The sequence below is a fragment of the Crinia signifera genome, chromosome 7 (genome assembly GCF_055691185.1).
Source record: "Crinia signifera chromosome 7, ASM5569118v1, whole genome shotgun sequence".
Lineage (NCBI taxonomy): Eukaryota > Metazoa > Chordata > Amphibia > Anura > Myobatrachidae > Crinia > Crinia signifera.
The window spans coordinates 37,648,130-37,720,218 of NC_139223.1; the positions used below are offsets into that span (position 1 = coordinate 37,648,130).

The 72,089-nt window shown below is 45.5% G+C and overlaps 1 protein-coding gene across 1 annotated transcript; it reads left to right on the plus strand.

Annotated features, from left to right (window-relative positions):
* The first annotated feature begins 4,507 nt into the window (after nucleotides 1–4,507).
* LOC146019420 (NXPE family member 4-like) lies at nucleotides 4,508–56,318 on the plus strand. Its single transcript, XM_083151960.1, has 5 exons — nucleotides 4,508–4,622; nucleotides 5,311–6,017; nucleotides 29,975–30,036; nucleotides 51,180–51,398; nucleotides 55,456–56,318. The coding sequence occupies exons 1-5, from the start codon at nucleotides 4,536–4,538 to the stop codon at nucleotides 56,007–56,009; spliced, it is 1,629 nt and encodes a 542-aa protein (XP_083008086.1). The 5' UTR covers nucleotides 4,508–4,535; the 3' UTR covers nucleotides 56,010–56,318.
* The last annotated feature ends 15,771 nt before the right edge of the window (nucleotides 56,319–72,089 follow it).

A 72,089-nucleotide genomic window follows, 5' to 3' on the forward strand; every position in this document is an offset into this window, starting at 1 on the left:
GGGAAGGAGTGGGAGTGTGTTTTGTGTTTGTGTGTCTTTTTATTTCTAAGTGTTGTTTTTGTGCAGGAAGTATGTTTGCAAGTGAAGTTAGTGAGGTGAGGTTGGCGAATTTTGGTCAGGAGACTCGGCCCTTTGGCAAGAAACACCGCATAGCACAGTCCAGTATTTTGCCAGCAGCAACATCTGTATAACCACATCATCCGGCAATGCGTCGAGGTGCAAATGCTCATTAAATAAACAAGAATTACGCAGACTCCGTGTTACCTGCTGTAACTGCGGATCATGCAGTTTCATGACCATGGCGTCTATGTTGGTGCACCTGGCAGGACATTAGGTATCCCACGGCCCACGCTGCAATATCATCAGATATCAGATCTGCCATTTTTTCAACAAGCAGAGAAGTGTGTGTGGGTGTGTGCGCCATAGTTGCCGACTTTTGAGCTGCCCTCTCCGGGAGAGGGCAGCCAGCTCTGACAGGCAGGGGGGCGGGGCCATTTCCAGGACTGGAAAAAGAGGCGGTCCGGGGGCGTGGCCACACAGATGATGCCCTGTTGGGGGCATGTCTACAGCGTCACAGCATTTTAGCCCCGCCCCCGCCGTGCAATGCCGGTATTTCAGCCATTGCACTGCGGGGGGCGGGGCTTAAATGCAGCGATCGCAGCATTTTACCTGCGGACCCCCCCCGCCGAGGGACACTGGGGGGGATATGTGGGAGGATTGCCACCCTTTCCGGGGGACCGGGAGGGGGACCCGATTTCCGGGACCCTCCCGGCCATTCCGGGAGGGTAGGCAACCCTGGTGTGCGCTTAATGGTTTTTTATAAGGCACACAATTCTGCCTGAGATTATCTGTGGGCTATATGTGATTGCTTGCACATGTTAAAAGTCTGATATTGTGAAATAAACCTGCAAATTAAGGTGTATTTTTTTAGGAGTATTTTTTTTACAACTTGTACTAGAATACGCCTGCTATACGACGTTCGTATTTTGAAACACGACTTGATAGTAAATTTCAAAATTAGATTGGAGTAATGTAAAATTCAAGGCGTATTCTTTCGATGGCATATACATTCGTATTCGTATAAACAAATACCAATGTGCCATGAATACGATTTGACGTATTTTCGGTATAGTAAATGTCAAAACTACAAATACGCCTATTTACGTTAGTAAATTTCCCCCTAAGGGCCAGATGTACTTTATTTATTTTTTTTTATAATATTTTTATTAAAGAGTTTTCAAAACTACGAACAGATAAGACAACTGTTTACAATCAAGCGCATATAAGTAGATACAGGGAAGTTACATCAAAGGTTTTTAAATAGCGTACATCAACTCAATGTGTTTATAGATGTCAAATGTATACCGTAGCTCTCTGATACCCTCAAGGGAACAGATAGAAAATGAGACATTCTGCAGTCCATACTAATCATATTATTTCCTTTGTGTATAACCGTTGGGTTAGACCTATCCATTCTAACATCTGATCTCTTTCCCTTTATGGTCTCGGTAGTACTTGATACTACCCTTGATGTTGAGTGCGTGACGAGGGTTAGATCTACTCCACTGTGTCACAAATGAGCTGAGACAAAAGACAGAACAAAAACCAAGACAAACACTAGACGATGGACTAGACACACATGGAAGATTATGCTAGGATTGTTAGAAATCTAGAGCAACTTCTCAAAAGAAAGGGGGGGGGGAGTGGAAGGGTAGAGGGGAAAGGGGTGGGATATGCTTCTTTGTAATGTACATAATGTTGGAATAAACGGTAGAGCCATCTGACCAGGTTTAATGTGTCTGTTTTTCTGATTTAGTTTAAACAGAGACACTTGTCTACTCTAGACCGTCACCCAATGCCAACATTTTTCAGCACCACAGGGGATTAAGGTGGTTCAAAAAGATATGGGTCAAACTTCAGGGCCCCATTATATGTCCAGGACTCTAGGGCATTAACTTAAGTGTTAAAAGAAAGAGTAATATGTGCGTGAAATATTTGACCAAACCTTAAACTCAAACATTTTCAAATATCGAGACAATATGGGACTTTATGTTACCATCTAACGTATATCTTTATATGGCGACCATTTTTAAAAAAAATTCACAGAACCGCTTTGAAGATCCAATTTCGCATATTTCCCAAGTATAACATTTGCATAAGTTTCTGTTGAAGTATTGCCAGCTGAGGAGGTGTTTTCTTGGTCCAGTGTACTAGAATACATTTCTTTGCTACTGCAAGTATAACAATGAGCAGTGATGACTTGGTTTTGTCCAATTTGTCCATTGGCCACCATTTAAAGGACAGTCCCATTAGTGCTAAGGGTTCCATCGTGAATCTGATTTGAAAAATTTCGAAGAGAAAGTTCAATACCTTCCACCAATATCTCCTGATTTTATGACAAAGTCCACATACAATGAGCAAAGTCCGCTATAGCATATCCACATTTAAGACAATTACCCTGTTCTTCCTGGACCATGAATTTGCGCCTGTCAGGCGTTATATATTCCCTATGTAGGGTACGTACATAAACTTCTTGGAGGTATGCAGATTTTAAAACCTTTAACGATTGGGATTGTAAACCTACAATGTCATCTAGTTGAGATATATAAGGGATATCAGAAGACCATTTATTTAACAATACCTGCCATTGTACATTATTTTTAGTGAGTTTATCAATTAGAATCCTATATAAGTATTTAATCTTATATGTCTTATTTACCAGGTATTTTAATAATAGATCTATAGAGGTAACCTGGGATGTTGTAGGTGTGGTTTTCTCTATTAACCAATGGGCTTTTATGTTGTTAAGGAAAGCCTTACCTGAAAGTATGTTAAGAGATGTGACTGTGGTAAGTTATACAAGGTATGAAAATGTATATATAGTGAAGGGCCAGATGTACTTAGCTTGAAAAGTGATAAAATGAAAAGTGATAAACAACGAGCCAATCAGCTCCTAACTGCCATGTCACAGGTTGTGTTTGAAAAATGACAAGTAGGAGCTGATTGGTTGGTGGTTTATCACTCTCCATTTTATCACTTTTCACGGTTTAGTGTATATATATATATATATAAAGAAAAGGGGTGATTGGAGTGCGCAACCTAATTGTCTCTATGGTCACGTATATGACATGTACCACCCAGTTTGTCCAATCAATACTCAGAAGTCCTTTCTGAAGGTATTTTCTGTATGTCCAATATTGAGTTTGTTTGCAGTAATCATGCGATTTTCATTTTTGAAAAAACTTTTTATTTCAAAAAACAACCCGACGCGTTTCGTCTTTACGACTTCATCAGGGGTACAACCGATGTATGAATATATAAATGACAATCCATACAGTAGGTATTGCCGATTGAAGTGGATTTAAATGTATCAATATGGTATTGAAGGTATAGCCAACCTTTTATAAAAAGTTGGATATTCAAAAAATGGTGGTGGATCTATTTTGGATGTTCACAATTGGAGGGTGATTAATCGGTCACCAGTTTAGATCAATATAGTACTGTGGGTGTGGCCCACCTTTTAACAGATAGTTGGATATTCGTTGGTTTGTGGGTGATCAATCGGTCACCAACTTGGATCAGGGACTCTTCCAAACTCTTCCAGAGTGAGCGAGGAGGAGGTATTCATTTGGAAGAGTCCCTGATCCAAGTTGGTGACCGATTGATCACCCACAAACCAACGAATATCCAACTATCTGTTAAAAGGTGGGCCACACCCACAGTACTATATTGATCTAAACTGGTGACCGATTAATCACCCTCCAATTGTGAACATCCAAAATAGATCCACCACCATTTTTTGAATATCCAACTTTTTATAAAAGGTTGGCTATACCTTCAATACCATATTGATACATTTAAATCCACTTCAATCGGCAATACCTACTGTATGGATTGTCATTTATATAATCATACATCGGTTGTACCCCTGATGAAGTCGTAAAGACGAAACGCGTCGGGTTGTTTTTTGAAATAAAAAGTTTTTTCAAAAATGAAAATCGCATGATTACTGCAAACAAACTCAATATTGGACATACAGAAAATACCTTCAGAAAGGACTTCTGAGTATTGATTGGACAAACTGGGTGGTACATGTCATATACGTGACCATAGAGACAATTAGGTTGATCACTCCAATCACCCCTTTTCTTTGTATTTCTTGTTATTCCTCACTAACAGGAGGAATTTTGGAGGTGCTGCATTAGTATTTAGCGCAATACAGAATCCAAACCCCCAATTGTATATATATATATATATATATATATATATATATATATATATATATATATATTTATAACAAAACATCTTCTCTATATTTTTAAGACACCGTTGTTCTTTGGAACATGGAAAAAATACATAAAAAGATGAGGCCAAATAACAGCCAGGGCACCCAACAAGAGTTCTTTGCTGCAGACATATTAGAGAACAATTTATAAATGACGTAATACACTTAGCAGAATGCTAATGAATAGTAAAAGCAATCTGAATAACTAACTGTTTTATTTTAACAGGGTGATTAGTCTGTCCATGAACCCATGATGGTACGACACTTGCGGATTTCATTTGTCATCATCATGACCATATTCGTAGCAAGCTTATTGTGGCACAGACAATTACTCAAGGTGAGATGTGACCTTTAATGTGACCTTTGTTTGGAGGACAGAAATGTCGCCATGTGGTGATGACTGTTGTTTTATCTAAGTAGTGTGGTGCCTGGGCTCCTGCTCCAAAGGGGGCACCTCTCCTCCCCATGCGAGTTTGAATCAGTTAATTGAAAGCCGTTGATATTACTTCTGTGGCCAACTCCCCTCCTAGCAGGACCATAGACATCACATTCTTTTTATTCTAAACATAATTTTTGCAAGTGTCGCACCCCCTGTATTAGAACCCAAGACCTGTTCCACTAGAAGCAGACACCTCACTGATTGAGTCAGAATCTGCATATTTACAGTTGCCTCCGGGCAACTGGGATTAATTATTTATTTAACAACTTTGATATTATAATGATGATGATGTTGTGGCTTTATATTTAAAATGGATTGAAAACTGCTGATTGTGTAAAGAAAAAGTAGGTGACACCCGTCCCATCACCAAGGGTCGTGTACAATCAATTGTCCAGGGATGCCTCCATTCAGTACAGCTACTGTATTATGGAAAACCAAGGGGTAGGTGCACAAGTAACATCTGCCCCACCTACAGTGCACATGGTTTTGTCTATCTAAGAAGGATTTGGTCAGAAAGAGTGAACTAGAATAAGGCCCCTTATCCCATTAGAAATCCTAAGTGTAACTATTGTGCTGTGATTTACAGGATCTTCTGGTGCAATATACAACATACTGTCAGGAGAAGGTAATGAAAGAAACGCTCCCAGCTAAAAGTGAGCTTCAAGCAAAAATAGATGCAATATTCGACAAAACTCAAGTGCTCATCCCCAGGACTACATTCACTCACTTTAATAAAAGCACAAGCGGGGGAAAAAGTAAGGCTTCCATTGTAAAACCCAGGGAACGGTATTGTGTTGGAGAGGAGTTGGTGGTACAGCTCGATATGTACGATTACTTGGACAACAGGAAGACCTACGGAGGAGACTTTATTAGGCCAAGATTGTTCTCCGATGAGATCGGAGCTTCTGTGTCTGGAACGGTGAAAGACTTCAACAATGGGTCATACCATGTCCACTTTCCTTTGTATTGGGCGGGCAAAGCCAAGGTCTCACCTCTTTTATTCCACCCAAGTGAAGGAGTTGCAGCTGTCTGGAGAGCGAGACATGCCAGCGATGGAGTTCTTGGCTTTCAGGGGAGATATGAAAAACATGGCGAATATGTTGCAAGTAAATGTGGTTTTAAGCTAGACAAGGAAGAGGGGAAGGAGATTTGTGAGTACCTAGATCCAGTCTACGAGGAGGTCTACTACTGCTACAAGGTTCCAAACTTTCCTTGCGAGAGTTTGCTTGAAATGAGGGGTTACGATCTTTCCATACCACATATTACTGCTGCGGAAAAAGAAATGTTTCTAAGGTATCAGTAACATTCAGTACATTCATGATGTGTCTCAAATTGTCACCTGCAGAAATTGTTTACAAATTATTATGCAACAACGCTCAACAGATTTAAAAAAATATTATATGATTGCTCCAAATAATATCCATTGTCTTAATTACCTTCAGTTCCTCTGGGTGGCTCCCCCATGGTTTTTTTCAGATGTGTCCACTTATATCTTTGCATGAATGGAGGATATGACTCGCGAGTTTCAAGTGGCCTGTGTACACTCGCACCAGCGATCCATACACCTAATGCCGCCCATACACAGAACGATAAACTCTGTGCATTTTGAACTAGATGCATTGCATCTAGTTCAAAACACATGCAATGCGCTAAAGTACAGGCAGAACACAGCCTCATACTGGCCCAGGGGGACTGAAGACAACTTTTAATGTCGCCGGCCACTCAGTAGCGGATGATGGACCCGGAGTTTGCAAGATGCTTTTCTTATCGCCTCCTGGTCAGTCAATACTACTACTACAACTGACTACCTGTCCACCACTTCATGACATCACACACAGAACCCTTCCCCTCTTAGTCTGACACTGCATACGCACCATTGTGTAGGGATGGCCATTGTTGCCTTTGCCATTAATGGTTGCCATTGACAATTGTCAATAGTGCAATTGGCCAATGATAGTGTCATACTATGCAATGAATGACCATTAAAGTTTTTACCTATCGATAATCATCCATTTTCCTTGACTAATTGGCCTGTGGGCCAATCAAAACAGGGGGACAGGGCTTCACGGGGTTGGGGGTGGAGTTATGCTCCATGTCCCAAACCCTTGGGGGGAAAAAAAGAGACAAAACTATTTGTTTAAGCTTGACATTGATTTTGGGAAACCATCTGGTTCTCCCCCATCCATGGCAAAACTATTAGTACGTGTGTATTATCACGGCTACACTATGTTTTCAACGTAGCCTAAGGTACGTTGTCAGCGTAGCCGTGATAATACAGTTGTTGTGTGTGTCTTGTGCTTTATACTTACCCTTCTCCGGGCCGGTCACCGCGATCCATTCCCCGGAGGCAGCGTTCAGTCTCTCTCCTCCGGCAGTGACTCCCCGGTGCCAGCAATGTACGTAATGTACAATGTACGTAATTCAGCGTAGGGGGAGCATCACATGGTTTCCCTGCTCCCCCTGCGGCACTACGCTAATTGCGTACATTGTATGCTGTGAGTGCCAGAGGAGGGGACTGAACGCTGGCACCGAAGAGTGACTGCCGGAGGAGGAGGACTGAATATTGTCTCCGCGGAGTGGATTGTGGGGAGTCAGCGGGGATGGACGATGGACACAGTGGCTGGCCCTGAGGAGGGTAAGTATAAAGCACAACACACAGCACAGATTTCCCCCACTATCCACGTCATATCCCCACTATACACATCATACCCCCGGTATCCACGTAGGTGTGGAGTTAATTTTATAAAGTGTGGCGAGTGCAGCGAGCCCCGTGATATGGGGGCATATGAAGCATTGTGTATTATTACAGCTCCAGAACAAGTTACGTAGTTTATGTAGCCAGCATAGTGGTGTATTGGTATCAATACACCACTATGCAAACTACGTAATGGGCGCCGTGATAATACACAAGTACCGCACTATTATATACAGTATTGGCCATAAACCAGTGATGATTTAGAATCATCAATGGTCGATGGCCATCCCTACGTTGTGCAGTATAGCATCCTCACAATTCAATGCATTGCAGCAACTTTATATGCGGACACATCTGCATTGCCAGAGATATGGTCTCCTGCACCATATTTATGAAGTAAATCACTAGACATTTAGGGCCTGATTCACATGTGATTGCAGATGCCATCGTTGCTGTTTACATGGAAGCAGCGGCGATCGCTCTAATAGGTTAATGCATCAGATGGCATCTGATATAAGTAGATACCTCCTGCTTGCATTAGGGATCCGTGCTGCTTCCTCGGTATCATCAGCAACACCATTGGCCAACAGAGATCCTGACCTTGGGGGTCATTCTGAATTGATTGTTCCCCTGCCCATTCGCATGTTTTCCATCTGGGTCCCTGGGCGAATTGACAGTGCTGGCAGGGGGCGTGGGGTGGTGGGCCAGGTTGTCGCCCATGGGAATGCCCAGCGTTTCATCGGTGTCCCCATGAAAATGCTTGGCGTTCCCATGGGATGGGGGGGGGGGGGGGGCAGCTGTCTTCGCGCAGGTCCACACAAATATATCAGTCTCCACTGACTTATAGTTGCATGGCCTGAAGAAATCATTCAATGGACGTGACACATCTCGCATGGTTGCGAGATTATACGAGCGCCCTGGGGGGAGCAGGAGCGGGGATTCAGTGGGGAGTGCCCGCTGGGAGCAAGCTTCACCACTTACAACCAGAATGAGGGCCCTTGTCACTTTCACAAAATGGAGGCAACAAGCCTCCATTTTGCGAGTCAGAGGTTGTTCCCGCCCCCTCCTTTCCCACAAACGGCAGCAGACTGTTAATTACTGATAGTCTGCTACTGGCAACAGTGCTACAGTGTCTCTGTTAGTTTGTGCATGCAAAATCCCCCCCCCCCGGGGGGTCAATGTGGCCTATAAATATCTGCATATGCCCACCCAGTGATAAAATACTTCTGTGTACAGTATCACATGCTAGATGTTATGTAAATATATATTGGTCCATCGTATGCACTGCTAATGTCAGACAGGGGTGCGTAATTTTGTTTCTTCTGTGCAGATGTGTAAGTTAGAGTTGTGACTGAGACGCACAGGAGAGGCAGTGTATCAGATATGTACTGGAAATATGTTAGGCGTTCCTGTGCGGTAACTGAGAGGTGGCTATTTAGCTGTATGGATATGAATGTGTTATGGGAGAGTCGCGGTCCTGCTGCTGTAATGGTTGGGAACTCAGACGCATAGTGGTTCACATTGAGGACCATACATTGACGGTCAATCTGCACCCTGAATGGGGTTAGTGGAAGTTCTGATGGTGTAACTAGTGACATATTGTGCCCGATTCAGACCTGATTGCTGCTGAGCGGTCGATTATCATTACACTGTGCATGCGCCTGGGCCGCAATGCACGTGCATGCTAGCGATGAAATCATGCTACTTTATTCCTTCACCAGTCGATCGCAGGATGATTGATAGGAAGTAGGCGTCTGGGGGCGGTAAGATGCCGTTTAGTGGGAGTGCTAAGAAAAACACAGGCGTGCCCGGAAAAACTGCTGGGAGTGTCAGGGAAGACGCAGGCGTACCAAAGCATTTTACGGGAGGGTGTGTGACATCGGCACCAGGCCGGATATGCCTGTATTCATCGGAGCCACTCAGTAAGTCCCTGGCTACTGGAGCTGACCTGTTCGCCAGGCTGTGAGTACACACAGTCGAGTCTGGGCCTTCTGGGGACCAAACTGTTATACATAGAGCATTTTGGTGACCATTAGGTAGGATAAAAATTGGTACTCTTTACTTAGATGGGCGCCCGTCGTGGTGATCGCGGGTACATTTATGTGTGGCCGCGACGCGACCGACGCGATGACCGCGATTTCCCATTGAAACCCATGTTAAACATGGAAATCTTGTCGGTCGCGTCGCGGCCGGCCATAAATGTACCCGCGATGCCCGCGACGCGATGCTCCCGATTTGCCATAGGAATCAATGTTAAAAGGCCCGATGGACACGATTTTACAGTTAAATGCCTCAATGGACCCGATTTGCCCATAGGAATCAATGTTAAATGGGCCACAGAGCCCAAATAAGCACAATTAACCCTTAAATGTCCCCCCAAATTTTTAACGCCACCCCACGATCCACGCCAACCCAAAGCGTGGCGAGCGCAGCGAGGCCGCGAGGGGCGGCGGTACGCGTCCTCCGACCTTTTCATGCCCTACTATCCACTAGGGCGTGGAGTGAGAATAGAATAGTGTGGCGAGGGCAGCGAGCCACCGAGCCCGAAGCGTGGCGAGCGCAGCGAGCCCCGCGAGGGGACGCGGATACCTTCACAGTTATCCGCGTCCCCTGGCGGGCTTCACAGGTGTCCGTGGCGACGCGGACACCTGTGAAGCCCGCGAGGGGACGCGTCTACCTGTGAAGGTATCCGCGTCCCCTCGCGGGGCTCGCTGCGCTCGCCACGCTTCGGGATCGGTGGCTCGCTGCGCTCGCCACACTATTCTATTCTCACTCCACGCCCTAGTGGATAGTAGGGCATGAAAAGGTCGGAGGACGCGTACCGCCGCCCCTCGCGGGCTCGCTGCGCTCGCCACGCTTCGGGTTGGCGTGGATCGTGGGGTGGCGTTAAAAATTTGGGGGGACATTTAAGGGTTAATTGTGCCTATTTGGGCTCTGTAGCCCATTTAACATTGAATCCTATGGCCAAATCGCGGGCATTGAGGCATTTTACATGAAAATCGCGCTCAATCAGCCTTTTTAACATTGTTCCCTATGGGAAAATCGCGGTCATCGCGGGTAGCAGATTTTTATGTACCCGCGATTTACCCGCGATGCCCACGATGCCCGCGATGACCGCGATTTTTACCCCCGACGCCCGCGATTTCAATCGCGAGCGCCCATCTAGGTAAAGACTACCTAAAAATTATTCTATGCTACAGTGTTGGTTATCAGATCCAAATCGGGCCCCATGGACTGGCTGATGCTTGTTACTCAAATCAGGATGAGTGTATTAGACGCCAACCCAGGAGAAGCCACCAATAATGACCACTTGAGAGCTCCGGTCTATGGGCCAGATTCTCTAAGCTTCAAAAGTGATAAAATGGAGAGTGATAAACAGCCAGCCAATAAGCTCCTAACTGCCATGTCACAGACTGTGTTTGAAAAATGTCAGACAGGAGCTGATTGGCTGGCTGTTTATCACTCTCCATTTTATCACTTTTGAAGCTTAGAGAATCTGTCCCTAACTGCATAACCAAATTAGAGCAACTCAACTTCAGTCCTGAATGCTCAGGCCGATAGAGCTGGAACCAGTCTTGAGAGTATCAAAAGAAAGTAAGTAAGCACAGGTAAAATTCTGTGAATCTTATCACCGACGGAGGCTATCTTGATGTATTGGATGAAGGCCAACAGCCAGCTAAAGCAGCCCGAGTTGCCAGCCATAGGTCTTTTCACCACAAAGAGCAATGGGGCCTCCAACATCAATGCATTAGAAGCTGGATGATACAGAATCGAAAATGATGAGTGTGTGGTCAGAGCTTAAACACCTAGGAATGTGGCTATAAGGCGCCTAATGAATTATGCTGCTTGGCCTATACCTTTACTTAACTCTTATGCATAGAAATAACACACAAACGCCTTAATCTATAAATAACGACACGGACAACCACTGCGTAAGTTTAAAAAAGGTCATGAATATTTATTGTAGTGGTATGACCGCTATTTGTCTAAGTGATGGCAAAGAAAGCACTTGAGACCAGCAATAGTCATCTCGGGTGTTGCTCATGGTAGTGACCGAAGCGCCCCAATCCGACAACACCCCTTATTGTGGGGTACAGCCCGCGCTGTGACGGACATACCACCCTTTCTATGGCTTGGCGAGGACACTTCCATGAAGTGTCCAACGTCCCACCGCCTGAGTCGGGACTCGCCCGCCGTCCTGGCAAAGGGGGGCAATACCGTACAGAGATCACCTGACACCCCACCTGACTGCTGGTCGAGAGCGCCTTCTCGCCGATTGATGATTAAAGCTATAGAAGCCAATTTGGTGAATGGCCCTGAGGCCAGGTAGCACAGATGAAAAGGGATAGGGAGGGTGGGGATACAGACTCAAAGAGGAAGTACTTCCTGCCAGCATCACCTAATATACCCCTCTCTAAGTTGACGCCCCTATGCTGATTGGCAGATCTACCTGCCACTCAACCTAAGATTTCCCCTGGGAACTCTGCACTTTCTTCAATAGCTTTATTTACAACCATCAAATTCACAGGCTCTTAAATTCACTCAAGCCTATGCAGCCCTCGTTCTATCTAGAGATGTGCAGACTCGGATTCCAGAGATCCGAGCTCCCACGGACGTCATCATTCCGAGCCCGGTTCCGAGCAGTGCTCGGAGATTCCCGCCTGACTCGGGTCCGTCCCCGTGGTCAGAACGTCATCTCCCGGCGCCGGATTTCGCGAGGCTTTAAATAGCGGCTGCTTCCCGCCATCTTCACTCCAGTCTAGTAGTGGGTTGGGAGAGGGTGTGTTGGTGCTGCTGCTGGGGCTTAAACTTGAGCTTGACCTTGACCGCAATATTTTTTATTCACTGGGGCTGCCTCTCAGTGCTGCTGTGTAGTCTAACTGTGTACTTGTAGTACTACTGTCTCCTCTGTGCGGTCTACCTCTGGTGTGCTGTGCTGTAATTATTTTATTCGCTGGGGCTGTCTCCCACAGTGCTGCTGTGTACTCTGTTCTCCTCTCTGCTTAGGGTGGGCGCTGTGCATGTGGGGGCGCTGTGCATGTGGGGGCGCCGGGGGCTGCGGTGCTATAGTTAAACCCCCCCCCAATCCCCCGCAGACTTACCTATCGCGCTGGTCCCGGCGGCTCCGTTCTTCTGCTGAGGACCACCACAAAATGGCCGCCCCCATATAGCACATAGTTCTCTGAAACAGTCTGCTGTATGGGGGCGGCCATTTTGTGGTGGTCCTCAGCAGAAGAACGGAGCCGCCGGGACCAGCGCGATAGGTAAGGCTGGGGGGGATTGGGGGGGGTTTGCATAGGCGCCGAGGCGACGGGGCGGCAGGGCAGGGGGGTAGGGGTGCTTGGCGGGGCGGCGGCGAGGGGGGGCGCCCCCCCCCCTAACGGCGGGGGGGGCGCCCAAATCGTAGCTACGCCACTGGGCCTACCTCTGGCGCTGTGCTGTAATATATATTATATGAATAATTAATTATATTATATATAGTCCACTGGTGCTGCCTGCACTGAATCTGCCAGTATTATTTAGTTACTCAGTCCACTGTTGCCACTGGCAGTCTTACTGCCTAAGTGTACCTACCTAGTACATACTAGGCTGCTATATCTAATTTAATAAAAAAATAATACTTGTGCTGTGTGGTAATGTAAAAAATAATTCCATGCTGCTGGTGCACTGATGTGTGCCACTGAGTGCCACTGCCAAGCAGTACCTAATATAAAATTAATTATTATATAAATTCTGCTGGTGCACTGCATAAAGCTACTGGTGGTGTGTAATATAACTACCTTTTGTGGTGCTACTGCCTGCCTGCCTACCTACCTAGTAGTTTATTTTCTCTACCTACTAGGCTGCTATATTATTAATACTTAATTAATTGAATTATATATAGTCCACTGGTGCTGCCTGCACTGAATACTGTGAATAGAGGTTGCCAGTATTATTTACTCAGTCCACTGTTGCCACTGGCAGTGTTACTGCCTAAGTGTACCTACCTAGTAGTACAACTACATACTAGGCTGCTATATCTAATTTAATTAAAAAATAATACTTGTGCTGCGTGGGACTGTAAAAAATAATTCCATGCTGCTGGTGCACTGACGTGTGCCACTGAGTGCCACGTGTTTGTGCTGCACACTTGTGTGGCTTGGCATAGTTATCCAGCTACCTCGGTGCAACCTTTTACCCTAAAAACAATATCGTGAGGTGTTCAGCATAGACTCGAAATGAGTGGAAATGAATGTTATTGAGGTTAATATAGCGTAGGAGCACAAAAAAAAAATTGAGGAACTCAAGGAACTTGAAAAATTGAATTGAAAAAGCCGCCTGAGAGCGGCGAAACGCGTTTTCGTGAGGAGTCACAGACTGAACATTGCAGCTAAAGACCCGACGGACCTAGTGTCGCCACTGTGCTATCTGACCGACACTGCATTATTGGTCCCCAGCCACGTTCTCCCGCAAAGAATTGATCCCTGAAAACAGGAGCCTTCAACCACTGTGGTGCTTAACAACATAACCGGCCGCAGATAACAGAGGCGGTGCGGCAGACGCCGGCTAATAACAACAGAGGCGAAAGCACATCCCAGCGTGAGTGTGTAACCAAAGGATTCAGGCCACTCAAATTCATGAGTGCCGGGGTGCCAGAGTGACAACCATCCAGCACTGCACCATACCAAACCTGACGTGCCCATCCTGCGGGAGACAGTGCTACAAACCATAGCACAGGTGCCATCAACCACTATCGGGCACCTAAACAGTGGACGGTAAGCAAGTGATCAATCCGTTCTGATTTGGTTATCGGTATACAGCTTTTCCAACTAACACTCTGGAGAGAGTTAGACCTATGTTGGGACTCTAATATTGGCCCCTACACCATCCAATCGGGACTTGGTAAATAACTGCTGCAGTTCGGTTTTTTACACATATTTTTCTATTTTTTACTATATATATATTTTTTATTCATTTTTTCTGCAATTGCTTCTGAAAAATATTTTAGAGTATATCCATTACGGAATTTCTTATTCTGTTTGCATGCATGCAAAGCTATTTGTTAAGTGTATTTTGTTTATTGTATTTATGTGTGTTATTGATTAAAACAATTTAGTGTACAGAAGGCGCCCACTGGCTCTCTCTCTGATTCAATTAGCCCCCGAGCTATGGGGCCACGGGCCTAGTGCCCAGCTAATTAGTGCCAAGGGGCCTACTGCCCGATACAGGGCCCCAGGAGGAAGGGGCCACAGGCCTAACTAAATACCAAGGGCCAGGAGGGCCCAGCAATCAATTGGCCATGGGCCGAGAGGGCCCGACTGAAATACCCACAGGCCAGAAGGGCCTGACACTGCCCACAGGCATAGCGCCCGATCTACCAGTGGTCTAGTGGGCGGGGGGGTAGGTGGCCTCTCCGAATCCGGCCGCCATCTTCTTTCTTCTGCCGCTGGCCTGTCCTGACCAGCAGCGGCGCCGCTTCTCCTCCTCCTGCAGAAGGCGCCGGAGATCTTCTTTCTTGATCCTGGTGTCTTCTGGCCTCCTCCGCCAGAGCTCTTCTCACGGCCTTCCCCTTCTTCCAGCGGCGTTCTTCTTCTTCAGCCGGGCCGCTCCTGCGCTCCGCCGGCGTGGGTCCCTCCTGCTCCTTCGCCTCCCAGCGGCGTCTGCCGTCAGACGCTGGGGGCAGGGCTGAGTACGATGGGCGTGCCAATCAGCACTCGCCGCGCCGTACTCGGCCCCGCCCCCAGCGTCTGGCCGGTTTCTATTCGGGAGCCGTTATTGACTCCCGAAGGGCGCCAGGATTCAAACGCCGGGGGCAGCGCTTTCTATTGGTGGCCGCAATGGCGCCAACTTCAAACAGCCGCCCTGCCAATATCCGCCGCACTGGCAGTGCTGGGATCGGTGCCTTGATCCCAGTGCTGTCCCTCTCCACCGCTGACTGCACTGTTGGCACAGGGATCAGACAGCTGATCCCCGCGCCAGGGGGGGCTGTGTCCCGTGGGGGACCCAGCCCTACCTCTCCCCGTCCCTGCTGCTGCTGCTCCGGTGCTGAGAGCTGGGGAGCTGTCCCAGCACCGGGGCACATCATTACATAGCCCTGGCATGATTGGCAGCTAATGACAGTGATAGAGATCAGAGGAACTGTTTCCAGGGACATGTATATAGCGTGTGTACATGTGAAGAGAACATGCCACATGGTCCCCTGCCATCCCCCAGCAGTGAAACAGCTCATTGGGCTAGTGCAGTTGTGTGTGATGCACAGCACAATCCGAAAAAGCTAAAAAGCAGAGTTCTTACCAATTTGTTGCCTTGTTGCTGTGCAGTGTGAATGGGTTAAACCCATTTCGTCTTCACATTATGGAGGAGGCAGCGCTTGTAGCAACGGCAGCTCTAAGCCCTGCCTTCTTCGGTTCCCCAACCCCCGATGATGCTCTGCTACGCACCCACATGACGTCAGCAAACCAGAAATATTGCCGGTTCGCTGCTGTGAACTGAACAGACCGCACATGCAGGGTCGCACCGGGACTGAACCGTTTAAGAGTCCTGGTGCAAACATGCATTTGTGGTCTGAATGTGGTATTATTGTATTATTAGGGGCAGCTGCCTCTTCTAGCAACCTCAAAAACTGTCTGCATAATGGGGGCGGACATTTTGTGATGGTCCGTTTTCATAGCAGCAGAAGTCAGGAGGGGAGCCGGGACCGCAGACAAGTAAATCTGAGGGTCCCAGCCACAGCACAGATGCGGCACTGCAATAGCCCCGCAGACCCCCGGCCCCCACACTTATGGTGGGTACACACGGGTACAATCAGCATGAGATTGTGACTATATAGTCAAAATCGCATCGGGATTGCATGCAGGTCGTATGCAGATCGCACAGGTTTTTACCTTGCGATCCCGATGCGTGCTCCCGTGACAGGCAGCGCAAGTCGAAACCCAGATGGACAGGGCAGCAATGACTATATAGTGCAAATCTAATGCAGATAGCATGAATTGTATGTAAATAGTACAGAGTTAGCAAAAATTGCATAGCACTCGAATCTTATATGGCCTACACACATGCCGATATTAAGGCATTTTCTAAGCGATTTTGCTTAGTTTGGCAAAGTCGCTTAGCAGATGCCCTCACATCGGTGTATGTGTGGGGGCTATATCGGCAGCCGTGCGCGTCCCAGCGCGTCTTTATCGCTGGCCGAGATTGATGGACAGTGTCCATCAATCTCGGCATCGGCAGTGTTCTCCCACCGGAGAACACTGGTGCTGTCTGCTCGCTTAGCACACAGAGCTGACAGCTCGCTCTGTGTGTGGGCTGTCAGCTCTGTGTGCTATGCAATAGCGGCGCAGCACAGCCCGACCTAGCATAGCTAGGTAGCCCTGCACACATCGGCATGTGTGTAGGGCCCATTATGTAGAATAGCAAGAGAATCTCACCGTGTGTACACAGCATTACACAGCGCCTCCCCGCCACCATGGAGTCTGCGGGGCTATTGTTACTGCATACAAAGACAAGGTTGCAGGTGCACAATTCAAACTCCCAATATATTAATAATAATCATTGAAATAAAATGTTGTATTTTTAGCGAGGTTCTTTGCATAGTTATTACGGCCATAAGTAATGGCTTGCCCACCACGTCCAGGTGACCTCATTAGTCGGGAAAGCCCCTAACATTTTGGGAGGGTAAAAATCTAGGGCACCCCAAAGCGAAGCAGCTGAGTAAAGCTGGCCATACATCAGAAAGATCGATCTTAAGATCGATTGCACTCATGATTGTGTACAATTTCCCTTGAAATCCCCAGCAGTCCTTGGTGGTTTTTGGACACACAATCTACACACAATCCATCATACAATCAGTCATACAATCCATCTGCTGCATGATTTTGTACACAAGATGTGCACACAATCTGCATACAATCCATCATACAATCAGTCATACAATCCATCTTATGATTGATTGTATGATTGTGTACACAAGATGTGCACACAATCTGCATACAATCCATCTTACAATCAATTGAGATTGTATGATTGGGTACAATATCTTTCTGATGTATGGCCAGCTTAACCCCAGGGCAACACAAGAGTGACAAAAATATATAGTGAAAAAAGTGAGGATAGGTTAGAGAGGGAGGCTGCTAAAAATAGCAGGGGTAAATAAGTGAGAGGTAACGAAATGAGAGATAAAGTAGTGAGAGGTAAAGTAGTGAGCGGTGAAGGTAGGAAATGAGTTACATTGAAACAAAACACACGATAGGGATGAAAGTGAATATGAAAAATAGGTGTTAATCTGTGTTGCTCCTGAGGCCACACAGCCACAGCAGTCCAGGGGGACCCACAACCCAGAAATGCCCCCCCCCATCTGATAATCCAATCTACATTTGTGCAGGTCTCACCTTGCTCTGCATGCAGTCTAATGGTGCATACACACGGTGAGATTTACTTTCTTTTAGACCACTGATAAGCCCTGTACACACGCTTAGATTTGCTTCAAGGGCCGTACACACGTTTGGATTTTTGGCCATTTTCGATTCGATTTTGCTTATAGGAGCAAAATCAGATCGAATCCTGTAAGAAATCGTTTCGGTTTGTTGTTCCTTTCGATCTAAATTCGATTCGATGCGCGCTCCCGTTTTTTCGTCAAATCGAACAAAAAAATCCTCTATGCAGCCAAGGAAATCTCGAAAGGGATCTAGTAAATCGAATGTGTACAATGTACCATGAATGTATATCAAATTCTATATCGAATTCGATATCTAATGCAAAAGTAGAGATCTAATGCCAAATCGAATGGAAAGATCTAATGCCAGATCTAATAGAAAATCGAATCTAACATCAAATCAAAAGCAAATCGATGTGTGTGTACTGGGCTTTAGATATGATGTTAGATTCGATTTTCTATTAGATCTGGCATTAGATCATCCCATTCGATTTGGCATTAGATCTGTACTTTTGCATTCGATTCGATTTCGATTTCACAATGTAGGCACAATGGGGGTTATTCTAGTTCACTCGGAAAGGCACAATCACACTCTAATGGACAAAACTATGTGTACTGCAGGTGGGGCTGATGTAACATGTGCAGAGAAAGTTAGATTTGGGTGTTTTATTGTTTCTGTGCAGGGTAAATACTGGCTGCTTTATTTTTACACTGCAATATAGATATCAGTTTGAAGTACACCCCCACCCAAATCTAACTCTCTTTGCACATGTTACATCAGCCCCACCTGCAGTGCACATGCTTTTGTCCATTAGAGAGTGATTGTGCCTTTCCGAGTGAACTAGAATAACCCCCAATGTACTCATTCGATTTACTGGATCGAATTCGAGATTTCCTTGGCTGCACAGTAGATTTTTCGGTACTTGTTTCCTAGCACGGCCACACCGATTTGCATCGGGGTGATCGTGTCGGAAAAATCGCGTCGGTCGCATCGCATGCGACCAAATCGCATGCGATGCGACCGACGCGATCGACCCGATTTTTACATTGAATCAAATGTGAATAGGGCCCCTGGGACCCTATTTTACATTGGATTCAATGTAAAGTATTCCCCAGACCCCCAATTTTACCCCCTCAACGCCACTCCACGATTTACGCCAACCCAAAGCGTGGCGAGCGGCGGCAGTGCGCGTCCTCCGACCTTTTCATACCCCTACTATCCACGTCGGTGTGGAGTTGAGAATATAAAATGTGGCGAGCGCAGCGAGCCACCGAGCCCGAAGCGTGGCGAGCGCAGCGTGCCCCGCGAGGGGACGCGTATAACTTCACAGGTATACGCGTCCCCTCGCGGGGCTCGCTGAGCTCGCCACTTTATATTCTCAACTCCACGCCGACGTGGATAGTAGGGGTATGAAAAGGTCGGAGGACGTGCACCGCTGCCCCTCGCGGGCTCGCGGCGCTCGCCACGCTTCGGGTTGGCGTCAATCGTGGTGTGACGCTCACAATGGGGTTGCGTAACCCATGACGGGGCCATATACAATGTGAAATGCGTCATATTGGCCCATTTCACATTGTTTCCTATGTAAAATGGACTTAATCAAGTCCATCTCATCTTGTGCCATTATAATGGCACAAGACCGACGCGATGCTCCCGATTTCAATGTTAAAAATATTTTAACATTGAAGCCTATGGCAAAATCGGGGGCATCGCGTAGGTCGCGTCGGGGGCCATGTTAATGTACGCGAACGACGCGATGCCCCCGATTTTGCCTTTGGCGGCAAAATGGACCTGATTTCAAAGGAAATCGGGTCCATCGCGTCCATCGTGTACCTTAACTTTAAGGTACACGATGGCCGCGATTGTGGCCGTGCTAGGAAACAAGTACCGTTTTTTCTATTCGATTTTGAGAAAACGGGATCGCGCATCAAATCGAATGCAGATTGAAAGTGTCCTAAAAACCATTAGATGTGGAGGTACTTGTGTATTATCACGGCTCCCACGACTTCCATCTTATTGCATCTTATACAATTTAAAATTGTATACCATTGTATATGGCATACAATGGCATACTATGAAATGATTTTAAATTGTATAAGCACACTAATGGGTGCTTTCAATGTTAATTGGCCCCCCTATAAGATTTATAGGTACTTGTGGATTATCACGGCTCCCACGATGGCCGTCGTATACGAGAAAATCGCATTGCATGCGATCGCATACGATTTTTCACTGAAAAGCATCCAAATGCATTGGAATTAGTATGAAACATGTTCAATGGCCCCCAAATGGCATTTTTGAGGCTGTACCACCCCCACTATCAACGCGAACCCGAAGCGTGGCGAGCGCAGCGAGCCCGCGAGGGGCGGCGGTACGCGTCCTACGACCTTTTCATACCCCCACTATCCACGTCGGCGTGGAGTTGAGAATAGAAAGTGTGGCGAACGCAGCGAGCCACCGAGCTCGAAGCGTGGCGAGCGCAGCGAGCTCCGCGAGGGGACGCGGATACCTTCACAGGTATCCGCGTCCCCTCACGGGCTTCACAGGTGTCCGCGTCTGCTCGCCACGCTTTGGGCTCGGTGGCTCGCTGCGCTCGCCACACTTTCTATTCTCAACTCCACGTCGACGTGGATAGTAGGGGTATGAAAAGGTCATAGGACGCGTACCGCCGCCCCTCGCGGGCTCGCTGCGCTCTCCACGCTTCGGGTTCGCGTTGATAGTGGGGGTGGTACAGCCTCAAAAATGCCATTTGGGGGCCATTGAACATGTTTCATACTAATTCCAATGCATTTGGATGCTTTTCAGTGAAAAATCGTATGCGATCGTATGCGATTGCATGCGATGCGATTGCATGCGATTTTGACAAAAAAACTGCAAAAATCGGCAAAAATCACATCGCATCGCATGCCATCGCATGCCACTATATATGGCATGCGATGGCATGCGATGGGAGCCGTGATAATCCCGATAAGTACCGATTTTTAATTGTATAAGCACCCTAATGGGTGCTTACAATGTTAAATGCACCCCCACGCCACCACCACTATCAACGCCAACCCGAAGCGTGGCGAGTGCAGCGAGCCCGCGAGGGGCGGCGGTACGTGTCCTCCGACCTTTTCATACCCCCACTATCCATGTCGGCGTGGAGTTGATTTTATATAGTGTGGCGAGCGCAGCGAGCCACCGAGCCCGAAGCGTGGCGAGCGCAGCATGCCCCGTGAGGGGCCGCGTTTTACTTTACATGTATTACGCGTCCGCTCGCCACGCTTCGGGCTCCGTGGCTCGCTGCGCTCACCACACTATATGAAATCAACTCCACGCCGACATGGATAGTGTGGGTATGAAAAGGTCAGAGGACGCGTACCACCGCCGCTCGCCACGCTTCGGGTTGGCGTTGATAGTGGGGGTGGCGTGGGGGTGCATTTAACATTGTAAGCACCCATTAGGATGCTTATACAATTAAAAATCTTATAGGGGCCCAATTAACATTGAAAGCACCCATTAGTGTGCTTATACAATTTAAAATCTCATCTCATCGTATGCCATATACAATGGTATACAATTTTAAATTGTATAAGATCGGGTCCCATCGCAGCACATCTCATCTCATTGCATACCATCTTAAGTCTTATGGTATGCAATGAGATGGGATGAGATGGGAGCCGTGATAATACACAAGTACCGATGTGGATTCGATTTTGCTTCTATAAGCAAAATCAAATCGAAAACAGGGAAAAATCTAAGCGTGTGTACACAGCTTTACTTCCTATTAGACCACTATTAGATCTGGGTCTGGGTTATGGTGCATACACACGGTGAGATTTACTTTCTATTTGACCTCTATTCTAATGGTGCATACACACGGTGAGATTTATTTTCTATTAGACCACTATTAGATTTGGGTCTGGATCTGGGTTAGGTGCATATACAAGGTGAGATTTCACTTTCTTTTCGACCTCTATTTGATCTGTGTCTGGATCTGGATCCATGTCTGGATCTGGATAGTCTTGCCCATCATGCAAAATCAAATAGAAAATAGAGCGTATCTAACCGTGTGTACCCTCAGATCCAGACCCAGATCTAATAGTGGTCTAATAGAAAGTATAGCTGTCGATACACACTTCGATTTGCTTTCGATTTGATGTTAGATTTGATTTTCTATTAGATCTGGCATTAGATGTGTACTTTTGCATTAGATATCGAATTTGATTTACATTCATGATACATTGTACACATTCGATTTACTGGATCGAATTGGATATTTCCTTGGCTGTCTGTAGAATTTTCTTTTCAATTTTGAGAAAACGGGAGCGTGCATCGAATCGAATGCAGATCGAAAGTGTCCTAAAAACCATTCGATGTGGATTCGATTTTGCTTCTATACGCAAAATCGAATCGAAAATAGCCAAAAATCGATGCATGTGTTTGCACCATTAGAAATGCCAGGAACCTAATTAAAACCAATATATAGGACAGGTGGGTGTGGGTGCTACCACCAGGCAAAAGGGGTCTCTGGCCATACCTTCCAACATGACCCTCTCCAGAAAGGACACAATGCTATGTTCCCTCTGAATGAATAACTGCCATCACCTGTGTTGAAAAACACCTTTCTTATCAATTACCCTGTTCAGCACAGATGATGGCAATCATACATTCAGAGGAAAGTCCAGAAACAGAGCATTATGTCCCTCCGGGAGAGGGTCATGTTGGGAGGTATATCTGGCCTTCTATTGTGTATGTAAATACATGGCATTAGGTATACAGGGGTGGGGTCCTGGGGTGCACACCAATTGAGATGTGCGACTATGCGGAGACCTTTCAGGAGTACTGCATACAAAGACAAGGTTGCTGGTGCACAATTCAAACTCCCACTCTACCTGGACCTATAGTAGACTGTCCGAGTGATTTCCCAGTTAGGCTTGCTCCTCCTATATCGTAACTGTATTTACCAATGTATAAAGCTTCTGTTTCATGTATATGGTTTTTGGCTACCTAGCTTGTTTCTTTTGTTCCACATCTCATTCCCAATTAACTAGAAGTTTCTATCCGTACTGACAGAGAACTGCAGAGAATAGTCTCCCTTTTAAGTCCCCGTCACATATCAGAATACATTGTTCAATAATTAGACATTTCTTTTTATAGAGGATGGCATTAACCAGCTCTGTGCCACCAGTCTCTAGGCCAGATGCACTAAGCTTCAAAAGTGATAAAATAGAGAGTGATAAACAACCAACCAATCAGCTCCTGCCTGACATTTTTTCAAACACAGCCTGTGACATGGCAGGTAGGAGCTGATTGGCTGGCTGTTTATTACTCTCCATTTTATCACTTTTGAAGCTTAGTGCATCTGGCCCTATGTCTGTGTTTTCATTCCTAAGGTGTGCTTCCAACAGTGCAACCCTTTTGTCACACCAGGGGTCTGAGTCACTGTGACGAAGACCTCTGGTGGGATCTTAGACCTATACACAAATCGGGGAGGCTTCAGGAGACCCTTGTGCACCGTAGTGCACCCAGAGGCAGGAAGGAGACGATGTAAAAGTGCAACCAGATTTATTGAGGTAGATAATAACAGGAAGGTTGTACTTGGCAATGAGCAGGCAGTAAGGTATGCAGAATGGTAAACAATGACAATGGAGGACAGTTAGTAACTTAGTATAGATGCAGTGCAGAGCACTGATGAAGTCCTTTAAGTGGCAACAGCCAACGCCAATGGCGAAAGCAATACTTTACTGGAGTTGCCTTGGACTGAGATGCTGAACGATGATTTAGAACATTTATGGCATACTGAATGATGGCTGGAACATCGAATGATGACTGAACGATGGCTGGAACATCTAATACTGAATGATGGTTAGAACATCGACGGGATACTGAAAGATGGCTGGAACATCGAATGCTGCACGATGGTTAGAACATCGGCGGGATACTGAATGATGGCTGGAACATCATATGCTGATTGAATGATGGCTGGAACATCGAATGCTGACTGAATGATGGCTGGAACATCAAATGCTGAACGATGATTAGAACATTGATGGAATACTGAACGTTGGCTGGAACATCGAATGCTGACTGAACTATGGCTAGAACATCGATGGGAGCTAGGCCAGGAACTGCTGAGGTGAGTATCCTATACTGAACACCGGATCACAGGAGCTGGAATACCTGGAATGAAGCACACTGCAGCAGAGAGAAAGAGAGACAACTGCACCAACAGGAAACAACTGACAATTGAAGCACTAGCATCAGTCTGTGGGATCCCAGCATACTTATATGGGCCCTGATTGGCCTGGTAGGTATGACAGGGAGCTTAGACTGCACATGATTGGGTTAGCCTGACATGTGACTGAAAGCCCCCATGTCAGGCTAAGGTGGGAAAGTCTGTTTGTATCCACCATGCTTGTGGCCAGGAGCAATGGCGGCGGACTGGGAGATTGCCGGACACTAGGAACTGTCACTCAGCATGAGGGGAGAGGCGCGCTGCAGAGCCACGGACTCTGCAGCGCTGAGAGAACCAAGAGATGACCGCAGAACAGCTGCACAGCACACAGGACGCCGGCTGTGTCCGGACTTGAAACGCAAGCTCAGCCTGCGCAGACACTTACCCGGTAATAGAGTCTGCTTTAATACTCGGACCGTGACACCTTTTTCTTCATCTACTGTTTATATATCTCGGTTGCCCAGGACTGCACCCCCCCCCCCCCCACCCCCCACCTGGAAACTTCATAGTAGGCTGCGGAACTTCAAGCCTTTAATTCTAGGCATAATATATTAGTGCACCGACTCTCTCTTTCACCTACCTTTCAGTGAAAGAGACCTGCAGGTTTTTTTTTTTTTTGTAGTTTTGTATTTTTTCTTGTATTTGTTGATGTTTCATTGTAATTTGAAAATGGCATGTTTTACCTTGCATAATTGTTTTCACCTTGCATAATTGTATGAAATCATTGTTACATCTTAAGGAGACGCACACACACACACACACACACACGACACCATGAGCCTGATTCAGACCTATTCACTAGACTGCATATACTCAAAGAAAACCAAACAGGTCCGTGCTGCCCGCCACCCCGCCGAACTCCCATAAAACTCTGGGGGGGGGGGGTGGGTTCCCCGGCCTGTGCAAACACCTTGGCAAGTGTTATACCCCCCGAAGGTGTTCGCACAGGGGGTCTGCATATGCGCAATTTCTCCTAAGCGCATGCACAGATCGAAACAATCGGAAATGGGTCTGAATTTGGCCCCGACCGATTGAGCCTGAAGCAGGCCCCATGTTACATTTGAAAATAATAAAAATATATATATTTTTTAAAATCCTGTATCCGTGCTATTGCCAGCTCTTGCTCTCAGACCTTGTGGGGTTTGGGGTAAAATATGAACAGTTCCCACCACAGCGGAGGAGGGGGTTGGTCGCACCGCAGTGGAGGAGGGGGTTGGTCGCACCGCAGTGGAGGAGGGGGTTGGTTGCTCTACAGCAGAGGTGGGGAGGGTTGGCCAAACCAAAGTGGAGGGGTTCATCACTTGCTGCGCGCCGGAGGAGGGGGTCACCGGCGGAGCACCCAACAACCTCTTCGGCTCCATCGGAGCCGCCCTTTCTGTGCCCCTGGCTGGAAGCAGTAGTTCAAATTACCTATACAATGAACACTGCTGTGCAATGCAATCCTATTTCATTCATTTCATTCACATCTAATGGGAGTGGTGATTGGTCAATTCACATGTTGATGAGGAGGAGTGATGAGGAGTCAATTCACAATCGCTAACAGCTGACGATATATATAAACACCGGTATAATGCTCATATTACAATATCACTTTTATGTCAGTATTTCTATGGAAGCATAGCCAGATTAATAGGGGGATGCAGGGAATACTGTACCCCGGGCCCCCCTTTTTCAGCCCACCCCGGTGTGAGCACAGTGATATCACCAGCTCCCCTGATTCCTGTCCCAGTTTGTAAGTAATACAGGGACTATTGCTAATAATAATGCATGTGACAAAATAGATGATACAGTATAGTAGGTTTTATTTTTCTATGTGTATGGTTGTTTAAGTTCAAAAACAAGAAAACTTTATAAAAATCATTCTTTCAATTACTCCAGGTGGAGCTATAAACAGCATTAAACAGCATTAAACAGCATTATTAAACTATAATACCCCTTTCACACAGAAAATGAAATTCCCGGGTGGAGCAGTTCCACCAGGGAATTCCACTAAATACACAAGTCATTTTTCTGTGTGAAAGGGTCGATCTGGATCTGCGAAATATAATAGAGTGCGATTTTTTTAGACATGTGCGATTTTTGGTCAAAAACGGCCGAAATCGCACATTTTCCGAAAATCGCACATTTAATAGGTTGAAAATCGCGGTAAAAAATCGCACTTTTTACCGCGAAATCGCACTTTTAGAAGTGCGATTTTTAGTCACATTTCAATTCGCATCCAGATGTTTTCCCATTATAAAGTATACAACTCGCAAATGTAATAGGGTGCGATTTTTGGTCAATGTTACCAAAAATCGCAAAAAAAATAGACCAGGTTCTGACAGGCGAATTTGACAGAACCATGCACAGATCATTGAGATCTGTGCATGGTTCTGTTAATAAAAATGTGTAAAAGTGTTTTTATAAAAAAAAAAACGGCGTGGGGTCCCCCCTCCTAAGCATAACCAGCCCCGGGCTCATTGAGCCGGACCTGGTTCCAAAAATACGGGGGAACAAAAAGCATAGGGGTCCCCCGTATTTCTGAAACCAGCCCCGGACTCTTGGACCGGTCCTGGTTCCAAAAATACGGGGGACAAAAAATCTGGGGGTCCCCCGTATTTTGAAACCAGCACCGGGCTCCAACAGCCCGCGGTGTCATGCCACAGCCGGGGGACACTTTTTATACAAGGTCCCCCGGCCAAAACATGAGCACCGTGGCTGGTCAGCCTTGGACGGGGTACCTGGAGGAGTGGGGACCCCCCCAATAAAGGGGTCCCCCCCCCCCAGGCTTCACCCGTCCAGGGCTGAAGCCCGGGGCTGTCAGCGGCGTCCGTGGCCAGTGGACGCCGGCCTGATAGGGTTAAATCCATCATACATATCATTACATTGCTTTTTACCGGCGAACTACAAGTGCCAGCAGACCTCCCCCGCATGCTGGGACTTGGAGAACCACAAGTCCCAGCATGCAGGGCATTAATGGGCCCGCTGGGACTTGTAGTCCACCTGTAAAAAGAATGTTTATAAAAAAAACACACACAGAGAAGTACAAGTTTATTACACACACACACCTCAATTTTACACCAGCATACTTACCATTCCTGGATCCAGCGCTGGTCTGGCTGCTTTACAGCCGGCTCCCCCCGCACTGACAGGCAGCGGGGAGAACCGCTTTCTCCGTTGCCTGTCACCGGCTTTCTCCGTAGCTTCTGTAGCTCTGTCCCAGTGCTACAGAGGCTGAGAGCGTGATTGGCTGAGCTACAGTATGCGTCTCCATGGAGACGCATAGCTCAGCCAATCACGCTCTCAGCCTCTGTAGCACTGGGACAGAGCTACAGAAGCTACGGAGAAAGCCGGTGACAGGCAACGGAGAAAGCGGTTCTCCCCGCTGCCTGTCAGTGCGGGGGGAGCCGGCTGTAAAGCAGCCAGACCAGCGCTGGATCCAGGAATGGTAAGTATGCTGGTGTAAAATTGAGGTGTGTGTGTGTAATAAACTTGTACTTCTCTGTGTGTGTGTTTTTTATAAACATTCTTTTTACAGGTGGACTACAAGTCCCAGCGGGCCCATTAATGCCCTGCATGCTGGGACTTGTGGTTCTCCAAGTCCCAGCATGCGGGGGAGGTCTGCTGGCACTTGTAGTTCGCCGGTAAAAAGCAATGTAATGATATGTATGATGGATTTAACCCTATCAGGCCGGCGTCCACTGGCCACGGACGCCGGTGACAGCCCCGGGCTTCAGCCCTGGACGGGTGAAGCCTGGGGGGGGGGACCCCTTTATTGGGGGGGTCCCCACTCCTCCAGGTACCCCGTCCAAGGCTGACCAGCCACGGTGCTCATGATTTGGCCGGGGGACCTTGTATAAAAAGTGTCCCCCGGCTGTGGCATGACACCGCGGGCTGTTGGAGCCCGGTGCTGGTTTCAAAATACGGGGGACCCCCAGATTTTTTGTCCCCCGTATTTTTGGAACCAGGTCCGGCTCAATGAGCCCGGGGCTGGTTATGCTTAGGAGGGGGGACCCCACGCCGTTTTTTTTTTAACTTTTTTTTTTTTGCACAAAAGCGCATTTATAAAAATGCGCACATTTTCATGACTGAAAATGCGCACATTTTCATGACTAAAAATCGCGGCAAATCGCGGCAAATTGCATTTTTTTGCCGCTAATTCGCATCTCATTACATATGCGAATTCGCGGCAAAAAATGCGATTTTTAAAGGTGCGATTTGGTGCGATTTTTTTTTAGTCTAAAAAATCGCACCTTATTACATTTCGCCCCTTGTCTCCTACCCTGCAAAAGACCGGGGTCGGAGGCCTGGAGTTTAAGATCTGGATCGACCCTTTCACACAGGCAAATTTTTAGACCCAGAGATTTCCTCTCCTGTGTGAAGGGGGTCTGTCCGAATAACCCGGCGCTTGAAAGGCCGGATAATTCCCGGGTTAATCGGCCACTGCTGTCTGCAAGCGGTATTAGTTCAAATTTGGGATGTGCGTATTGATTTCAATTTTCAACCAATGTTGCTTAAAGGCTGCAGTGAGTTGGTGGGTGGGCCGGTGCGCAAGGGCGGGGGGGTTGCCACTGGGGGCCCGGGCTGAAGGTCAGTCCCGGGCCCCAACATTACTAGTGGCAGCCCTGATGATTGTGGTAAAAAAATGTAACTTTGGGGTCCAGGAAGATCTCCTCACTTTCCTGGGGATGCAGTTAATATACAGACAGTCAAAGGACCTGATTCATCTTGCGTATTTCCATGCAGTGCGAGTGCCTTCTCCGACTATCACAGTTGCCGAGGTGTTCACACACAGCGGGGTGGACAGGGGGCTGGTGCAAAGGGAAGGCCAGAATTTCCTGGGTGGGCCCAGAAAAATGGTGAGCGCGCCCAGAAAAATGCTGGTCATCCCCATGTGAATGCAGGTGTGCCGAAGCCTGCATGGGTCGGGCCGCTGATGTCACGCGACGTCAGTGCCCAGGCCCGGTTCGGCCATCTCCGGCCCAGATATAAGTCAGCTCAGACTGAATTTTTCACTAGTTCGCCACATGTGATGTGTCGGCGTACATTCACATTCCATATCCATTCACATGCTGCAGCGGTCATTCGGTCGGCGCTTCAGGGGGCGGGCATTTGCTTGCCCGGCTGGCGGCGTTTAAGCGCTTGTAAGCAGCGATTTTAGCTTCTTACCGAGTCGACGTGAATCAGGCCCAAAATACAGATGGTCAAAATACCGATTAGCATTGGCAGACAGTCAAAATATCCACATGTCGTAAATGCCAACGTTCATAATGCCGACATGGCCAAAATGCCAACATGGTCAAAATGCCAGCATTTAAAATGTTGACATGTTAAACAGTCGACAGGCATTTTTGATGATTGTTTTCAGTGAAACTGACTTGTTCACGATCCAATTAGTCGTAGAGTTGGATTATAAGATATTATAATAGTACAGGGCGCGGTGCACTGTAACGGCGCCCACACGAGCCTCCACTTTGGATGAACGAGGTAGTATGGGATCTATTCACTAAGCCTTGGAAAGAGATAAAGTGGATGCAATCCGGCTTCTGCGGCTGTCTGCAACACAAGCAACTTTGCATGCGACTCAGAATCAGTCCCAAAATTATAATTGACCCCATCTGAGTTTCTAAAGTTGGCCATACACTACTGCGATACATGCGGCCCTTTTATATGTGATGGATCGAATGCGACCCCTACTTCCTGCCTCTGGGAGGAGGGGCCGAGGTCGGTGGTCGATTTCTTGGCCCGTTCTCTCTGGAAATCGGCCCAAATCGCGGTAATGTATGGTGGCCTTTAGAAATGTATGTTCTGCATTCTCCTGTGTTGTGAGCACAAGCAGCGTGACATACAGCAAGTTCACAATGAATTCCGAGTCTTCATATTGAGTAGCAAACATTAGATTATATGCACGTGATAATCTTGTATTCTGAATTTTTTTTTTTTAAAGAAAGAATATTGCTGTCGAAATCCCGCAACTGTTCAAGGCCATAACCGTTACCAACTGTGATTGTAAGTTTCATCTTATTTTCACTTTTATTGTTACATTTACAAAAGTGAAACAGAATAATAATAAATAACCTGAATCGAGTTATACCGCTTTCACACTGCCAAAACATTTTAAAAAACAGTATTTTTAAACGGTATTTAAAACGGGTCTGAGCCTTCACATTGCAGTAGATTACCGTTTTAAATATCGTTTAAGTACCATTCACATCAATTAACTCGTTTAATCCCCTGAACATGTTTTAAGGCATAGGGACAGCCTATCACAGGTCTGTAATCTGTTGTTTTTACTGTTTCAGAGCCATTCTCACTGCATAAAAAACGGCTCTGAAACGTGTAGGACTCTGCTTTTTAAAAGTTTTGAAATACCGGTTATCTTTAACCGGTAAATCAACTCTGGCGCTTTCTCACTGCAGCCTTAAACGTTTTGAAATGGGGAAAAAAATGGCAATATACAGTTTAAGTTAACAAGTGCAGTGTGAAAGGCAGAGGCGTAACTACTTTTTTTGCGCCCCCCCGCCGGACATTTCGGGCGCCCCCCCGAAATATTAACCCCCTCCTTACCCGTTCCCATTGCCGCCGGCGCTTCTGCCTCTAACCCGACACGCAGATCTGTGTCGGGTGACGGGCGGTCCCCGGCTCCGGCTGCAGTGCTAATATAATAACAGACACTCGGAAAATGGCTGCCCTCATACAGCATTATGGGGGCAGCCATTTTCCGAGTGTCTCTTATTATATTAGCACTGCAGCCGGAGCCGGGGACCGCCCGTCACCCGACACAGATCTGCGTGTTGGGTTAGAGGCAGCGGCGCCGGCGGCAATGGGGTAAGGAGGGAGGAGGGCAGGAGTCGGGAGCCGGGACCAGGCGGTAACTATAGTCCCGCAGACCCCCCAGGCGCCCACACCTGCCTAGCGCCTCCCTGCCACCGCGGGGGCTGCGGGACTATAGTTACGCCAGTGGTGAAAGGGGTATAAGTGAACATTGCTTTCTGTATTTGTGAAATGGAATTTTGTCAACAATGATTTGATTTCTAACAACAGTGGCAAACACAGGATTTCTAGATTGTGCGGTTACAATTATATACTATTACGGCGCTTATGATTCTTTTAAACGTATATGGAAATACAGTATGGCGATCTGTCATTTCTAGAACTGAATATCTGCAAGTATTACACCTGCTTGTAGAAGCGAGCTTAAGCATGCATGACCCTCATGAGCGAATACCAAACTGTTTAGACCAATTAATACGGCGCTAATGGGAATTAAGAAGTCAGACTGGTAAGGAGACTTAAAATAATGTACATCAATTCATTAACCCTTTCAGTGCCAACATCTCTGTGAGAGATTTGCAAAATAGCCGCTAGAAATGCCGGCGTCGCTCACATTTCTTATATAAATTCAAATAAAAAATGTTGAGTAAAAAAAAGATGATATTTCCTATATAAGGTAACATTACAGGTCATTATGATGAATAAGTGTTTATTTGGCAATTTATACTCCTATTTTGACAAATTCACTTGGCACACAAAGGGTTAACCCCTTGAGTGATAGGTTTTGCTGGGGCAGGCCAAACCTACCAGGGCAGGTTTGTCCTGCCCCAGCAAAACCAACCACAGTGGGAAGCCCCCCTCCCTCACCTATGCTCCGGCGTTAGTACGCCGGAGCTTCCCTGCCGCCGCTAGTGTCCCTGCTGCCTTAGCCGGCGGCCTGTCACATCCAGGGTATGTTCGCGGCGGCTCGGGAGGACTCGGCTGCCTGAGCGCTCCCGAGTCCCCCCAAGCCGCCCCGAACATCCCCGAGCCTGCCGCCGACGTCACTGCTACTAAAAGTATGGCGGCAGCAGGGGGGAGCGGTGTTAGAAGAGCTCCGGCGTGTGATTGCCGGAGCACAGGTGATGGAGGGTTGGGGGGGTGATTGGGGAGGGGGGGGGGGCTCTAGAGGTGCTGCGCCAGTGGTGCACACCTGGACACCACTGGCGTGCACCTATTTCATATTTGAGGTATGCCCGGAAATTTTCCGGGACAGCCCGCTGCGGCAGCGCAGCTGAGCCCGGAAAATTTCCGGGCATACCACTCAAGGGGTTATTACAGGTTAAGTATCCCTTATAGAAATGCTCGGGACCATGAGCCTTTTGGATAAGGGATTATTGCGAATTTCATATTATTTTTTTTCCATACTCACCTGGTCCCCTGGCGTTGCCCCAACGTCCTCCGTGTCCCAACGGCCTTCGGATTCCTATTCAGACAAAAGGATGCATTTTGCAGGCGCGCCCTGACATCACCGGCAATGCATATTTGGGACCGGGGATGTTGCCGAAGAGAAGTCCAATGGCCGCTGTGGACACTGGGGGACGAGGTAAGTAAAAAAAAGTGCGGGGAACCCCCTCCGCTCCTCCCCCGAAAAAACAAATATTCTGAAAACCTATATCCGGATAAGAGATAACCAACCTGTAATATACTATATTTATAGTACCTTACAACATCTAACAACCGGTTTCTTCTACAAAAGCTGAATTATACAGTATATCAAAATTCAAAATTAAAACTTTGAATCAAATCCAATCAGGAATTATAATCTAAATGAGGAGGATCAGATGTTTGATTGCGCTATGTTTGATTGTGACTATAAAGTCACAATGAGGGTATATTGTAGATTGGTGTCAATAGTCCCAATTTAGGGGGTTATTCTAGTTCATTGTTTCTGACAAATTCCTTCTTAGATGGGAAAAACCAAGGTGCACTGCAGGGGGGGGGGGGCAGATATTACTTGTGCAGAGAGAGTTAGATTTGGGTGGGGTTTAACTTCAAAGTGAGATCTATATTGCAGTGTAAAATAAAGCAGCCAGTATTTTCCCTGCACAGAAATAAAATAACTCACCCAAATCTAATTCTCTCTGCACATGTTACATCTGCCCCACCCGAAGTGCACATGGTTTTGTCCATCTAAGAAGGAATTTGTCAGAAAGAGTGAACCAAAATAAGGCTCTTAATGAGTATCCATAAACGTTTATCTCTGCAATATATACTGCTTGAAGGACATCGTGTGCAAAACAATGTAGTTTACATTACCTGTCTCAGGGAGATGAAGAGATTGGCTGCTTCAGTTGCATTCAATCTCTTTGGAACATTGGAGCAAGTCCGGGAAGTAACAATTTTGGATATTGCTGCAAACATTGGTCGTTTTATACACTGCTCTGTCGCATAAACTGAGTGATATGGTGACAGCTTTCGTAATCGTATTATTGGCTTAATTCAGGTTGGCTCGCAAAAGCAAAATCTCTCTCTAATGGGCAAATTCATGCTGCAAAGCAGGTGGGGCAGTTTGTAAACTCGTTGCAAATGATACTGTAATTGGTTCTTCTACCAATCAGCCCCAACTGCCATTTTTCAAACACATGACAGTAGCTGATTAGCTGAAGTACCATTTATCATACACGAGTTTTCCAACTCCTTGCATATCTTAAAACTCATTGATAAATTAGCCCCAAAATCTTCAACAAATGAAATAACCGATTCAAGATTCGATTTGGAACTTTAGAGGTTGTCATACTAATAAATGTGTTATATTTGTTTTGTATATCAAAATCAGTTGCAGGAGTCCATCCCATTAACAGCAAATCTCCATTTGGCACCAGTAAGTGCAACTAGTATATACTGTACTTACTGTAGGCGACTGTGTGCGACTCTCAAATGGTTTCTCCCGTCTGTCCGCATGCAATGGAATGTGGGTACTTGTTTCCTAGCACGGCACCCACGATATTAAGTCGTACGACATATAATCGCATCGCATGCCATACCCCCGATGCGATTTAAAATTGTTTAAGCCTCTATACGATTTTTAATTGTATAAGCACCCTAATGGGGGCTTACAATGTTAAACGCACCCCCACGCCAACCCCACTATGAACGCCAACCCGAAGATACCCTCCGACCTTTTCATACCCCCACTTTCCACGTCAGCGTGGAGTTGATTCTATATAGTGTGGCGAGCGCACTATATAAAATCGATTCCACACCGACGTGGATAGTGGGGGTATGAAAAGGTCGGAGGACACGTACCGCCGCCCCTCGCAGGCTTGCTGTGCTCGCCACGCTTCGCGTTGGCGTTGATAGTGGGGGTGCCATTGAGGGTGCTTGTATACGTTCACACAGCATAGAGACCATCCTAGTGACTTTCCTACAGTATACGCTCACGCAGCATAGAGACCATCCTAGTGACTTTCTTACAGTATACGTTTACACAGCATATAGAACATCCTAGTGACTTTCCTACAGTATACGTTCACACAGCATAGAGACCATCCTAGTGACTTTCCTACAGTATACGTTCACACAGCATAGAGACCATCCTAGTGACTTTCCTACAGTATACGCTCACACAGCATAGAGACCATCCTAGTGACTTTCCTACAGTATACGTTCACACAGCATAGAGACCATCCTAGTGACTTTCCTACAGTATACGCTCACACAGCATAGAGACCATCCTAGTGACTTTCCTACAGTATACGTTCACACAGCATAGAGACCATCCTAGTGACTTTCCTACAGTATACGCTCACGCAGCATAGAGACCATCCTAGTGACTTTCTTACAGTATACGTTTACACAGCATATAGAACATCCTAGTGACTTTCCTACAGTATACGTTCACACAGCATAGAGACATCCTAGTGACTTTCCTACAGTATACGTTCACACAGCATAAAGACCATCCTAGTGACTTTCCTACAGTATACGTTCACACAGCATAGAAACCATCATAGTGACTTTCCTACAGTATACGCTCACACAGCATAGAGACCATCCTAGTGACTTTCCTACAGTATACGTTCACACAGCATAGAGACCATCCTAGTGACTTTCCTACAGTATACGTTCCCACAGCATATAGAACATCCTAGTGACTTTCCTACAGTATACGTTCACACTGCATAGAGACCATCCTAGTGACTTTCCTACAGTATACATTCACACAGCATAGAGACATCCTAGTGACTTTCCTACAGTATACGTTCACACAGCATAGAGACCATCCTAGTGACTTTCCTACAGTATACGTTCACACAGCATAGAGACATCCTAGTGACTTTCCTACAGTATACGTTCACACAGCATAGAGAACATCCTAGTGACTTTCCTACAGTATACGTTCACACAGCATAGAGACCATCCTAGTGACTTTCCTACAGTATACGTTCACACAGCATAGAGACCATCCTAGTGACTTTCCTACAGTATACGTTCACACAGCATAGAGACATCCTAGTGACTTTCCTACAGTATACGTTCACACAGCATAGAGACCATCCTAGTGACTTTCCTACAGTATACGTTCACACAGCATATAGAACATCCTAGTGAATTTCCTACAGTATACGTTCACACAGCATAGAGACATCCTAGTGACTTTCCTACAGTAGACGTTCACGCAGCATATAGAACATCCTAGTGACTTTCCTACAGTATACGTTCACACAGCATAGAGAACATCCTAGTGACTTTCCTACAGTATACGCTCACACAGCATAGAGACATCCTAGTGACTTTCCTACATTATACGTTCACACAGCATAGAGACATCCTAGTGACTTTCCTACAGTATACGTTCACACAGCATAGAGACATCTTAGTGGCTTTCCTACAGTATACATTCACACAGCATAGAGAACATCCTAGTGACTTTCCTACAGTATACGCTCATGCAGCATAGAGAACATCCTAGTGACTTTCCTACAGTATACGTTCACGCAGCATAGACACCATACTAGAAACTTTCCTACAGTATACGTTCACGCAGCATAGAGACATCCTAGTGACTTTCCTACAGTATACGTTCACACAGCATAGAGACCATCCTAGTGACTTTCCTACAGTATACGTTCACACAGCATAGAGACCATCCTAGTGACTTTCCTACAGTATACGTTCACAAAGCATAGAGACCATCCTAGTGACTTTCCTACAGTATACGTTCACACAGCATAGAGACCATCCTAGTGACTTTCCTACAGTATACGTTCACACAGCATAGAGACCATCCTAGTGACTTTCCTACAGTATACGTTCACACAGCATAGAGACCATCCTAGTGACTTTCCTACAGTATACGTTCACACAGCATAGAGACATCCTAGTGACTTTCCTACAGTATACGTTCACACAGCATAGAGACATCCTAGTGACTTTCCTACAGTATACGTTCACACAGCATAGAGACATACTAGTGACTTTCCTACAGTATACGTTCACACAGCATAGAGACCATCCTAGTGACTTTCCTACAGTATACGTTCACACAGCATAGAGACATCCTAGTGACTTTCCTACAGTATACGTTCACACAGCATAGAGACATCCTAGTGACTTTCCTACAGTATACGTTCACACAGTATAGAGACATCCTAGTGACTTTCCTACAGTTTACGCTCACACAGCATAGAGACCATCCTAGTGACTTTCCTACAGTATACGTTCACACAGCATAGAGAACATCCTAGTGACTTTCCTACAGTATACGTTCACACAGCATAGAGACCATCCTAGTGACTTTCCTACAGTATACGTTCATACAGCATAGAGACCATCCTAGTGACTTTCCTACAGTATACGTTCACACAGCATAGAGACCATCCTAGTGACTTTCCTACAGTATACGTTCACACAGCATAGAGACCATCCTAGTGACTTTCCTACAGTATACGTTCACACAGCATAGAGACCATCCTAGTGACTTTCCTACAGTATACGTTCACACAGCATAGAGAACATCCTAGTGACTTTCTTACAGTATACGTTCACACAGCATAGAGACCATCCTAGTGACTTTCCTACAGTATACGTTCACACAACATATAGAACATCCTAGTGACTTTCCTACAGTATACGCTCACGCAGCATAGAGACATCCTAGTGACTTTCCTACAGTATACGTTCACGCAGCATAGAGAACATCCTAGTGACTTTCCTACAGTATACGTTCACACAGCATAGAGACATCCTAGTGACTTTACTACAGTATACGTTCACACAGCATAGACACCATCCTAGTGACTTTCCTACAGTATACGCTCACACAGCATAGAGACCATCCTAGTGACTTTCCTACAGTATACGTTCACACAGCATAGAGACCATCCTAGTGACTTTCTTACAGTATACGTTCACACAGCATAGAGAACATCCTAGTGACATTCCTACAGTATACGTTCACAAAGCATAGAGACCATCCTAGTGACTTTCCTACAGTATACGTTCACACAGCATAGAGACCATCCTAGTGACTTTCTTACAGTATACGTTCACACAGCATAGAGACCATCCTAGTGACATTCCTACAGTATACGTTCACACAGCATAGAGACCATCCTAGTGACTTTCCTACAGTATACGTTCACACAGCATAGAGACATCCTAGTGACTTTCCTACAGTATACGTTCACACAGCATAGAGACATACTAGTGACTTTCCTACAGTATACGTTCACACAGCATAGAGACCATCCTAGTGACTTTCCTACAGTATACGTTCACACAGCATAGAGACATCCTAGTGACTTTCCTACAGTATACGTTCACACAGCATAGAGACATCCTAGTGACTTTCCTACAGTATACGTTCACACAGTATAGAGACATCCTAGTGACTTTCCTACAGTATACGTTCACACAGCATAGAGACATCCTAGTGACTTTCCTACAGTATACGTTCACACAGCATAGAGACATCATAGTGACTTTCCTACAGTATACGTTCACACAGTATAGAGACATCCTAGTGACTTTCCTACAGTTTACGCTCACACAGCATAGAGACATCCTAGTGACTTTCCTACAGTATACGTTCACACAGCATAGAGACCATCCTAGTGTCTTTCCTACAGTATACGTTCACACAGCATAGAGACCATCCTAGTGACTTTCCTACAGTGACTTTCCTACAGTATACGTTCACGCAGCATAGAGAACATCCTAGTGACTTTCCTACAGTATACGTTCACACAGCATAGAGACATCCTAGTGACTTTACTACAGTATACGTTCACACAGCATAGACACCATCCTAGTGACTTTCCTACAGTATACGCTCACACAGCATAGAGACCATCCTAGTGACTTTCCTACAGTATACGTTCACACAGCATAGAAACCATCCTAGTGACTTTCTTACAGTATACGTTCACACAGCATAGAGAACATCCTAGTGACATTCCTACAGTATACGTTCACAAAGCATAGAGACCATCCTAGTGACTTTCCTACAGTATACGTTCACACAGCATAGAGACCATCCTAGTGACTTTCTTACAGTATACGTTCACACAGCATAGAGACCATCCTAGTGACATTCCTACAGTATACGTTCACACAGCATAGAGACCATCCTAGTGACTTTCCTACAGTATACGTTCACACAGCATAGAGACATCCTAGTGACTTTCCTACAGTATACGTTCACACAGCATAGAGACATACTAGTGACTTTCCTACAGTATACGTTCACACAGCATAGAGACCATCCTAGTGACTTTCCTACAGTATACGTTCACACAGCATAGAGACATCCTAGTGACTTTCCTACAGTATACGTTCACACAGCATAGAGACATCCTAGTGACTTTCCTACAGTATACGTTCACACAGTATAGAGACATCCTAGTGACTTTCCTACAGTATACGTTCACACAGCATAGAGACATCCTAGTGACTTTCCTACAGTATACGTTCACACAGCATAGAGACATCATAGTGACTTTCCTACAGTATACGTTCACACAGTATAGAGACATCCTAGTGACTTTCCTACAGTTTACGCTCACACAGCATAGAGACATCCTAGTGACTTTCCTACAGTATACGTTCACACAGCATAGAGACCATCCTAGTGTCTTTCCTACAGTATACGTTCACACAGCATAGAGACCATCCTAGTGACTTTCCTACAGTATACGTTCACACAGCATAGAGAACATCCTAGTGACTTTCCTACAGTATACGTTCACACAGCATAGAGACCATCCTAGTGACTTTCCTACAGCATACGTTCACACAGCATAGAGACATCCTAGTGACTTTCCTACAGTATACGTTCACACAGCATAGAGAACATCCTAGTGACTTTCCTACAGTATACGTTCACACAGCATAGAGACCATCCTAGTGACTTTCCTACAGTATACTGTACGTTCACACAGCATAGAGACCATCCTAGTGACTTTCCTACAGTATACGTTCACACAGCATAGAGAACATCCTAGTGACTTTCTTACAGTATACGTTCACACAGCATAGAGACCATCCTAGTGACTTTCCTACAGTATACGTTCACACAGCATATAGAACATCCTAGTGACTTTCCTACAGTATACGCTCACGCAGCATAGAGACATCCTAGTGACTTTCCTACAGTATACGTTCACACAGCATAGAGACATCCTAGTGACTTTCCTACAGTATACGTTCACACAGTATAGAGACATCCTAGTGACTTTCCTACAGTATACGTTCACACAGCATATAGAACATCCTAGTGACTTTCCTACAGTATACGTTCACACAGCATAGAGAACATCCTAGTGACTTTCCTACAGTATACGTTCACACAGCATAGAGACATCCTAGTGACTTTACTACAGTATACGTTCACACAGCATAGAGACCATCCTAGTGACTTTCCTACAGTATACGTTCACACATCATAGAGACCATCCTAGTGACTTTCCTACAGTATACGTTCACACAGCATAGAGACCATCCTAGTGACTTTCCTACAGTATACGTTCACACATCATAGAGACCATCCTAGTGACTTTCCTACAGTATACGTTCACACAGCATAGAGAACATCCTAGTGACTTTCCTACAGTATACGTTCACACAGCATATAGAACATCCTAGTGACTTTCCTACAGTATACGTTCACACAGCATAGAGAACATCCTAGTGACTTTCCTACAGTATACGTTCACACAGCATAGAGACCATCCTAGTGACTTTCCTACAGTATACGTTCACACATCATAGAGACCATCCTAGTGACTTTCCTACAGTATACGTTCACACAGCATAGAGACATCCTAGTGACTTTCCTACAGTATACGTTCACACAGCATAGAGAACATCCTAGTGACTTTCCTACAGTATACATTCACACAGCATAGAGACCATCCTAGTGACTTTCCTACAGTATACGCTCACACAGCATAGAGAACATCCTAGTGACTTTCCTACAGTATACGCTCACACAGCATAGAGACATCCTAGTGACTTTCCTACAGTATACGTTCACACAGCATAGAGAACATCCTAGTGACTTTCCTATATTGCACTAAAGAGAGTATCCAAATGTGACATGGGGCAGGGGATCAGTTGGTCGCCAGCAAGTTGTTAGGCTGTCATTAGGTCGACATGCATTTAGGTCGACATGAGTTAAGGTCGACATGCAGGAAGGTAGACATGACTTTAAATCGACAGGGTCATTAGGTCAAAATGGGTAAGGTCGACAGGGTCACTATGTCGACATGGGTAAGGTCGACTTTGAAAAAGTCGACATGTTTATTTTTTTTTTTTTTACCGGAATGCCAACACAGTCAACATAAACACTAAAACATAGCACTGCATCCCCTTGCTACACTCGGCACACTGTTTTATTCCCCCACCAAGCCCTAGAGGAGTGTAGGGCAGGAATTACCCCCTGTCGGCACATATTTGCTCAGAAAACAGTAAAAAAAACCAAGCTGACCTAATGACCCTGTCGACCTTACCCATGTCGACCTAATGACCCTGTCGACCTAACCCATGTCAACCTTCCTGCATGTCAACCTTAAGTCATGTTGACCTAAAGGCATAGTAACCTATTAGCCCCTATAAAGCATCGGGAATGGAAAAATGTATTTCTATACAGTGTTTCATGATGTTTTACCAATATTTATTTGTCAGGCTATCCAAATAGGATCCCCTGATACAAATCACAATTTTACCCAAAAAATGGAAGTTCGATGAAACCTGTCTGCATCTGCACCTTTCTGCATCCGCAACACTGTTTTCGGAGGAAAATGGGGCTGCTTTCCAGGATTTTCCTTTGCCTGCCCGATGCAAGCACAACAAAATTCCTGATAAGATGCAACAGCTTATTGACCCAGTCAATTGCAGGTAATGGAATACCACCTATTGAGTATCCCAGTAACTGCCATACACATGGCATCCCCGTGACTTCCATACATACTGTAGACCAGGGGTCCTCAAACTATTTTGCTCCGGGACCCCATCAGACAATAAAAATAATTACAGGACCCGGCAAGTTACTATAGAAGGTCATCGCATCACATGTGTAGTCAGCAGACAGCACATACATGGCAGCATTGTGGAGGCACAGAGTGATGGGAGGAGTCTAAAATAACAGAAAATTTAATAGATTTTTCAGACTCCTTGAATCATTGACTGAGATTAGAAAAGTCATCAGCCTGATGGTCAGCAACATGGAGTCGCGACCCCATGCTGAGAAGGTCAGGACCCACAGTTTGAGAACCGCTGCTGTAGACTAATATACAATACACAAAGTGACTAATATACAATACACAGAGCATCCTAGTGACTAGTATATAACATCCCGGGGTACATGTGTACTAGCACGGCGCCCACGATAATTAGTCGCCCGATTTTTTATCGCATCGCATGCCATACACCCGATGGCATGCGATGCAATTTTGACCCATATACGATATTAAATTGTATAAGCACCCTAATGGGTGCTTTTAAGCACCCTAATGGGTGCTTACAATGCTTAAATGCACCCCCACGCCACCCCCCAAGCATAAACGTGAACCCGAAGCGCGGCAAGCGGCGGCGGTACGCGTCCTACGTCCTTTTCATATCCCCACTATCCACGTCGGCGTGGAGTTGATTTTATAAAGTGTGGCGAGCGCAGCGAGCCACCGAGCCTGAAGCGTGGCGAAGGGACGCGGATACCTGTGAAGCCCACGAGGGGACGCGGATACCTGTGACCCATTAGGGTGCTTATACAATTTATAATCGCATCCCATCGCATTGTATGTCATTGTATGCCATATACAATGCCATACAATTTTAAAATTGTATGACATTGTAGAACATCGGCCGATATCGCATCGCATGCTATATGATCTGCAATGCGATGGGCGCCGTGCTAGTACACAAATACCCATCCCGGTGTTTCCCATTATATACAAAGACTTCTTTAAACAATATTCACGATGACAATATCGCTAACCATATTTGTGTGCATATTGTCTAGTGTGTACGCGCTATATCCTTTACAATGTGTGCTCCCATGGGTCATTAGTGATGTCCTACATCACCTGTACATTAGAGATGAGCGGGTCCGGATCTCCGGGATCCGACAGATCCGAATATCGCGATCCGAGTCTGGATCTGAGCCGGCTCGGGAGTTCCCGCCTAAATTCCGGACCGAAAACAAAGCAAAACGTCATCATCGCGCTGTCGGATTCTTGCGGGATCTGGATTCTATATAAGACGCACGCGTGCCCCGCCATCTTTACTCCAGCATAGGAGAGGGAAGAGGGTGGTTGTGCTCTGTGTTGTGTGCTGTGCTATAATAATAATATATTATTTTGCTGCTGCTCACTCAATTAGGGTCTGCAGGGGCTGCTGTACACAAGTCCAGTGTACAGGGGCTGCAGTGGCCAGTGTACAAGGGGCTGTACAGGGGCTGTGTTCAGTGTGACAGGGTCTGTGTCCAGTGTACAGGGTTTGTGTCCAGTGTACAGGGATTGTGTCAAGTGTACAGGGATTGTGTCAAGTGTACAGGGGTTGTGTCAAGTGTACAGGGGTTGTGTCCAGTGTACAGGGGTTGTGTCCAGTGTACAGGAGCTATGTCCAGGGGCTGTGTCCAGGGGCAGTGTCCAGTGTGACGGCTGTGTCCAGTGTACAGGAGCTGTGTCCCGGGGAGGTGTCCAGAGGCTGTGTCCATTGTCCAGGGGCTGTGTCCAGGGTAACGGGCTGTGTCCATTGTCCAGGGGCTGTGTCCAGGGTGACAGGCTGTGTCCAGTGTCCAGGGGCAAGGTCCAGGGGCAGTGTCCAGTGTGACGGCTGTGTCCAGTGTACAGGAGCTGTGTCCAGAGGCTGTGTCCATTGTCCAGGGGCTGTGTCCAGGGTGATGCGCTGTGTCCAGTGTCCAGGGGCAGTGTCCAGGGGCTGTGTCCAGGGGCAGTGTCCAAGGGGCTGTGTCCAGTGTGACGCTGTGTCCAGTGTAAAATAAGAGAAATAAATAAAAGTAATAAATAAAATAAAAACACATTTTTGGAGGATGATGGAGGACCAAACAGTGGAAGATCAGCAACCTGAGAAGTTCTGAAGCTGCTACCACCAGTCATGATAAGGCCGATTTGTATTTTTTGCTCTTTGGAGCCATTCTCTTTTTTTTGGGATAGTTTATTAAACTGCCACCCTGTCTGCCCCTGCAGTGCCGCTCTGCCAGGTTGGAAGTGTAAGGTCCACATGTATGTGATGCCCACTGCTGTCGCTTAGCTTAGTCATCCAGCTACCTCGGTATACCCTTTTGGCCCAACTACAGTAAATGAAAACAATTTTGTGAGCTGTGAAGTGATCACAATTGACTAGAAATAAGTGGAAACTAATGTTATTGAGGTCAATAATACTTTAGGGGCAAAAATAGGCCCAAATTCTGTTATTTTAGCCATTTTTAGCATTTTTTTCATAAAAATCCAGATCCCAATACACGAAGGGAGATCCAGATCCAAAACCAAAACCCGAAAAAGTGGCCGCCGCACATCTCTACTGTACATGCAGGATGACAGAGGATATCGGTAGCAAGAGCCACAACATGGCTTCTGCTCCCCCCAACATCGTGCACAGTACACAGTGTGTATGCACTTGCCAATGCCGGAACACATGCCAGGTCCTGTTGGGAACAAATTCGCTGGGTACACATATCACATAAAGGTTTATTTTGTCCAGCTCCACTCAGAAAAAGTAGCTGCAGTCTTTAAAAATTCTTTTAGTTTATGAGAAGCAAGATACTTAACTTTTAACAATGTATTTATATATATATATATATATATATATATATATATATATATATAAGTTCCAAGGACAGGCACCCTCCTGCAGCTGCATACATCCACCGTGGTGCTTCCAGCCAAATGTAATAAATAGAAGTGTCCAGGGGGCGAGCACCCACGGGTTTTGTAGATAAAGTAAGTCACTCCATACACAGAGGTAGCAAGCTTTCGGGCTTTATTATGCCCTTCTTCAGGCAACAAACGACATAAAGGGATACATAAGCTCTCACCTTATATATACATGTGCAAACAAGAACAAATTGGCGCCGCTCACCTGTTCAAATCAACGTGCGTTCCACAAGGTGCTTCCGGGTACTGCTATCCCGTCATGCCACTCTCACGGAACAAGCACGTCGTTGTCAAGGCAACGCGTAGCCACATACCGTACATAACATTGTAGCAAAAATTACACAGTGTAATACAAGTTGTTTAGGCAAATATTACAATAAAAAGAAACAATAAACTACAATACATGGAAGAAATATAGTTAAAAAAAAAAGGACACAGAAAATATAACATTGTGAGCAGCATGTTAATTGACGGGAAAGACACAGTAAGCGTATCAATTAAGAAATACATTCAAATTAATGTGGTCATTTAATCCTTTTGGCTTCACTGTATCTAAGGTATGAATCCATTTGGATTCAAGCTGCAATAAGCTTTTATGTCGATCCCCCCGTCTTTTACTTTCAGGGATATGATCAATAATAATATGCTGAAAATTAGAAATAGTATGTTTCGCCTCAGCGAAATGCCTAGCTAGTGGCTGATCTGATAGTTTACCCGCTAGTGCCTGTCTAATAGAAGTCCTATGCATAGCCATTCGCCCCTTTAAGGAGCGAATGGCTATGCATAGGACTTCTGGCAGGGTGTGTGTGTGTTTGTGTGGGGGGGGGGGTCGTGCATTCGACGGGGCTGCGTTTACCATAGTGTCATATTATGTATTAAAATATTATATATGAAATATTGTTTCATATTAAGGCACAGTGGTGTGGGTGGGTAGTTTTTAAAATTGCCGCTTTAATACCTCTTCATTATAGAAAACGATATATTATATTGAACTTAAATGTTAAACTATATAGGTATAGGGGGGTATCCAATTACCCACAGTCATTGACCATGGGAAATTGGTTTGCTGAGGGCTATCCAATTAGCCCTGTTGCTGGAGTCTTTATCTCCCGATACCTGCACTCATGGGGAGACCCACACTTATCCCCGATACGCTGCCGCCGGGCACGCAACAACACATGAGATCGAAGACGTACTTGAGGGGAATCAACGATTGCCAATGCATATTCAATCATATTGCTGTTTGACTGAATGGAAGCCAGTGCACCTACTGTAATGTACTTTGAGTGGAGCTGAAAAAACAAACCTTGATGTGAGCGCATGATAGCAAGCAAGGGTCTATCTTTTTTGTCTGTAATTATTTTTACATTAAATTACAGTTTAAAAAAAATTCCGAGTTGCGCTGGTGTGCAAGGTTCCCGGGCCAAATTCCCAGGAATATTTTTTGTGATTTCAACCCTGCTAGCTAGCAGGGTTGCTCCCGCGACCAGCACGGGTTACTGTCTGGTGTGAAAGGTATTTACCTGGGTCCGGGCAGCGGGGTCCGGACAGCGGGTGGCAGGGTCCGGGCAGCGGGGGGTCGCAGGGTCCGGGCAGCGTATGGCGGGGTCCGGGCAGCGGGGGGACGCAGGGTCCGGGCAGAGGGTGGCTGGGTGCGGGTAGCAGGCTCCAGACTGCAGGGATCCAGGCAGTGGTGGTTGGGCACTTGTAGCGCTATTTGCCAGGCAGCGGGGCAGGAAGTGCTGGAATTGAAAACATATTGAAAAGGCTGGCTGGACGTTCTCAGCCAATTAGCATCCGGCAAGTCTTTTCACTATGTTTTAAAACCCAGTGCTTCCTGCCCCGCTGCCCAGTGCTACAAGCACCCAGCTACCGCTGTTCGGATCCCTGCAGTCTGTACTCCACTGCCTGAACACCGCTGCCCCCCTCACACCAGAAATGCAGGGAAAAGGGTGGTGTGTAATGGGCCAACCCAGGAATGTCTCTGCTTGATCCAGGGACAATTTTCCCGGGTAAGTCCCTGCATTTTCTGGTGTGAAAGGGGTATCAGATGCTTGGCTGCATAGGGAGATGAATCAGCAGCATGATAAAAGTAGTAATAATGTCACTGTATAGGTCATTGGTACGACCTCATCTAGACTAATGTGGCAGATGTATTGAGCCTGGTGAAAAGATAAAGTGGAAGGTGATAATGCAGCAGCTAATCAACTCCTTGCTGTCATTTTTTAAACATAACTGATTGGCTGGTGGGTGATCACCTTCTACATTATCTCCACTTTATCTCTTCACCAGGATTGCCCTAGCAATCTGACCTGTTCTACAGGGGGCGTTTCACATCTATAAAGATGCTTTTTCAAGGAAAAAGCATCTTTATAGATGTGAAACGCGTTGGAGCCATTAGAGGGACATCAGGACAGCAAGGAGGACATCTGCCACCCGCTCCAGCCACTGCCGCAAGTCACGAACAGAAGCCGGAGAATCGGGTGACGTCACCTCCCGCCCGCAGCACACGGAAGACGCCGCACAGCAGAACGCTGACGTCTTCTCCTGTAGAACAGGTCAGATAGCTAGGGCAAGCTAGAACTATACAAAAAACTGGACTGTCGCTCCCTCAAACCATACAAAAGAGTGTAAACAATTGATGCACGTTTTATTAATTTTATTTTAATTTCATTTTATTTTTATTTTTATTTTTATTATTGTTTATTTTGTATTATTTTTATTTTTATTCTAATTTTCATTTATTTTATTTCATTCATTGTTTGCTTTATTCCTCCTATTCTCATTTCCATTATACCTTCTCTTCTACTGTCCCTATCCCCCCAACCCCCATCCCCCAGACCTTCCAACAAGCGCCTAAATAATCCTTTTGCTTTTAGCAAAAATACCCCACATGTTATAAATCCTATTTGGGCTGCTCCAACACCAAGCGCAATATCGTTTGGGGGATCCCCCAAAATTCGCACGTTTGTAGGTATAACCACCCTACTCTCTGCCCATTGACTGCTGTGACTGCAACCCAGAGGATAAGCTGGCCGGGGAGGCAAGAGGAGAGGAGATCCAGACTTGGGCTTCCCAGTGCTCTGTTATCTGGTGGGCAGAATGGGAGCCCAGCTTTGCCAGGGAAGAATATGGAGTCAGGAGAAAACCAATCAGAGTTGTTGGTGGTTTGTGCAAGTGTTGCCACTCAGATGAACTGATAAAGTCACCTGTGACTGATGCTGATTTGGACATACTTCAGTGTTGCTTAACCTCCTGAAATGGCTGGGAGGCTCCCGAAATTAGTTTCCCCCTCCCAGCCCCCTGGACAGGTGTGCAATCCTCCCAGATACTGGTGCCCCCTCCCTGCATCTCCCCTGCAATTCGTGACTTTTTTTGGGTGGGAGGGGGTGGGCTAAAGATGCAAATTGCCTCATTTAGCCCCACTCCCTCCTCGAAGATCTGCAAGTTGTGGGATTTGCAGTGCTGGGGGGCTGGGCTTGATGACGTCTACATGTGGCAATGAAGAGTTGGGATTAAACAAGAATACGCCTTTTTCAGAGAGGGCAGGGCGATGCAGAGTTGGGCTCTGAATACAGTATTTGCGTGTATGCATTTAAGGGCTGATTCAGACCCAGTGGCGTAAGTTTGTCCAGTTGCCCAGAGGCAAGATAAATATTGGTGCCCCCCAGGCCTTCGCACTGGCAGGGGAGGGGACGGCAGCAGGGGTACACTCATTGTTTTATGGGCATCCCCATGAAAGCGCTGGCCGTTCCCCTGGGACCATAAGATGATTTTTCTCCCCTTTGTTAATAAGTCAGTCTGAACTGCGTTTTATTACCGACGGAGATGGCCAAATTCGGTGAAACTCGCCAAAGCTGTTCACTCCCGGGGTTTGGCATTCGTTTTGGCCGAGCATCAGGCAGCATTCATCTGTTGGGCAAACATACGCAGATAAGCGAAGAGGTCTGAATCAGGCCTTTAGTTTCTTACACACAATACAGTACGCCAGTGTTCTGTCCAACACAGCTCCAGGCGCCATATGTAAAATGTTAATGGTATTTATGTATCTTATTGCTGGTTGAGAGTGGAGTTCACTTGCTATTCCAGATCCAGCTCCACATCAGAGGACTCTCTCTCTTTTTCATTTTTATATGATTATCTTTGATACCTGAGGACCAATATTACATCTGCAAAAAGTTCACATCCAAAATATAAATGTTGAGCTTTCTACTCCTAATTCTAGAACCTTTTAAGGCCAGTTGTTTTTAGTGTTGATTAGTGTTTTTAGTCCAAGCGAGACGCCACTATGGGAAATAACATGTGGTCTCCAGGAAGCAGAAGATCAGGCTTTTTACAAGGACCTCTGGTGGCCATTATGAGGTCCAAAGTAGATATTGCCAATCATTGTTGGCACAGGTGGACCATGCACCAGTCAGGTATCTACACATTGGGGTCTTATCCCAGGAACCAAGTGTTTTACCATTCTGAATATTTTTCCTTAATGTGACCTTGAATGTATGGATAAGACCAGGTCAATGTTATGCCAGGTCAATGTTATGTCACAGTTACCCATATGGCACCTGGTTCCATTGTTGCAAGGTGCCTGGAGCGGCACCTGGTTACATATAAGATAGAATGATGTATCCCTTGGAAGCAAGGGGGGCTGCCAGTAAAAATTGTGGGCCCGGGACTGTTTTGAAGTCCGGGCCTCCCCCTCACTTATTGCCTGACCCCCATCCCCTCACTTACCGCATGTCTCTTAGGGTGGCAGAGTGAAGCAATGGTTCCCCCTAACCCCCCCTTCCATTGTGCTGCCTGCACCCAGTGCACTGGTTGAAGCCCTGCTCCCGGAGCGCAGGCTTCTTCATTTCCAGACACCGGTGGCTAAATAAAATGCGGCACCGGCTGGTGAGCCAATCAGAGCTCACATACCGGCAGCCATTTTAATTGGCCACTTCCAGAGGTGAAGAAACCTGCGCTCCGGGAGCAGGGCTTCATTCAGTGCACTGAGTGCAGGCAGCAAAATGCGGAGGCAGTCTGGGGGTTCAGTGGGCAGAATGAGGGGGCCGGGCCTGAGACAGCTGTACCCACAGCACCCCCCTGATGGTGGCCCTGGATGTCACAACATCAGCTGCACTAGTGACCTTCTACGCCAGTGATGGCTAACCTTGACACTCCAGCTGTTGTTTAACTACAAATACCAGCATGTCCTGCATCAGTTTTAGCATGGCCAAATAGTAAAACTGATGCAGGGCATGCTGGGATGTGTAGTTCAACAACAGCTGGAGTGTCAAGGTTAGGTTAGCCATCACTGTTCTAGACCACTGCATATATTCCTCGGGAATAAAGGGAATTCATTCCGTTTTTACTGCCGATTACAGTACATAAGGTTTAATTTACTGATAAAGATAGAAAGCATCTTAGCTTTATAATACATGATAATATTTCACTGATTCCCTTTATGGGGCCAATTGAATAAAATCATTTGTACTTAAATAATGTGAAAAAAGTAGTTTTTTACATTCTTTTCACTTTATTTTAGTGTCAAATAAATGTATTAAAGGGCTATTGGAGCGGTTTTCATGAAAAACTTCTAAAAACTCTGTAATTCCCATTTTTTAAGTAACCATATCACATTTCCCATACTTATAATGGGTAGGTACCCCTCGGAAGGGGTACCTACCACAAAACTGTCTTGACTATGACCCACTATCGAAAATGTTTGCCGTTATTTGAATACAGTTTTTTCACAAAAAAACCTGGAGAGTGCCACCTCGTGATTACATGCTGTGATCCATCTCTACTATTGTACAATTCCTAGGAAGGCTCCCCGGTAGTCGGACTCCATCATCCAGAGTGCCAGGCCACCAGAACGCAATACTTATAATGGGAAATGCAATCTGGCCAAAAGTACTAAGAAAAAAAATGTGAAAAATACCGCAGTGAGCCATGTGATAATAATGCCAGCAGGGATGGGGCAGTGTGATCAGCTGTGTGTATCTGATGGACACAGCTGATCACTAAAAAAAAATTTTTTTTTTGTAATTGAAAATAAAAAAAATACCTTCCTAGCGTTTGCTGATCAGTGTACCCATGAGGGCTGTTGGTCATCAGGACACCCTGCTACTCCTGTAACCCCTATGCAGTAAAATGAGCTCATTTTACTGCATCAGGGTTCACAGCAGGTCAAAGGAGATGACTGCAGCAGGAGCCAGGGCCGGTGCAAGGCACCAGAGCGCCCCAGGCAAGTCGGGGTGGGGGCGCCCCGGTGTCTGCCGCCCGGGTACCTGTCCTGCGGCGCTGTAAAGCTGGCGGAGGCGGCGGCAGCGAGGGGTCCCTGCAGCCAATAAGAAATAACGAGCGCTATCCGCCGGGCTATGCGGAAGCGCTTCTGTTTTGGAAACACTGGCCGTACGCTGATTGGCTGAATCTCAGCCAATCAGCGTGCGGCCAGTGTTTCCAAAACAGAAGCGCTTCCGCATAGCCCGGCGGATAGCGCTCGTTATTTCTTATTGACTGCAGGGACCCCCCGCTGCCGCCGCCGCACATATACGCCGCAGGACAGGTACCCGGGCGGCAAGGGGGGGGGGAAATACCGCCCTCCAGTGGCCGGCGCCCTAGGCAAATGCCTAGATTTGCCTAGTGGTGGCGCCGGCCCTGGCAGGAGCTGATTCCCTGGTAGGTAAGTATGTTTAGTGGTGGTGGGGGATCATGGGTATGGGGTTGTCGCTACAGGGAGGGGGGTGCTGTTAGCATACATATGTAGCAGATCCTCTGCTACATACATAGCAGAGGATTTATGAAAAATACATTGATAGTGCTGTGGAGAGCCTTAGCGGGGACAGCGCATTCTCACAAGCTCTGTCCCTGTATGCAACAATGGATATATCGGTGTGATGTAGTCATTTTATCGCATTGTGTATCTGCCCGATTTTATCACATCACATCACAATCCGAGGATGCGGACTGTGATATATATCGGCCCCTTAGTGATATAATTAACTTGTATATCTTTTCCAGCATTACCAGTGAAGCCAAAGCCAAAATGTCAGACGGGAATGGGATCTCCTTACCCAAGCGGATACTTTTTCAATAATCTCTGGAACCCTCTTTACTGCAACATGACGAACTATAAAACTGCAGAGAACTTCACACAGTGTCTGCAGGGGAAGAAACTCTATCTCATCGGAGACTCAACGCTACGCCAATTTATCATGTTCTTCACTGAGGACATCAAAAGTAAGATACAGTATATTTCACTTTGCCTACAGCACATTGGGGTGGGGGGCATCATATTGCAGGTGGTAATTTACTGCACAGCATAATGAACTACTCTTGTGGTTTTAGGGGGGTTACAGTGGCGCACGCAGTGGGGGGGGGGGGTGTTCTGAGTACCCAGAAACCCCCCAGGAGTCTATGGGACCTAGGCTGAAAGTCCACTTTTCACCCTACTAAGAGTCCCTGAGTGCCCATTCCTTTACCTGTATCTACAAGGGGCTGCAAGGTCCCCATTGCTGGCACCGGGGCACGCTACCTTTTTCCTTTTTGGCTTCTACCAAGTCCTGCAGTGCCGGTCCTCACTTCTGTGTGTGTATATATATATATATATATATATATATATATATATATATATTCCAAAGAGCAAACGCACACGCTGACTTTGTAGATATGAACTGTGCCAGGTCACAATTTTGTAGAGGTATAGTCCTGCTTGTAACCCACATGGGAAACAGAACAACCGGCACCAGTCACAGGAAATCCAAAAGATAACTTTATTGGAAAGTATCCAAGCTCAGATTTGAATAGAGCAATAATGAACACCCATCAGGCAGATACAATAAGATACATTACACATCTCCTCAACGGCCGTTTCAGTGCTATCCGCACCTTCATCAAGAGGGGTCATCAAGACACTGAACAAAGGACCTAGAATTTAAAGGGCATCGATGACTCACACACCTGGAGACACTCAGATCAATCACAGGTGCCGCGTCTCCACACATTACAACACCCCCGCACACCTCCACAGTCAGTACGCATCGTCGCCGAATACCGGAAGTACAGGCGGCGGTGTGGAATATATATATTTTTATTATTATTATTAATATACATTTGATCTATCTATAATACATTTGGTCTATCTATACTACTTTAACTGATCTGGCATATCCGTGCTTTGCTCCACCCCTCTGGAAACCCCCGTCTGAAAATCCTCCGTTTGCCCCTGAGTTATACGGACCAGACCGCTGTGTGCCAACATGTACGGATCGTAATGTGCATGTGTGACCTCAGCCATTCACAGAGTGTAGCAAATTTGCGTAAGGGTCAGACTTACACACTTTTTCACAGACTGGGAATCGCATTCGATGGTGAATTGGATTTGCAGAGAATAGCAACCATTTGGCAAATCATTCGCAGATTTGCACTGGGCGGGTTTTCACTCTGTCCGGGTGGTGGCTATCTACTTGCAGTCATCAGCAAATTAGTAGATGAGCGATAGTCCGATGGTATTATTGTGCTTTCCAATTACAGCCCATTTTAACCAAGCGGTAAATTACCTTTTTTGGGGGGTAATCATGCAGAGGATCCAGGAGAAGGTTTCAGACCTAAGTGATGTCGTGGAAAAACAGGCATGGTCCACATCCCACCTGGGGCCGGTAGTATCCCGTGGTGGTGGTGCACTTGGGAGTTCCTCCTGCCTTCCTCTGCTGTTCAGAGCAGTGGGGAATAGATGCTGTGCACATGCGCTCAGTGCTCAGCATCTATTCAGAAAAACAGCTCACACCGTGCTGGCTATGCCCCCATAGTGATAAAAATGGGGCGTAGCTTGTGACAGCAACATCCCTGTGATGTCACACCCCCTTCAAACAAGGACGCTCCCCATTTTTGGGTGCGCACGTGGCTCCACTGTGCCAGCGTCCTGATACCCGACAATGTTGGGAGGTATGCGTGCCTGAGGTACGTGGAGAGTCTCTGGGAATCCATTTGCCATAGTAACTTACTATGGCTAATAGGATATCTCCCATAGATTGTAGGAAACAATATTCAGGGGCAGATTTATTAAGCTCGGTAAAGTGATGAAGTGTCTGGTTTTATCACTGGAAAAACAGCTCCTAACTGTGAAGTTACAGGCTTGGTTTGAAAAATGGCAGGTAGGAGCTGATTAGCCGGTGATATAAACCAGAGACTTTATCACTTCACCGAGCTTAATAAATCTACTCCTTAGTCTGCTATAATTATAATGATTTGGTGATACAGATGGGACAGTGCTGACACATGTAATGGTATTTAAGCCATGCTAACGTGCCACCCCTATAACTTTAAACATGATGCGTCATTGCCATGAGTAATGCCATAATGCCGACACAGGAAGCTTTAAATAAAATTTCTACCATGCTGCATCGGGCTCATTGTTATTTACACTGGCGATGTGACTGCTGAAGGCATTAATGACTACAAAACATACAGTATGTATCCCCATAATTGTATAGCCCCTCGTTTATTGAATGTTACCCAAGAGAATGCATCTTAAGTAAGAATAAAATGTCCTTCTTTCTCAATATTGTTATAACAGTTATTTCATAGTAGCCTACCCTCCTGCATTCTGCAGGCGACTCCCTCAGCAATCTCCCTCTCTCCCTCATTAGTCTAGCAATCTCCCTCATGTCACTTAGCCCACATTACACTGTTACATCATAGTTAACTCCCCTCCTGCATTCTGCAGGAGACTCCCAGACATAGCAGCAATCTCCCTCTCTCCCTGATTAGTCTAGCAATCTACCTCATTTCACCTAGTCCACATTACACTGTTACTCCATAGTTACCTCCCCTCCTGCACTCTGCAGGAGACTCCCTGAAATAGCAGCAATCTCCCTCTCTCCCTCATTAGTCTAGCAATCTCCCTCATGTCACCTAGCCCACATTACACTGTTACATTTTTTGGGGGAAAAAGGGAATGAGAGACAGATACATTTACATTGACTCATCAGCACCATTTCCCAGCACTTTACCAAGTATAGTATCTCTTACTAACTGCTTTGGGGCTCATCTACATTTGAATATTAAGTCATTTTAAAAGATTCCTCTCAGATGTAGCAGTACACAGCCACGCTTCTAGGTGCCACGTTCACAATCTCTTTTCACAATCGCTCCATATATGGAACTAGACACACCCTTTGGGTGGAGCATGACATGCCCCCTCAATGGGGCGCTGTGCAAAATTGTGTGTGTGTGCACATAGGTATGTGTGTAGGTATGTATGTTGTGGCTGCATGTGTGTGTGTGCACGCAGGTATATGTGTGTGTTTGTTTAGGTATGTATGTATGTATGTATGTGTGTGTGTGGGTAGGTATGTGTGTATATATTTGTGTGTGTGGGCAGGTATGTGTGTGTGTGTGCATCTGTGTGTGTGTGCATGCAGGTATGGGTGTATACATATTTGTGTGCATGCAGGTCTGTGTGTGTAGGTAGGTTAGTATGTATGTATGTATGTATGTATGTATGTATGTATGTATGTATGGGTAGGTATGGGTGTATACAGTACTATTTTTCTGGAAAAATAGGTTCAGGAACTCCAGGTCTGGGGGCGGATCAATTAAATAAAAAAAAAAAAGATATATAATAGTGAGAGGGAGAGATAGATAGGTAGATGTATGTATTGTATTTAGAAACAAAGGCACTCACAGGTGACTTTAAAATACAACTTATCTTATGAAAAGTAGATTTTCAGTTCCTGATGATGTCATATTTAATTAGAGGTTCAGGAACTGAGTTCCTGCTGGTTGCTGCTGAAAAATAGCACTGGGTTTATATATATATGTGTGTGTAGGTGGTGATATGAAATAATTCAATTCAGAAAAAAATGGAAGTCTGTTTGAAGATTTATCCTGGCGTTCATCGTGAGGTGGCGTTAACAATGGGGGGGGGGGGGGGGGGGGCGGGGGGGGGGCATTTGTCATGTCAAATACCCATAAGGGTGGCTATACAATAAAAAAATCGGTACATTGGCCCATTTAACATTGTGTCCATCGCATCGGTCGCATCGCATGCCTTAAGGACACGATGGACACGATTTTTTAATTGTCGGGGAAGAGGCTAAAAAAAGCCCTGAAATTGCGTCGGTCGCGTCCATCGCATACCTTAAGTTAAGGTATGCGATCACCTGCGACGGGCGCCGTGCTAGCAAATAAGTACCCTGTTAAGAAATAATAATATACTGTAGGCATAGCCAAGAGCATTACTACTTACAAATAAACTTAAACCGTTTTACTCACTCATTATCTTATCCCCCAACAGTAGTGAAATATTTCCGTTACCATGGAAGCGGCTGGGCTGCATGGCATTTGGCACTGGAAGCGATAAACATGGAGAAAGATATTTATGTCTCCTATAAGAGACACGGGTTTCCACTAGAACATCCCCCCTTCTACTACTTCAAGGAGGACATGTACACAAGTCGCCAGGTTGACCGGATCGCTGGGGGGAAGGACACGATCATCGCTATTACAATGGGACAGCACTTCAGACAGTTCCCCCTGAAGATTTTCATTAGGCGGGCTCTCAACATCCGTAGAGCTATAGAACGACTGTTCCTCCGGAGCCCCGACACCAAAGTCATCATCAAGTCAGAGAACACCAGGGAACTCTTCTCTCCAGTTGAAATGCAGGGAGACTTCCACGGTTACACTCAGTATGTTATATTGAGAGAGGTCTTCCAAGGGATTAACGTTGGCTTTGTGGATGCTTGGGATATGACGGTGGCTTCGGGCAATCAAGTTGTTCATCCCCCAGGCTATATATTTAGAAGCATAATGAGCCTGACATTCAGTTTCGCTTGTCCAGGAATATAGTGAAGGAAGAGTTGTCATGCGGGTGATTTTGTTGCAGTCCCTCATAGATGGGCTGAAGCTGGGAAGATGTACAGTAGATGAGGGTTTAGAAAGACACATTTAGAGATTTAGAATATCGAAATGACAGAATAGTATATGGCGCTATGCAGCCCTGATGTTACAGATCCCACAAGTGTCACCAACACTTCATTACCATGCAAACAAAAAAAGATATGGAACTGATATACACTGAGGCGCAGAAAAATACTTAGAGATATAAAAGGGTATAGTCCTCCTTTCTGATATTGTCTCTTTTAGTAGTGTCTGGGTCCGGTCCGTTTTGCTCGTTTCAGATGTAAATTAATGTCCGTGATGATAAAAAAGAAAAAAGAAAGAGAATGAATTTTCTATTTTACTATTTACCCGTGTTAACACATGAAGAGTGGTGCTATTCAATAAAGTGAAACAGAATAAGGGTGAAAGTGTGAAACCTATAAAGGTATCTTTAGTGATATTTCATAATTGCTTGAAGGAGAACATGTCTTCTTAAATACACTCGGAAGAAAAGAAATACAACATGTGTAGATTTGTCATGCACTAGGTGTGTAGATAATATGTGAGGGGCTGAACCAGCGTACCTCACTTACCAAGAGTATAGAGGTGATGAATGTATAAAGGTTTCTTTTAAAATATGGGCATACCCAAACTCACGGTGATTTGGAGGATGTTCAAGCTCATAAAGGTTTCTTTTCAGTGGCGTAACTAACGCTCAGCAGCCCCCGCCATGGCGGGGGGGCGCAGACGCCAAGGAGGCGCAGGGTCACGGGTGACGCCGGAAGCAAGATTCCTGTGTGAGGTGCAGCAGCTTTCTCTCCGTCTCTGGCTGTCTGTGTAAGGACGCAATGACAGGGTTAATTGAGCGTCCTCACACAGACAGCCACAGAGCTCCCCCTTCCACCTTGCATGCTCCGTTATCTCTTCTGGGCTCCCTTTAGCCTGCAGCGCTGGGGCTTCAGAGGCTGTGTGAGTGCTGGCAGGCAGTGCTCGAAGTACAAGTGACCTCACACACTTTCACCTTTCCCGGCCATGAACGGGAAGTGAACTGCAGGACGGCATATGTGTGGCTATGTGTGCTCAGCTGTGACCCGAATCATCTCTGCACTATTGCCTGATAGCAAGCACCTTCACAAATCTGCTTCGATGTGCAGCAGCACTAAGAAGTAAGTCCCAGTGTGTTTTAATTTTTCTTAATTATAATTAAATTATCATTTTATGTACTATTTATTTTTTACCATAACCCACCCTTTTGACTCCTGCACCCACACTAATTAAGTGTTCAAAATTGTGCTATGGGGCCATACAGTTTATAGTAATGCCTCTGGTGACACAGCCACACAGCTGCTAAGGGTCGTTTCATATAGGACTGGCCCCTCACAGATTTTGTGTTGTGCCCCCTTTGCCCATTAATTTAAAAAATGTATAAATAATTAAGTGGCACTCCAGCTGTGATGCTCTGCCACAGTCCTCTGTGAAGGAGCAGAACCTTTGTTCTGTCCACATCTGCATAAGAGTATTAGAGGGAGGGAGAGGTGCAGGGTTAATAGAGACAATGGGTGTATTAGAGGTACAAGGGTGGTAGAGGGAAGGAGGTATGGAGAGGTGCCTGATTAATACTATTTTTTGGGGGGGGGGGGGGGGGGCGCCAGAATAATTTTTGGCAGGGGGGAGCAAAATTTCTAGTTACGCCACTGTTTCTTTTATATATCTTTTCTCCTCATGTGCCCCGTGATAGTCTTCCAGTTTATCTCGGAAGAAAGTTTGATATACCATATATCAGAAAAGAAGGCTTTTAACTATATTTATAATGGGTGAGGTTTGCACAGTATTAATAGTTTGCCTCACTCACCCTTTAGACAGTTTTTGGAAAATTTCAAAATACTAAAGAAGGTGGGCGTACCCTAACTCACACTTGTGTGTCGGGCAGTCCACTTATCAAGGTTTCTTTTCTCAGAGACGTAGAACCTCTATCACCATATTTCATCCAGAATACATATAAAAAGAGAATATACCCAATGTGTAGATATCTTTTTAAATTTCAATGTGAGGTGGGCCAGAGAATAATGGCGTACCTTACTCACCACTTTAAATGGCGGCACAAAGCCTGTAGCGGTTTCTTTTTTATTCCAGAAATAGATTCTTATACCAGTCAGTGGTAAAAGTATAGAACAAAGCTTTAATCCAGGACATCCGTAGAAAACATAAGACCCATCAAGGCAGGGCCGGCCTTAGGCATAGGCACACTAGGCAATTGCCTAGGGCATTTGGAATTCCTAGGGGCATCAGCAGCTTCTGCTGATTAAAATGATATGCAGCATGCCTATATTCTGTGTGAGTGAGGCTGTATCTGCATATGAAATAGTGTATTCATGGAAATCACTGTAACATAGCATTCCGTATGCAGGTACAGCCACAGTCGCACACAAAATATAGGCATGCCGCATATCATTTTAATCATCGGAAGCTCCTTGTGTGTGCTGGCCATAACAATGCAAATAAGACGAATTTTCAGCAAAAAAGGCACCCAACGTTAGCAGAAGGGCCAGGAGCTGCATGGCCTATTGAGACAAGATGTATGAGGAAAAATCTGTATCCAAGCAGAGGCAGAGGTCACAGTGTTAGCGGCTGTGCGAGTGCGGTCTGCGGGTGGGTTGGTTGTGCAATAGTGTTCGGCATATGTGTAAGGGGCATTATGTGTGTCATGTATAAATGCATTAATAATGTGCAACATATGTGTAACAAGCATTATGTGTGTCATGTGTATAAGGGCATTAATAATGTGCGACATGTGTAATGGGCATTTTGTGTGTCATGTGTATAAGGGCATTAGGTACTTATGTAATATCTGGGCTCCCGTTTTTCTTATGAGACCGTGTCCCCTCGCGGGGCTCGCTGCGCTCGCCACGCTTCGGGCACGGTGGCTCGCTGCGCTCGCCACACTATATAAAATCAACTCCATGCGTAGTTGGATAGTAGGGGTATGAAAAAATGGGGTTCATTTAACATGGGAGCCCAGATAATACATAAGTACCGGGCATTAATAATGTGAAACATATGTGTAAGGAGCATTATGTGTGTCATGTGTATGAAGGGCATTAATAAAGGTTGGCATAATGTGTAAGGGGCATTACGGTTATAAGGACATAAATAATGTGTGTCATGTGTAAGGGGCATTACTGTGTGGTATTATCAGGGGTGCCGAGAGAAAGGGGTAGGGGGTACAAATTACCCAGGCCAAAGCCTGATGGGAGGGCCCAGTGGGGGCCCTGGGCCCCCTCCCCTTAAGTGACAGCAGCAGCTGCAGCTCTTCTCCTCTGCCCAGCACACACTGCTTTGTGCTGGGTTGCAGTGTGGCCATGGAGGTGGTTAAAATACAATATTTTCTCAGGATTTTTTTCTAAGGGTATAATTTGATGAGTAATGTATATAAGGTAAAGTGGTACTACAATGTGATGTAACATGAATAAGGGACACTCTCACATGATATAATGTGAATAAAGTTGCACTACTGTGTGGCATAATTTGAATTTGGGGTAAAATTGTGTGGCCATGCCCCTTCCCAGCAAGAACGCACCCCTATTTGGGCTGCGCACCAAATGTGTGCACTGTTTCTATTTAAAATATTGCAGGTAGGAGCACCAAAATGATGACTGCTATGATGAGGGTTGATGGTGCTGGGAAAGGGGAGCAGTGTCAGAGGCGGAACTAGTGGCGGTGTTAGGGGGCACCAGCCAAAATCTTGCCTAGGGCATCATTTAGGCTAGGGCCGGCTCTGCATCAAGGGCTCAAAACAATATAAAAACAAGTCCAGTATAACACCAAAAGGTGTAAAAAATGACACAATAAAAAACAAAAAAAAGGACAGAACAAAGTCCAATACATACATCCAAGGGGTGGTGGCTGTTCACTCCTCTCCAGTGGTATCAACGCGTTTTGGTCTGTGGACCTTTCTCAAGATGTACTGGAGTGGAGTGAGAAGCCAATATTTAACTGGTGAACAGCCAATCAGCAGTTTACAGGAAGTGAGGTAGGTTAATTACATATAATGCTTTAAAATTATTTTTTTACAATGAAGCCACAATAATAAAAACAATCAAATAGATTAACCCCTTCATGACAGAGCCAGTTTGTGCCTTCATGACAGAGCCCTTTTTTTCAAATCTGACATGTCTCACTTAAGTGGGGATAACTTTTTTTTGCTTTTACTTATCCCAGTGATTTTGAGATTGTTTTCTCGTGACACATTGTACTTCAAGTTAGTGGTAAATTTTGGTCGATACAGTCTGTGTTTTTTTGTGAAAAATACCAAAATATCGTGAAAAAATTGAAAATTTAGCAATATGCAAAATGTCACATTTTCTGCTTGTGAGACAAATAATCATACCACTCAAAATAGTTAATAACTAACAAAGACCATATGTCTACTTTATGTTGCAATCATTATTTCAACCCCCTTTTCATTTTTTTGGACACTAGGAGGCTTCAAATATGACTAGCAAATTCTCAAATTTTCAAGAAAATTTCAAACACTGATTTTTTTAGGGACCAGTTCAGTTCTGATGTGACTTTGAGGGACTTGTATGTGAGACACCCCCATAAATGATGCCATTTCAAAAACTGCACCCCTCACAGTATTCAAAACAGCATTTTGGAAGTTTGTTAACCCTTTAGGTGTTTCACAGGAATTAAAACAAAGTGTAGGTGAAATTTCAAAATTACTTTTTTTTTGCAGAGTTTCAATTTTAATACATTTTTCTAACAAATACAGTAGATTTTACTAGAGAAATGTGACTAAAAATTGATTCCCCCAATTCTTGTGTTTTCAAAAATATCCTATATGTGGCCCTAGTGTGCACGTTGACCAAACCACAGGCTTCATAATAGAAGGAGCACCTACTTGATTTTGGAGCCTCCTTTTTATGAGATTTTTTTTTAGGCACCATGTAGGTTTCTAGGCACCATAAGTGCTAAAAGTTAGGAACCTTCCCCACAAGTCACCCCATTTTGCAATCTACACCCCTCAGGGAATTCATCTAGGGGTATAGTGTACATTTCAAACCCCCAGGGGTTTCACCAATTTTGGTACAACTGGGATGTGAAAATGGAAAATTACATTTTTTTACACAAACATGCAGTTCTGGCTCAAAATTTTTCATTTTCACAAGGAATGAAGGAGACAAAGCACCCCAAAATCTGTGCCCCAATTTCTCCCGAGTACGGCAATGCCTCACATGTGACCAAAAAATACCAGTTGGGTGCATGGCAGGACTCAGAAGGGAAGGAGTGATTTTTGGATTTTGCAGCACAGATTTTGGTGGAATAAATGGTGGGTGCTATGTTGCACCAATACAGTGGAACCCCCCCACAAGTCACCCCATTTTGCAAAGTACACCCCTCAGGGAATTCATCTAGGGGTATAGTGTACATTTCAAACCCCCAGGGGTTTCACCAATTTTGGTACAACTGGGATGTGAAAATGGAAAATTACATTTTTTTACACAAACATGCAGTTCTGGCTCCAAATTTTTCATTTTCACAAGGAATGAAGGAGACAAAGCACCCCAAAATCTGTGCCCCAATTTCTCCCGAGTACGGCAATGCCTCACATGTGACCAAAAAATACCAGTTGGGCGCATGGCAGGACTCAGAAGGGAAGGAGTGATTTTTGGATTTGGCAGCACAGATTTTGGTGGAATGAATGGTGGGTGCCATGTTGCATTAGCAAGACTCCCAAAGCACCAATACAGTGGAACCCCCCACAAGTCACCCCATTTTGCAAAGTACACCCCTCAGGGAATTCATCTAGGGGTATAGTGTACATTTCAAACCCCCAGGGGTTTCACCAATTTTGATACAACTGGGCAGTGAAAATGAAAAATTACATTTTTTTACACAAAAATGCAGTTCTGGCTCAAAATTTTTCATTTTCACAAGGAATGAAGGAGACAAAGCACCCCAAAATCTGTGCCCCAATTTCTCCCGAGTACGGCAATGCCTCACATGTGACCAAAAAATACCAGTTGGGTGCATGGCAGGACTCAGAAGGGAAGGAGTGATTTTTGGATTTTGCAGCACAGATTTTGGTGGAATGAATGGTGGGTGCTATGTTGCACCAATACAGTGGAACCCCCCACAAGTCACCCCATTTTGCAAAGTACACCCCTCAGGGAATTCATCTAGGGGTATAGTGTACATTTCAAACCCCCAGGGGTTTCACCAATTTTGATACAACTGGGCAGTGAAAATGAAAAATTACATTTTTTTACACAAAAATGCAGTTCTGGCTCAAAATTTTTCATTTTCACAAGGAATGAAGGAGACAAAGCACCCCAAAATCTGTGCCCCAATTTCTCCCGAGTACGGCAATGCCTCACATGTGACCAAAAAATACCAGTTGGGCGCATGGCAGGACTCAGAAGGGAAGGAGTGATTTTTGGATTTGGCAGCACAGATTTTGGTGGAATGAATGGTGGGTGCCATGTTGCATTAGCAAGACTCCCAAAGCACCAATACAGTGGAACCCCCCCACAAGTCACCCCATTTTGCAAAGTACACCCCTCAGGGAATTCATCTAGGGGTATAGTGCACATTTCAAACCCCCAGGGGTTTCACCAATTTTGATACAACTGGGCAGTGAAAATGAAAAATTACATTTTTTTACACAAAAATGCAGTTCTGGCTCAAAATTTTTCATTTTCACAAGGAATGAAGGAGACAAAGCACCCCAAAATCTGTGCCCCAATTTCTCCCGAGTACGGCAATGCCTCACATGTGACCAAAAAATACCAGTTGGGCACATGGCAGGACTCAGAAGGGAAGGAGTGATTTTTGGATTTGGCAGCACAGATTTTGGTGGAATGAATGGTGGGTGCCATGTTGCATTAGCAAGACTCCCAAAGCACCAATACAGTGGAACCCCCCCACAAGTCACCCCATTTTGCAAAGTACACCCCTCAGGGAATTCATCTAGGGGTATAGTGCACATTTCAAACCCCCAGGGGTTTCACCAATTTTGATACAACTGGGCAGTGAAAATGAAAAATTACTTTTTTTTACACAAAAATGCAGTTCTGGCTCAAAATTTTTCATTTTCACAAGGAATGAAGGAGACAAAGCACCCCAAAATCTGTGCCCCAATTTCTCCCGAGTACGGCAATGCCTCACATGTGACCAAAAAATACCAGTTGGGCGCATGGCAGGACTCAGAAGGGAAGGAGTGATTTTTGGATTTGGCAGCACAGATTTTGGTGGAATGAATGGTGGGTGCCATGTTGCATTAGCAAGACTCCCAAAGCACCAATACAGTGGAACCCCCCCACAAGTCACCCCATTTTGCAAAGTACACCCCTCAGGGAATTCATCTAGGGGTATAGTGCACATTTCAAACCCCCAGGGGTTTCACCAATTTTGATACAACTGGGCAGTGAAAATGAAAAATTACATTTTTTTACACAAAAATGCAGTTCTGGCTCAAAATTTTTCATTTTCACAAGGAATGAAGGAGACAAAGCACCCCAAAATCTGTGCCCCAATTTCTCCCGAGTACGGCAATGCCTCACATGTGACCAAAAAATACCAGTTGGGCGCATGGCAGGACTCAGAAGGGAAGGAGTGATTTTTGGATTTGGCAGCACAGATTTTGGTGGAATGAATGGTGGGTGCTTTGTGGCATTAGCAAGACCCCCGATGCACGGTGAAATGATGAACCTAATAATCCATAGATGTGTGGTATATTTTGAAACACTCCTTTATACATAGGCCGGGTTTGTCGGGGCAAGTTTCACAGTGGAAAATAGTTTCCTTTCTTATTCCCTTTTTATAGCAAACTTTGCACCTTTTTTGTGTCCTGCCCTTTCTTGCAGTGGAGGGGATTTCGTTGGGAAAATGCTGCCCTGGTACAATACGGGGGCCAGTACTAGAAGTACTGGGGCCCTCTGCCTGCTGGTTCCCAAATATTAGGCCCTTTATGACTTCCTCTTGAAAGTGCATAAATGTCCCCCTCTGGCCGGTAGAACGGAATAGCACGTAAGCGTTATACAGTGCCATCTGGATGATATACACGGCCACCTTCTTGTACCAGATTTTTGTTTTCCGCAGGGCACTGTACGGCTTCAGTACCTGATCTGAAAGATCCACTCCGCCCATGTACTTATTGTAATCTAGGACACAATTTGGTTTTGAGGTGTGGGTACTGGTACCTCGTACAGGGATGGAGGTGGTACTGTCTCCATGAATTGTTGTCAGTATAAGGACATCCCTCTTGTCCTTATATTTGACCAACAACATATTTTCGGTGCATATTCCCCTGCTTTCACCCCTTCTTAGTACTTGGGCAATGTGCGTTTTGGGGAGGCCTCTTTGGTTCTTGCGCACAGTACCGCAAGCTGCTGTACCTCTTGAACCAAGGGCCTTAAACAGGGGGATGCTGGTGTAAAAGTTATCCACATAGAGGTGATAACCCTTATCCAGGAAGGGGTGCATTAAATCCCAGACAATTTTGCCACTAACACCTACGAGGGAGGGGGGGCATTCTGGCGGTTCAATTCTTGAATCCTTCCCTTCATATACCCTAAACTTGTGGGTGTACCCTGTGGTGCTTTCACACAGCTTATACATTTTTATGCCATACCTTGCCCTCTTATTGGGAAGGTACTGGCGGAATTTAACCCTTCCTTTAAAATGTATAAGGGACTCGTCGATACTAATACATTTATCAGGGATGTATAGCTCTTCAAATTTGGCACTGAAGTGATCAATGACCGGCCTGACTTTGAATAGCCGGTCAAAGGTGGGATCATCTCTGGGTGGGCACTGTGCATTATCGGTGTAATGTATAAATTTATGGATTGCCTCAAAACGAGTCCGAGTCATGGCCATACGGTAAAATGGGGTGCTGTACAGAACATCTGTACTCCAATATTGCCTAATTTGTGGCTTTTTTACTATGCCCATATGAAACACCAGACCCCAAAACGTCATCATCTCTACTGCATCTACAGGGGTCCACCTAGCAAATGATGACGTGGGGTTTTGAGCAATAAACTGCTGGGCATATAAATTAGTTTGGTCCACCATTAAATTTATAAAATCATCAGAGAAAAATAATTTGAAAAAGTCAATTTCTCTGAGACCTGTGGAATCAAATTGGATTCCTGGCATGGCCAAAAACTCAGGAACCTGGGGCTCAAAATTGTCTGGTGGTGGGGTCCATACGAGATCAATTATTGGGGGGGGGGGTCTCAGCTGCTCTACGGGGGCGTCTTTGAGGGGGTCCCTCATCACCAGAGGAGGAAGAGGAGCTTAAGACGAATCCTTCAAATTCCCCGCTTGCCTCACTGGCTGTGTCAGAATCAGAGGCAAGCATGGCATATGCCTCCTCCACTGAATACATTCTTCTGGATGACTGGGATGACATTTGGGATGACATTTGGGATGACATTTTTATTTTTGTGTTACTGGTAGTGAAATGTTTCAACACGTGTACAGTGTAGGGGGGGGTTCAAACTTTATTTCAAGCCGGGGGGTATGTAGTGTGTAGTGTGTATGTAGTGCAGGAAAAAAAAATACTTTATACAAAAAAAAAAAAATTGAAGGGGTTAAAAAAAAAAAAAATTGAAGGGGTTAAAAAAAAAATTGAAGGGGTTAAAAAAAAAAAAAAATTGAAGGGGTTAAAAAAAAATTTGAAGGGGTTAAAAAAAAAGGTCCTGCGCCAAAAATTGAGCACAGATGTTGGTCAGTAACGTCCGTCACTGAACAGCGCTCAAAGGCAACAGGAATTTGATCAAAAAAAAAAAAATAGATCAACCCTGTGCCGAAAAAGATGATCAGTGATGTACGTCACTGATCAGCGCACAGCGGCCACAGGACACCCACAAAATCACAGTGTGTGTAAAAAAAAAATTAAAAAAAGACCCCACAGCACACACAAAAAAAAAAAAAGGTGATCAGTGATGCGACACTGATTACCAGTGAGGGGCAGCAGGTGCACAACCTTTGGTGCAACTGACAGTGCAACTGGCAGGTATATATAAAAAAAAAAAACCTCTGCACCCCTAAAAAGTTGCTGATCACCTCAGATATAGTGATCAGCACAAAAGGCGGGGGCAGCAGACACAAAATTTAGCACTCTCTATCACTCTCTATCACTCTCTGTCACTATCTCTCTCTATCTCTCTATCTCTCACTATCTATCACTCTATGACACTGCAGCAGCAGCACTGACAGTTATATATATGAAAAATAACCCCTGCACCCCCAAAAAGTTGCTGGGGGTGCACAAAAGGGGGGCAGCAGACACAAAATATAGCAGTCTCTATCACTCTCTGTCACTATCTCTCTCTATCTCTCTATCTCTCACTATCTATCACTCTATGACACTGCAGCAGCAGCACTGACAGGTATATATATATATAAAAAATACCCTGCGCCCCCAAAAAGTTGCTGATCAGTTAATTTATACTGATCAGCACAAAAGGGGGGGCAGCAGTCAGTTATATAAAAAATATATAGCACGATCTGTCACTATCTCTCTATCTCTCTCTATCTCTCTCTCTCTATCTCTCTCTCTCTATCTATAAATCTATTACACTGCAGCAGCACAAAATATAGCACTCTCTGTCACTAGGCCTCTCTATCTCTCTCTCTCTATCTCTCTCTCTCTAACTCGATGACACTGCAGCAGCACAACACAGCACAACACAGCACAGGATGTCACAAGATGAAGCAAGATCCCAAGCAGTGATCAGGTAAGTATTGAGCAAGGTTCTGGTCAGTATATGGCGGCAGCTGGGCACGGTGACCGCACTGCACGCTATTCCAGACCGGAATGGCGTCTGCAGTGCAGTCACCGTTAGGTTAAACCCCCCTCCATGGCTGTGATTGGTCCGTCGGTCCGACGGACCAATCACGGCCTTTGGGGGCGGGCGGGGTGAGGTGGGGTGACACCAGTGTCACCCTTACACCCCGCGGTGATTGGTGCTGTACTTTACAGCACCAATCACCTCCGATCCCGTGTCACCGGCGAACGTTATTCGCCGGTGACACAGAAAACGTTGTGAATGGCTGTTCACACTGAACAGCCAATCACAGCGATCGCCGACGGGGGGGCGGCATCGCAGCCCCCCCTGGGCATGCAGGGACATGTCTGCTGTCAGGGACAGCAGACATCGTCCCTCTGTCCCCGCGTCTATAGACGCGGGGACAGTTTGAAGCCATGACGTATATATACGTCATGTGTCGGGAAGTACTTCCCGGCCATGACGTATATATACGTCAAATGTCGTGAAGGGGTTAAAATGATCCTATAAAGGAAACCAGAGAAAATTCCAAACAGAATGGTAGATACAATAGTGTTAGAGTCCGTTGCCATGGAAACATTTCCTGCCTCCGTTTGTTCAATGGAATCTGTGCCTCTCCATAAAAATTTTAGCCAGATCAGGAGGCTCCTAATGGTAGCGCAATGTCAGCGCTTCTTTATAATGTTCAAAATCGACAGTGTATATAACGTGCGCATAGTAAGTAGTTTAAACTGGATCAACCCGGAAGTCCATGCTCCGACGGTGACACGCACGCCGCCGGAACTCCTTCCTCGTGATAGGTGGTGTGTGGAACGCATGATGTCATTGCGTTTGTCTACTTCCTCCGCTTGATCTGGAATTAAGTTATCTGTCAGGAAGTTATGTCACAGCGGAGGTGATGTACTGTGGAACGCACAGGGCGGAAGTGCCATGCTCTGGAGTGCACGGAACTGATTATGTTGCCATGACAACGGAGGCCCGAATCCTGTGAAATACACATAACATTATATGCAGTTCGTGACATTGTTGTGCATGGATAGCAATATACAGTAGTACAGCATTATCATATTAAAAAATAAATAAAAAAAGTGCATATGTGCATTAATATAACACAGTATTAGTAAAATGACTGTCCCAATACCACAATCTGTATAAAATGGATCATGGTGTTTTAAGGCACAACATACAGTATATAGATTTTCATTAATAAGGCACAACATGTATAACTATAATATGTGTATAAAGGCAGTGTGAGACAACAATTTCTTATAAAAACCATTTGAGCTCGAAATCACTGTTGAGCCCATTTGGTATAACTGTATTACAGTTGTAAATCAGGTTCATCTCTGTCTTAGCTAAGGCTGATGAACAATCTCTTTGTCTCAAATTACCTTTAACCAATTTCAAGCCCCCTGAATTCAATGATCTCATTGGTGGAACTCTGACGGACCTGTTTAAAATGCAGTGCTAGAGCTTGGGTTTCTAGCCCTTTTCTTATATTCCTAAGGTGCTCCCTTAGGCAAATTTTTTAATGGTCTGCACATCCTCCCAATATAATATTGATTACAACTGCATTTGACCATATAAACAACATTTTTAGAATTACAGGACATAAATTCTTTTACTCTAATTCCAGAACCATTAATAGAATATTCCTGCATCTTATTGTTGCCTTGGCTCTTTGTATTTTTACAGGCGAGACAGCTACCACATCGATAGAATCCCTTAGATGTGATTCCCGTCAATGGGGTCTTAGTGCAAAAATTGCTTCCCACTAGGTTTGTGCGCAGATTTGGTGCTCTGTGATATATGTGCTTAGGGTATTTGGGAACAATTTTACCCAGAATGGGATCTTTTAAAATGATATCCCAATGTTTTTTAAAGATGTGTTCTATCTTTTTGTGTTCCACAGTATACGTGGTGATGAATGCATAAGCAAAGTCATTTTTATTGTCGTTTTTCAGTGGTTGTTTTTGATTAGGGGGAGTCTGCTGATTGTATGTGGCTAGCCCCATTCCTTTTTCCACTATATTTTCCTTGTAGCCACATGCTAAGAATTTATTTTTCATTTGACCCGCTTGTTCTAAAAATACATTAGCGTCTTTGCAATTCCTCCGTAGCCTCTTGAATTGACCTGTAGGTACGGAATTAAGCCAGTGGTCATGATGGCAACTCATATAGTGGATATACGTCCCTGAATCCGTAGGTTTTACATCGTTTTTAAAATCCAACCGGCACAAATCAACTTTTTGTATATCACAGTATATGTGGAAAATAGCTCTCTTAAATTTAAAAATGGTCACTTCAGAACCTTCAATTTATTCTGCTGCACCAATGACAGGTCGACTTGGCCTTGTGTTTTGGATCATTGCCATGTTGGAACGTCCAAGTACGTCCCATGTGCAGCTTCCGGGCTGATGAGTGCAAATTTTCCTCCAGTATTTTCTGATAACATGCTGCATTCATCTTGCCATCGATTTTGACCAAGTTTCCAGTGCCTTTGTAGCTCACATATCCCCAAAACATCAGCGATTCACCTTGTCAGGAAAAATGCCAAAGCGTTTTCAGGGAGGGCATGTGACATCAGCCCCGGTCTTGATCAGCCTGTTTCTAGAGTTGTGGAAGGGTCAGGGTTACGCACACACTGGAATAATCGTTCGATGGTGAGTGAGCTGCTAATGGATTTGCAGCCATGCGCCATTTACAGACTTGCACAGGGCAGGTTTTCACTCTGGCGGGGCGGCTATCTGATCAAAGGGCTCTGCAAAATCACATATCCATCAGCGATCAGGTCAGAATAACCCCCATTAACCCCACAAGAAAAAAAACGTACACATTGTATCCTGTAGGAAACAAAAACAAAAAACACACCCTACGCATTGGCCCCAAATATAAAATACAACACACACACATTGTTCCCCTTGGGTGCAATTGCTGATTGCCACCATATAATTCTATATTTTACACAACAAAGCTATCAGCCCTGGCCCTTGAGTTCCTTGGAGGGGGGACCCTTTTATTGGGGGGATACCCACTCAACCATCCAGGTCTGACTAGTTGGGGGTTAATGCCCACCCTGCGGACAGTGGGCGGCGTCATACAGACTCATCAGACAGACTCGCAATGCTGCGAAATTTTCAGCCTTTTCGAGTCAATCAGAATAAGGTCCAATGTGTGTGTTCTATGGATAACTGGTAATGAATGACTGTGGCAATCAATGTTTTATTTATGATGACTTTACAGACCGTACTAGCTACATGATAGCTAGACTGTGACCTCTGCTTGTGTGATATACAGGTAAGCTATTAGGAGTAGCTGATTGGGTAAGTAAGGTAGATATCTCCTCCTATAGCAGTAGTAGTAGTAGTACGTTTATTTATAAGGCGCCGCAAAGTGTGCGCAGCGACATACATAGCAAACAAAAAACTAATTACAAGGTAACGTACAAGGAGCCTTATTCTAGTTCACTCTTTCTGACAAAATCCTTCTTAGATGGACAAAACCATGTGCACTGCAGGTGGGGCAGATGTTACTTGTGCAGAGAGAGTTAGATTTGGGTGGGGTTTTACTTCAAAGGGAGATCTATATTGCAGTGTAAAAATAAAGCAGCCAGTATTTACCCTGCACAGAAACAAAATGACTCACCCAAATCTAACTCTCTCTGCACAAGTAACATCTGCACCCCTGCAGTGCACATGGTTTTGTCCATCTAAGAAGGATTTTGTCAGAAAGAGTGAACTAGAATAAGGCCCTTGGTGTGTTGAAAAATACAGTATAAATAGGGGTATAGCTGGTAGAAATAAAATCAGCATCAGTTCAGAAGTAGGTGTCAAAATTGTCGAGGAGACTGAAGATGAAGTAGAGGAAGGGAAGAACAGGACAGGAGCACAGGTGAGGTAAAGAGGTAGGGTGAGTACGTGGACCCTACTCATAAGAGTTAACATACTAAAAATAGGTGGGTGGACGAACGAACAAAAAACAATAGGATAAGTAGGAACGGAGGGGAACTGAGGCAGGATAGGAGGATCAAAAGAGTTTAGGAGGAGGGATAGGCTAGTCGAAAAAAGTGGGTTTTGAAGGAGCACTTGAAGGAGGTAAGGGAATCAGAAAGCCTGATGGGTGGCGGGAGGGTGTTCCAGTGCAGGGGGGCAGCACGAGAGAAGTCTTGGACACGGGAGTGGGAGGAGGTGATTAGGTGAGAGGTCAGTCGGCGGTCATCGATGGAGCGAAGAGGACGGGAGGGAGTGTGGATAGAGATCAGTGAAGAGAGGTAAGGAGCGGTGGAGGAGCAGTACTCACAGAGAGGTCTTTGTGTTTCCTTTCTTAGAATCAATGTATTACAGTAAATAGCACATTCAATAAAAAAAATCAACAATTAATTCACAACTCAATTTGCAAATAAATTCACAACAGGAAATACAATAGTTTTATTACACTGGAAACTGGATTGAAGAATCCTTGCAGATTATCCGCTTGTCATTTATCTATAATTTAGTTTACCAAATTTCCCATAACTCTGAAGTCTCTATAAACTGCACAGGTTATTAACAAATATACACACACATAAATATCCTTCTCAATAGGTTATACAGGTTGAGTATCCGGTATCCGGACATCCCTTATCCGAATTATTACAAAAACCGTGGTTTTTGGAATCATTCAAATTTTTTTTTTTTTTTAACCCCCTAACCCTCTTTTCATACTTACCAAGTCCCCGGGCGTCCACAGCAGGCCTCCGGCATCTTCTCCAGGGTCTCCAGCGGTCTCAGGAATGCATTGCGCGAGTGTACGCGCGCGCCGGTGACGTCACCGATGCGCGCGCACACTCGCGCAATGCATTCCTGGGACCGCTGGAGACGAGGAGAAGATGCCGGAGGCCTGCTGTGGACGCCCGGGGACTGCGCGGACGCCGAGGGACGCCCGGGGACCATCAGGGGACAGGTAAGTATGGCTGCAAAAAAATATTCTAAAAACCGGAAAATTCCCCTATCCGAAATGCTCGCGGTCCCGAGCATTTCGGATAGGGGATACTCAACCTGTATATGAAATGTTAACAATATGTATCTTATCTCTCTATAACTAATAAGCCCTTTCACATTTCTTCTCTATTGTTGTGCAATACTATCTTTGCTGTGGCTGCTATTTTGTGTCTCTCATGTGTGACCAGTCCCTGCGCTAATAAGCGCTGTCACGTCTATGGGCTTGCTTATAATCCTCAAAGGTAAACTTAAAGGTATTTACTGTGTCG

Coding starts and splice junctions, on each gene's coding strand:
- LOC146019420 (XM_083151960.1), top strand. CDS start 4,536: ATGATGGTACGACACTTGCGGATTTCATTTGTCATCATCATGACCATA. Junction 30,037..51,179: donor AACCGTTACCAACTGTGATT/GTAAGTTTCATC, acceptor TATCTTTTCCAG/CATTACCAGTGAAGCCAAAG. Junction 51,399..55,455: donor CTTCACTGAGGACATCAAAA/GTAAGATACAGT, acceptor ATCCCCCAACAG/TAGTGAAATATTTCCGTTAC.